Source organism: Ambystoma mexicanum, chromosome 4p (genome assembly GCF_040938575.1).
Source record: "Ambystoma mexicanum isolate Mex_15411 chromosome 4p, UKY_AmexF1_1, whole genome shotgun sequence".
Lineage (NCBI taxonomy): Eukaryota > Metazoa > Chordata > Amphibia > Caudata > Ambystomatidae > Ambystoma > Ambystoma mexicanum.
Window position 1 is genome coordinate 678,119,199 of NC_090927.1, and position 72,089 is coordinate 678,191,287.

Consider the following 72,089-nt stretch of genomic DNA (forward strand, 5'->3'; position numbering starts at 1 on the left):
ATCGGGGCGATGATCCACCTTCAAGGCAATGTGAATCACCCACCAAGCACTCCACAACATAGGACTGGAACACCTTCAGCACAAACGTACATGCTACAGGTCTAACTGAAACCTCAGATCAGGTGCAGCGCTTCTCCCTGTCATTCCAATGACAAAATCAACAAGAATGGGGGGATCCTCTTTCTCATTCCAAGCACCCACCATCTGGAACTACATCCCATTAACCATCCGTCGCATGGGAGATCACCTCGCCTTCAGGACAGCTCTCAAAACCTGGGTCTTCTCTTCGCCATCCTTACATCTCCTGGGTGAACTAGACTGGCGCACCTGAGGAGCCAACAAGATGGGACCTAGCACCTCCCCCCATTTACTGCATCTCAGTCAGGCCTTTATTATGAGCTCTGCAAGACATTTTCCAACTAGGTGTCAGTTTTCCTTCACTGGAACATGAAGCATGCCATCACAACGGAACATAACCGTATCCCGCCCGAGCACGGCCAACCCGCCTTGGCACTTCTGCAATAAACACTACTCGACTACACACACACAAATCATGCTTCACCACCTCCAAAAGAATATAGCTGAGCCCCACACAAAATTCAGACTGAGCTGTTCACCTAATCTGACCCTTCTGACTCTCCTACTCCCTTGACAATTTGTCACGGCACCCACTCCATTAACTGATAAATATGGGTTGCTGCTAGGGACCTAGTCACTGCCTACCCACCTTTGTGCTGACTAAAAATACACAACTGCATTTTAGAAATCCTTTCTTCACCCCACGCATCTCTGACTACAGTATTCAAAAAGGCGTTAATCCTCACATTGCTCTGAGGCCATACCAATGGCAGTAGGTGCTCCACAAATGCCATATAAGAGAAGATAACATTACATAAAGCATGCATATGAGAAGATTAAAACGAAGACTTAGCCCAGGTGGTCTAAGCTAAGAAAATGAATTCAAGATTTGGATGCTTCTCAATGTTACCAGTTCTTACATTTTATAAAGCAAAGGTAATTCCTTCTCTAACCTATGGCGTGGAACTTTTTGATCCTTCGGTTCATTTATTCTGGTTTAGACTTGAGGGTTTATTCTGGAGATTTGTTCTAAATCTGCCCACAAGGGTCCCGATATCTGTCATACGCTACACATTAGGTTTACCCTCTTAAGAAGTTAATAGGACTCATTACAAGGTTGCCGATCCAGTAACAACTGTACCGGTAAGCTTGCCGGTACCATTGTTACCGGACCGGCAAACTACTAGGTCAGCTCACAGTGCCTTTTCACCCGCCAGGTCTCACCTGTCGGGCGGACTGGCACCTGTGAGCAGACCATGTCGGATGCACCGGCACCATTCACTAATGGTGCCGGTGCATCAGGGAATTGGCAATTACTGGGTCCGCCGGGGCCGTAATGCCGCAGTAATTGCTAAATTCCCGGGCACTGAAAAAAAAATGATTCCGGCGGCAGCCGTGCCGGTTTTACTGGCACAGCTACCACCGGTCTCATAATGAGGCCCAATATATGGTGGAAAATGTTATGTTTCTATAACAAAATTCTAAACCTCCACAGGTCTCTTCATTTTGCAATCGTGCTTCACTCCTGGAGTACAACTCGGCCCCTGAGCTGAGTGGATGGATTACTTTTTGTGTGGATCTTTTATCCTTTCTCAAACTCTCACCTTACAGCAGCAACAGGTACACAACTCTAGAGCGGAGCATGAGCTCAACAAGCTACAGGATGTGGAGAGATGGCTATAATTGAAAAGGTCCATGGCTAACTCCCTGATTTTCACTCATTATTGTTGCATAGAAGCCAATGCAGCAGAAGGAGATTCACATTTGTATGGATATGAGATAAACAAACACGGGCATCAAGCACAAACATCATCCAAAATACATAATTGCTGATATTGTGACAGACCTCACAGTTAACATATACTTTACAAAGATGAAGCTGAAAGTGGGCTTCCGCAACATCCCACTCTACTCTGAGTCGACGTGCATCACCATAGTTTCAAAATACATGGTCCTACATCACCACAAGTGGCTCAGAACTAGATTTCTGTCAGTTACCATCAAATACATCTAGGTAGACTTGCAAGGGAATTAATTTCTAGTGTTTGCAGCACAATTGGAACAATAGAAACGTCTATGACATATAGTCCAGTGCCACAACCACCAGAATGACAAGCATTGCAGGGGTGAGTACACGATGCAGGGTCTCAAATCATATAGTTCGATCTTGTGCGAGATAGGAATGGTATCAAGAGAGACACAGACGCAAGAGATAACAATTCAAAAACCCTTATTAAAGATGTTTGGGTTGGTGTAATGCCTAACTTGCCCCATCTCTAATTTAGGTTTTCCCTCAACTGATGTTTCTAAGGATAGTCGACGTCCGTAAGTCTCAAAACAAAAACTGTCTGTGTCAAACCTATGCTTGCTCTCACTCTAGAAACAAATGGTTTGCAGGGTTTCTTCAAAAGAAAATTAGTGTCCCAAAGAAATATATCCAAAACTATATTCAGGTGGACTTCTTGTCAGGATTTGCACTGCCAGTACACAAAAATAGTTTAACTTAAATATGCCTGGGGAGTTTTCCAGTCAAGGTTCCTTCGGCATCCAAACAACTTAGAGACAAGACCTCTGCAGTCTCAAAACAACTTAGTTCACAAACCTCTGGTATTCGCTTGGGCTCCGTTCCGCCAAGCATCTTAAAGTACACAGTTCTTTTAGGCCTCGCAGGGTTCCCTTACCAAAGCTCAGGCCCCTCTTGTTTCAACAGGATTCACAGTTGCTTTAAGCCACTCATTGTCCCTTACCCAAACTTAGGCCCCTCTGGTTTCAATAGTTCACATTAAAAATCCCTCTTGGGCCTCTCAGGGTTCCCTTGCCCAAGGCTTGGCCCCTCTGGTCGAAGATTCACCACAAAGTTCACCAAAACACAAAAGTTCAGCCTCCCAGATTTCATTCTTATAACACAGTCCTTTCTCTGAAGCTCAAAACAGTCTTTTACAACACTTTGGGGAGTTTTCTCCCACTTCAACTTCAGTATAGTCCCCCCTTTTGGACCATCTCACAAGTGGTGCTGTTTGTATCATCCTTTCAGCGTGGGGCATGTAACAGGAACATTCGAGAACGCATAGCTTTGCTTTCCCCTATGTGCGACCACTATGCCACATAGCTCCCTTCACTTCTTTCTCTCTTGTAACTCTGTCACACTTACTGTTTGTCTTTTGTTCTATGTGCCACTTGCATGGCTTTGTCACTGTTCTTTTCTTTAGTGCTCCTGCACGTTTCTGCTTTTTCCTTTTTGTGCTGCTTGCACACTTTGCTTTCTTTGCTGCTTATTCGTTTGTGCCACGTGCAAGCTTTACTTTCTCTGTTTTGTCTTTCACTCATGTTGTTCATACACGTTTCTTTTCGTCTCTTCTTTCCATGCCTCCTGCACACTCCTCTTTCTGTCCTTTCTTTGTGTGCCTCCTGCACACACTTCTTACTTTCCTTTCCTTTCATTCACACCGATCACGCACTTTAACTGCTTTCTTTTCAACTTGCCGCCTCTGCATCACACGCATACCTGGTTTCTCTGCACACAGAAAATCACTGGTTAATGTGAAGTGATAGGGAGGGCTCGCCGGCTTCAATACTGAGGCCAGGGTCTCACCACCTGCCCCTCAGACACTTCTGGGACCTGGACCCCTCACAGGGGAAAAAGCATCTACTGGTCCACGGCTCACCGGACTGCACACGCCCCAATCCGGCTCCTTTTAGACACAGCTCCCTCGCCAAGCAGCAACCCTTCCAACACACTGTGTCAGTGTCTCAGCCTCCCGCTGTCCTCTGGACCCTTCGGGGTCTCTCTGCTCCAGCTTCCACGGCCCGCTCACCATTCCCAGTTTGCTCTCCTTCTGTAGCAAAAACTGGCTTCGGGACAAGAAGGGATCCCCTGCTGGATTCCTTTCTGCTCTCCTAACTGCTGCTCTCTGCACTGCTGAGTGTTCCACCTTTCATACACCTGAGCCCTTTAAGCGGTTTTAGTTGTGAATCCTTGGCTCCCTTGCCTGACTGCCATTAGGCCATTTAATGGGACATGGCTGACCCTTAAGTTTCCTTTTCTCCTTTTCAGTCCCGTAGTGGTGTTCAATAGAGTGCACGTCTGTATTATTGCTGTCAAGTGCCTGACTCTGGCTGACCTCTAAAGGGACAGCTTAGTACTGTGGTGTAGCAGGCCTCTCCATTCATCTTCCTCCTCATAGTACTATAGGGACTTTTACCATAGGTAATCTTTCTTACTCTTGGACGCCTCTTCCTCGTCTCAGTATGTGTTGGAAACGGGGAGGGGGTATTGGGGTAGGACTTACAATATCCCATAATGGCTAAGAGAGAATAGGGTCATTGATAATCGGGAAAGAGGGAATACCATGTCTCAGTACTAGTAGAGGTTACATGGGGGACAATGAAGGGAAGGGTTTTACAATAGCCCAAAGAAGTTATGGGAGGGTTAAGGGTAGAATGATCGTCCGTAGAAAAAGGGGGATACCGTGTCTCCCCTTCAGGCATCCTCTTCCAACTCCCCAAGGACCCCCTACTCAGGTGGTCCTCCTTCGCTTGTCCGCCCCCAGGGTCAGGATCCAGTGCCAATGGCCCTTTCCTGGCCACCTGAGCAAAGGTTTGAGGGGAGAAAATGTGAGGATGCCCTCGAGTTTCTCACTCTTCATTGAAAAGGCAGTATTGGAAGACCCAGAAGAGTCTGTCACATCAACATTGTAAAATTGTAAAAACATCACTCTGAAATGCAAAGTTATTATGGAATGGCAAGCCTGGCATGTTTAGCTCAAATAGTTTGATGTTGACAGAACTGACCAAAGCCACAAGACCAGTGTCGAGGGGTGAGGAACAAGGCCACTGATATTATAGTACAAAAGATGCCCTTTCAGTTACCACTGACACCACTGTGTAATGATTTAATCAGATGGGTGAAGGCCTTTGTAGATGCCAGTGCTATGCGGTGTGCGTCTGTTCTGCTGAAAGAGGATAGGCAAGAAAACCTGTACTCCACTACAAATGGCAATTGCACCATATCCCTACAGAGCTAAGGTATTTAGAAATTGAACATGAAGTTACGCCTTTCAATCACGCCATGCCACATTTTCATGCATTTGTATAGAGGAGAGGAGAGGCGGAACGCCAACCACCATAGCGGGCAGAGTTTACAATTACCATTAAATGCTGCCCGACATGCTCACATGCGTACACTGCCTTTTGCCCTGCACATTTGCACTCTGCCGTGCAAGTGACAAAAATCTGACGGTGCTGAGTCATTTACGTTGCAGTGCTAACTTAACGGCTCCCTGATGTCAAATTATAATTAGGAGCAAAATGAGGTCCACAGAAATAAATAGGGCTGGATGACCATCCCTCAATGACAAAGAGGACATTGGCATGTATGGATTTCAGTCTGAAAATGTCTGGGTTTGAAGATAAACAGAGATTTTGAAACATGTTTCTAAAAATATATATTCAGTAAAAAAACTTTGAAGTTCTATCCAGTATACTATGCAACTCATGCAGAAACTTAGGCAGTGTGTGCAGTATACATGATGAAGGTGCAATATTCATAATCTTGCCATGTAGAATAATGAAATGATAACTGCTTTCGTATTAGAATTTTGCGTACTGTGAAACATGTAATTAGTAGCTAAAAAAAACCACTTAATACATAAGTACACTTAGTACAGACAAAACACAAAGAGACAACAACACATACAAATATGAGTATATACAGGGACAGAGAAGTAAGCAAAAAAGCAGAAGTAGTAGCAGAAAGAGTTCATAACTTAACTGATTATCTTTATGCAGAGAAATGATTGCTCTGTTTCAAAGCTGCTAATTACTGTATGTATGTGTATCAAATGATGTCAGTAAACCCTAAGGAAAGGAGTGTGAGTACAATGTATACAAATATGAGCATATAAAGGGAAGGTATAGTAATAAAAATAAAACTATGAGAAAATGCTGATAACTCTAATGATTATCTTCATGCACAGAAAGGATTGCTCTCTTTCAAGCCTGTGTCTTCCGCTATATATATGTTTCATATGATGTGACTTGACCCTAAATTTACAAATATAGTACCTTTTCAATTTTTACTTCCTGACTGTTACTGAAGAAAACTATGTGGCTTAGATATGTCAGTAAAGGAAAAAAAGGGAGAGCCAGCCATGTGATGTCATCAGTGATGTCATCAATGACATTTGTGATGTAATCTTTGATGTCCTGGGTGTTAGTGTTAGCAGTGCACGGTGGCGCGAGTTATGGTTGCTTATTTTACCATAACTGCCGAATTTCAGGAGTTTTTCGGTTTTACTTTGAACCATAACGTCCCTTTAACAACGTTTTTTTACTGAATTTGATAGGTTTTTAGTAGCGCAACTTAACCATAACGTCCCTTTTAACAAAGTTTTTTCATTGAATTTTATAGGTTTTTATTAGCGCAACTTAACCATAACGTCCCGTTAACAACGTTTTTTTACTGGATTTCATAGGTTTTTAGTAGCGCAAGTTAACCATAAACTCCCTTTAACAAACTTTTTTCATTAGCACGCAGACAATATACAAAGATGGAGTGTAAAAAGCAATTTCTCAGGGATGCCTTTACACAGAATGTTGCAAAGTAAGAATTTATGCTCGTTCACAGTGAAGGTCAGCTGCTTCCATTTTTTGCTCACGGGCCGGAGTGGCCCACGAATCGCACTATAAGGTTCTATTGTTTTTTGACCTTGACAGAGAGGGATCGTGCCAAAAGACTTCTTTTGAAGGAGGGGTGCAAAAACGTAAGAGACGATAAGGATGAAATTTCTGAAACGAAACCGCTTTTATATATTATATCACTACGAGAAAGATCGTTGGCACAGACGGAGTCGTATTTAGGGACTGCATTACGCGTAGACAATGGAAAATGCCAATATAATGTAAGTAACCCTTTAAATTATTTTATACCGGAATATAATAACAATAGCGTGGCGTTAAAGCCCGGTTAAGTTGTACTTGTTCGTTCAATGTGGCATATTGTTTTGTACCGTGCACTATCACCTGACGAAGTGGTCCGCTGGCACTCAGACGGCTCTGAAAAAGGCACAGGAGAGAGGGTGGGTTAGTGGGAATAAGTTAACATACTCCGTTGCACTATCCTCGCTAGCAAATAGTTTCACGCCCTAATAAATAAAATTAATATTTTTAATGAAGATCGGCTCGTGAGACTAATTTATGTTTTTAAAACAGGTACATCCTTCCCTACTGTCAATGCCACAATTTTCAGACCCCGGCCGACGCATTTTTTAACTGCCAGGTGCAGCTCCTAGTAAACAACTTCATGACCCTCACCATTTTATGGGACAATCGCCAATGACCAATATGCCCTTACACGGTACTAGCGGCTAGAAGCAACATACCAACTGTTATGGTGGTCTAATGCCTCGTTGTTGGAACAGCTTTCCGATTAACAGTGCGACCACAATCCTTCTTTAATCATAAACCAGCACCCTGTGTAACGCAAAGGAACAGCACGTGACTCAAGATGAACTTTTGCAGATCGACAGCAAAGACAAATGCAAATCGCTGAATATTCTCTAAACATTTGATGTCCAATAAATGTACTTTATGAAATGTACAATCTTGCTGTTTGCTTTTAAATCACAGTTTCATATTCCGAATTGTGGCGCGCTGTGTTGTGAGATGATCTGTGTTGTTTTCCGGATTCTGTATGAAGTCGCGTAGGAGCAGTGTTGGCAACTCCTTAGTAAGAAAAGTAGCTATTGGCCGTCATAAAAGTAGCTAGAAGTAGCTAAATGATGTCATAACCTAATTTGCATAATTCACCAGGTGTATGATGGGTGATTGCCGAGGGCATGGTTGTTATAGCCTCTCATTGAGCTCACCCCTTTTTTGTAATGAAAGTCGCGAATGCACAGATGCAAACTCATTACATCCATATGCATACATTCACATGCAAATGCACTAGTATTTAAATAAACCCCACAATGATTAGGTTGTTCTGTTGTCGCTTCTTAAATGTGTACTGCCATTTTTAATATGCTAGTATTTTATAATCCATAATGCCTCGTTGTTGGAACAGCCTTCCGATTATCAGTGCGACCATAGTGCTTCTTTTATCATAACCAACACCCTGTGTAGCCAAAGGAACAGCGCGTGAGTCAAGATGAACTTTTGCGGATCGACAGCAAAGACAAATGCAAATCGCTGAATATTCTCTAAACATTTGATGTCAAATAAATGTATTTTACGAAATGTACAATCTTGCTGTTTGCTTTTAAATCACAGTTTCATATTCCGAATTGTGGCGCGCTGTGTTGTGAGATGATGTGTGTTTTTTTCCGGGTTCTGTGTAAAGTCGCGTAGGACTGGAGATGACTGGGCGCGTTTGGCTACACACCCTGTAACGTCACGGAGAGAGGCGGGGAATATGAATGCTTTGATAATGTCAGGCTTAGGGGCGGGAGATATGATTTAGTGTCGCAAAAACAGGTCCCAGGTCGATGGGGCAAGTGATAGGATTATCACATAATGTCGGCGCACAGCAGCCTGATTTATCGTTTGTTTAGTGGACATAAAGTCGGGTAAGGCCCATAGGAAATTGTAATGTCAGCGGACATAAGGAGGGTTCTTAGAACACTTTCAACCTGACAACGAACAATACGAACAGCGTTCTCAGAACACCCCCATTTTGTTTAATTGCAAACATTTCAGCACCGCGAGTGTTCTTAAGAACACATTCAACTTGCCAGAGTACAATACGGACAGCGTCCTCAGGACACCCCCATTTTGTTTATGTACCAACATTTAAGGACACTGCGAGTGTTCTTAGCTCTTTAGCTTGCTTACGAACAAAAGGGACACATACTCCGTCCTCGGAACACCCCACCATTTAGTTTATATAGAAAATTTCAGAACAGCCGTGTTGTCCACAGACAAATGGAACACAACAAAAGCATCTAGCACATAAAAAAACAGAACATTGAACCTATCTCATACTCCCCCACCCTCCCCAAACACTCGTACACACCAACACACTCCACTAAATACAATTTTTAATCCAAGTACCACCGCGCTGTCCGCCGTCGTCGGCGAATGCAAGATGGCGGGCGCCACAAAAAATGTGACGCGCTTCACGCACCACGCTGTCCAATCAGCGAACACGTCGCATGTCTGTGGACATCACGCAAGCCGCTTGGCCAATCGGGGCGCTGTCTGCGGAGCGAACAGGGAAGTCCGTCCGCGAAGCCAACAGAGATATCACTAATTTTTTTGCCTTATATTTTGGTAATTTTAAAAAAAACTACTGGACGGATTTACACCAAATTTGCAAAAGCACGCCTTCGGGAGCAAGCCCCCACTCCTGCCGCAAATTTGGTGTAAATCCGTCCAGCGGTTTGGGCTGTAGGCGTGCGCAAACTTTTTTCCCATTATGTCTATGGGAAAAAACAAAAGTTTTGGGACCCCCCCTATAACTTTGTCCCCCCTGGACCAAACCTCTCGAAACTTTGCAAAAAAATTCAGAGTGGGCCATATACATTTTTGCAAAGTTTGGTGAGGATTCGTCCAGAGGGAGCGAAGTTATAAGCCACCCAAAAAATGCTCTTCCTATGGAAACACCAACTTAACCATAACTACATGGACGCTACTGCGTCCATGTAATATATATATATATATATATATATATATATATATATATATATATATATATATATATATATATATATATATATATATATAGCTTAATTTCAAAATGTACTATAGCGTTACTCTAAGTACTCGATCGGGGGGAAGGCTTGATCGGTAACAGCACACTAACCCAAGCCATGATGGGCCTGGCTACTGGGCGCTTAATGTTATTAGAACCCCGGGTAGGTGAAGCTAATAGATTTTTTCAGAGGAAATCTGGTGCGGGATGACAGCACAAGCCCAACTCCTCTAGAAAAAAAGCAAGATGGTCACCATCATCATGCCAAATGTCTGTGCTGCTGGCGGCTATTGCATCAGGAAAGAGAAGGTGGCAATGGGTAATTAAAGATAAGGGGGTGGTAGATCTAGTCACTGTGGGAGCGAGCAGAGACGTGGGAGTGGAGACGGTGCTCAGACAAAAAATGGCGGCACCAGGGGGACTGTTACCACAGTCTGGAGAGGAAAGGTAGTTTATACCGTTGGTGCAATCCCACATTCCTTCCCTCCTGATTGGCGGATTCCACTCCTCGGGTGATAAATAAAAATACCCCTGCACTGCATATCATTAATATTACAATAAGCAGTGCATTAAAACACATTGTGTCAGTAAAAACTATTTTCAATATGAACCATATCAATTTATGCGTTCAAATAATTAAAAGGAGATCTCTTGTTCCAGGCTCTAATAATATATCTAGCCATTGCAAATGCCACATGTTGCGCCGTCGTGTCCTTATAAAACTTAAGTGCAGCATTGCTGCTTCTTATATTATTGTTTCTTAAGAACAGCGTGAGCCTAGTTTTCCTAATAATAACATACAAGGGGCATATGAGCACAACATGTAGATCGTCCTCTTTACAATCCGGCAACATGTGCACCTATCAGAATTATTCTCATTACCAGGGGGCCTTGAATTTATCCAAAGGTCTAAAAAGATTTTCAAATATAGTTGTTTTGCTAAAAATACTCTATTTCATCTAAATATGGTTCTCAGCCTAGGCACAACTTAGTTATTAAACACATTTTTGTTAAAATTCTAGAATCCCCCATCTGTTACATATCTTAGAGTCAAAGTCAGTCAAAGAGGCTGGCCTGACAGTGGCTACAGTGGCCGGCTGCCCCTACATAATATGATGTTCACTTACAGTCTCAGATTTAGTGTAGTTAATATTTGTTTTACATGTTTACCCATGGCTATGAGGTGCCACCAGAGCTCAATATCATATCCATAAGCACTTTTCTAAAAATGTTCCATTCTCCAGTTCGCCACAGTCTTTGCCAATAGAGGACAAGCCGCAGGACATCAACTTAAAAAACCCAATTCTAGTAGAAGGGCAATATTAGAAGTAGAAATCTATTGTTAGGTGACAAATTGGGGATCACTGCACCACTCATCTAATTTTAATTATTTATTGGACATTTGTATGGCGTCTATACACAGGTGTTTCCAGGAGCCACAAGACAAGATGGAGGGGGGGACATGGGAATCATAACAATACAACAACAAAGAACAAAGAAAGAGTTATATTGGCCTTGTGACAATCCTACGGTGGAAGTGCATGACAAGGTGATAAGTGCAAAGAGGTGCGGGGGGTAGATGGAGAAATGCAAGAGTGGGGTACTCCGACGGTGGGGGCGGGCAAGTGCTGGTCAGGCCAAGGAGGCAAGTACCAGAGGAAAGAGGGGAGGGGAGGAAGAGTGCAGTCAACAGGAGTACTGGGTTGGCATAGTCCGGGAAAGGGAGCCTGAGGGCAACTGCTGGCAAAGGATGCTGAGAGGGACTGGTGTGGGGGTGGTCTGGTTCCTGTATGACTCTGAAAGGACCTGGCCCCAGTCGCAGCGGCAGGTAGAAAGTTTAGCATGGGAGGGGGAGAGGGAAGGAAGAGGAGGAAAGGAAAGTCTTGGGAAGTTTCTGGAACTTAAGAAGATCTGGCTCAAGTCTGAGGGGGGTGGCTGTTCCAGAGGGAGGCGCCAGCCGATGAGAGGGATCTACCTCCCGCTCTCTGCTTGGAGAAACGTTTGGCCTGCAGAGAGTTGGAGCCGGAAGACCGAAGGATTCTGGCAGGGAGGTATTTCGGAAGAGAAAGCTGGATGTAGAGAGGTCCCAGACAACCTTGCGGATGATGCAAAGGATTATGAATTTGATCCTTGCAGTCACCGGGAGCCAGTGGAGAGATTTTAGGGGTGAAGAGATGCAGTCCCTGGGCTTGAGGCCATGGATAAGGCTTGCATTATTATTCTGGATTAGTTGGAGTGGCCAAAGGGAGGAAAGAGGAAGGTTGAGGAAGAGGCTATTGCAGTAGTCAAGCTTAGAGAGAATTATGGCTCTGAGGACATTGGGCTTCTGGGGAAACATTAGGAAAGGTATAATGCCCCTAAAGAGATGAAGCTGAAAATTGGACTTCTTGGCAAGGTCTGTGGTGTGTGGAGAGAAGGAGAGAGAGAGTAGTCAAAGAGGATCCCAAGGTTTTTTGCCTCATGAGTGGGTGAGGGGCGGGGACCCAAGGAGTCTGGCCAGAGAGTGAGGGGGAAACTAGGAGTAGGCATCCCAATGAAAGGATCTCTGTCTTGCTGGTGTTGAGGCAGAGATCATTGGCAGAGCACAATGCCTGAATTGCAGTCAGGCAGTCAGGTATGAGGCGGGGGGTTAGGGAAAGGCAGCTGGAAAGAGAGCTGTGTCGTCTATGTAACACTGGAAATTAGGGGATTAGGTGGAGATCAGGTGGGTCAGATGTGCCAGGTAGATGTTGAAGAGCCATGGCGATAGGATAGATCCCCGAAGGACACCACAGGTGGAGAGTGAGGTGGAAGAGAGAAAATTACCCATTTGAACTTGGGAGGGTCTGTTAGAGAGGAAAGAGGTAAGCCACACCAGTGCCCTCTCCATGATGCCTAGGGTATCACAGAGATGGTTTATAAGGATGGAGTGGATGACAGTGTCAAAAGCAGAGGAAAGATCGAGAAGGATCAGAACAGAAGCAGTGTTGGAGTCCAGATTGGGGAGTAGGTCTTCTCGGGTATTCAGGAGAGCTGTTTCAGTGCCCTGAAACCGGACTGGTGGTCATGGAGGCAGCCAACCATTTCGGTGTGGAGGGTCTGTTGGGGGATGATCAGCTCCTCCATGAGTTTGCCATAGAAAGGGGTGGTAGAGAAAGGTCAATAGTGAGCCGGGCAAGAGGGGTCAGCATTTATACTCATTAGGTATAGCTGCATAGATTGTCTACCAAAAAGGCACCATCCCAGAAAGTGTTCAGGCCACGTTTGAAATTCAGGCGAGCAAGCACAGATTGTATTTCTAATAATTTTGCAGTGGCATTGGAAACATACGTCTCTAAAAGATTAATCCTGACATTTCTTTGGAGGTTCTGCTCCTCTGACCAAGGTCAAGCTTTTTGAGAACAGCACTTAAGATCATTGTTTCATTAATTGTTCACCAAGTATTCAAATATATTGTTAGACCCTAGAGAAGTACATAGTATATAAAGATCCCGGTATAGTGTGAAATATGTGCTGCCCCTACCAGCTCTTTTGAATTGATATTTAAGTAATTGCCTTCTCTATGTTTTTTATTTCTATGAAGTGATTTTACTGGTTGCCTCATCCTACCAGTTTTGCTACCTTGACACACTTTCCCCTTAAGGAACTACTTAGACGTTTAGGATTGTGACCAAGGCATTTAAATGATCCCAAGGGAAGGGAAGCTGGTGCTAGTTCTTGTCTTCTATCTTCTTTACTGTATGACACTACCTGATTGGAATTATCTGAAAATCAGAAACGTAATATATCATTTTTCATAAATATATATAGATCAGGTGTTATCTCATTTACCAGCACAAGGAGTGCCCCATATCTTTCTGTCGCAAATATCAAGAGTACTGGTAGGAGCGGAAAGCATCAGTTTTAGCAAATTGTTTCCACTTCTCACTAGGCACTCCACACTACTTTCATTATGAACAGCAGATGGCCTGGGTGTGAGGAAGGATCACAGCACACACAAGAGGTGGGTAGTCAAGTTCAACACCTTCATTAACTTTGTCAGGATGGACGTGGATGAGGTATGTGATTCCTAAGGCAACCTACCACAAAGAATGAAGACGGCTATTATACAATTAGGGTTAGCTCAAGATATCAATGGTTGAACTACAGGAATGTATGTATTGGTGTTTTGTAATGTGCCAACTGAAAACACAACCAATTCATAGGGATTTTCTGCAAGATTTGCAAACATTCAGATCAGCACGTGCAAAGGGAGGGCAATAGGGGCGGTGCCATAGAAAGAAGTGCATTAACAGTACATGGCTAAAGTGCAAAGAAACAAAGACAAGTCATTATAGGGCTGCAAAAGGAGTCAACCCCAGGAGGAAGTCTGAGGGTGATCAGACTCACAGATTATGGGCTCGTTGGAAATTATCTGAACCGCAAGTGATTTCCTTCAAGTCTAATCATTTTCAAGGAATGCTGATCCATGTTGGTTCTCTAATCTAATATTTAGTCTCAGGACTATAGCGCTCAGCATACTTCCCAGTTCTACCAGAGGATCATGAGTTTAGGGCCCAGCTCACCTTTAGTCAATCTCCTACCTGCAGGCCCTTTTCTCTGCTCGCTTTGGCTACATGTCAGACACAGATATTCTCATGCTCCAGCTGTGGTTTGCTCTCTGTGGGTTGCCCACTGGGCCAGGATCAATACCTCTAAAATACCAGCAAAAATGTCTTCCCCTTGCTTAGGGTTTTTGTCAGGCAGATTTATTGTAACCCACCAGCTACATGTTGCCTCCTGGGCCTAAGAAGACTGGTCAGTGGCTACAGCACTTAACACGTTCTTTATATCTCACTCTTAGTTTTGTCTCTCCCAGGGCCAGGAATACAGCCCTCAGCGGACTTGTGCACTACTCTCTCAACTCCCCCAACCTGATCTCTCCCAGAGTCTGAGATATATCTCTCAGAAGGCTGATAGGTGTGTCCCTCAACTCTCACCACTGAATGTGCCTGGAGCCTACGTATAGGGATACTGGTGTTTCTTGGCTTCCCATACCTGGTATCTAGTATGTGTAATAGCACACAGATTATCCACTAGAAGGTACTTCTTCCTGCTTACTTTAGGATAAGTGTCAGGCTTAGATATTCACACCCTCCATGTGTCTTCACCTTCTTGGGCCGATAAAAATTCCCATAGAAGACTCATATACGCAGGTTTGCCTTCCCCCTTGCTTAGGGGTTTTGCCAGGCTGTGCTATTGTTATTCATCAGCCTTGAGTTGCCCTCTTGGACCAAAATCTCAGTCTTGGTCTGATCTGTTCCAGGGTCAGGAATATCTTACCACAGCAATTTCTTAGTCTACTCTCACAAATATCACAATCTGGTACCTCCCAATGTCTGAGATATATCCCTAAGGAAGTTCCTAAGTTGGGTTTTGAGGCCTCACAATCTGGTCTCAAGCAGTATCTCAGATAAAGCCCTAAGCAGGCGTTTAGGCTTCTCGAATCTCATAGTTTTATCGCTTCCAGTGTCTGAGTAAAAACAATCAGAAGGCTCTGCAACCTCTTTTACTCTCTCTCCAAACTTAGTTTTTCTAGGTTTGGAAGGCCTAAAATAAGTCCTGCTGGTGTTAACAACATCATTGGAAAAATGTGATATTCTAGGCAGTCTTCCTGGTTGGGGTCTCCTCCTCCTGGCATCTAGCCCCAAATCATACTCCTTTTCTCCTCTCACTCTCTTCAGGTCTGGGCCACTCTTTTAAAAGCTCCTTGGTCTTTTATACTGTTGCTGATTGTCCTGATTGTTCAGCAATTGTTCAGTCTAGTTATTCTCCCTTGAATAGAACTGGTTATTCCCCTTTGTTCCTTGTTTCCCCTTATGTGTCTTCTCTTTTTCCCTAAGGGCCTTCCTCTGTGTAACCCCTAATTGTCTCCCTGTTGCTAACTGTCCTTGATTAGACTTTGCGCTGTAGTGGACAATGCCTCACAAGGCCGATCCTGTGGGATGTTCTAACCCACTAGTCTATGCCTTGCAACCTTACTGTGTGCTGCTTGCCTCAGAAACATCAGAATGGCAGCCAAAAGCCTTATGTGCGCTAGAAATCTGAGAAGTGTGCAGGGAAACCTGAAAAATAGGCTGCCAATCCATTTTGCCTATGTCAGTGATAACACAGGAGACCACTGCCAAAACCTCTCATGGAGCTGGCCACAGAGTAAAATGAAACTACTTGAAAAAGCAGTGCTGCATTGCAAAGGAAACCCAGAACTGCTTTAAAAATCCGTTTTTTCCTTGGCTGTTAAATGTGCAAAATAATGATTCTCAAACAGCAGAGAAGATCCAACATCCTTGTTGGGTGTTAAACATCACTTTATTTAAAGAATCCACTTAAGCCCAATGTCAGCAGAAGCACATGTTATCAGAAGAAAATCCACATTCAAAGGTGCTTGCTTGGAAAAATATGTCAGAAATGGGCGCAGTACCGCCGCTCGCCTGTATCAGAAGCTGGCATTTACTTAACCTGTCATTTAAACTTGTACATTAAAATCAAAGTATGGAAAAGAAGAGACTTCCTATCAAAAGCAATATAGGTTGTACAATTCAATCTCTATGTTTTAGAAAGGCTGGAATTAAGAGATGTGTGGCTATATTTGTTAAAAATGTTAATTGTATTTTAGGAAAAGACTATTTTAAACATTGTTTTAAAAGTGAGTTAAAGCCAGCCACACTGAGCTTCAAAGACATTACACAACTTCTCCCAAACAAAGGAATCTTCCTCCCTGCTCTCTGCTGAGGAACTGGCAGGGAGGTGTTAATGGAGGTGGGAGGAGGACTTTGGCCTGTTGCTCTGACAGGAAACAAAAGACTCCCTTGAATGAAAGGAAATGCAAATGTGGGTGTCAACAGAAACCAGCTGCTGGCAGGAAGAGGCAGATTGCTCTTGGCTGAGCCAAACCTTGGGGGGCGGGGCTAGACTAAAAATGTGTATCTGGAGCAGTAGAAAATATATTTTTGAGAAAAGACTCATTGAAAACTGTGACCAACTGGTAAAAATCTGGAATTTATAGGTTATTAAAATGAACATGTTGCTCACAGTTTAAAACAACTCTGGAATCTGTGTGATGTTCAGAGACAGAACCACTAAAATGTTGATATTGTAACAATTGTGATAATGCTAAAAATATGAAACTTTACAGGAGTATGCCCAGATGTCATGCTATGTATGGAGAAAAATGTGTACAGATCCGACACTGGGTAACCAACCAAAAGCGCAAAAAACTGTCAGTTTTGAACCGAAACTCTTAAGAAGATGGGACCCCAAAATTCCTAGGGGCAAAACCAATTCAACAGCCTGGCTGTGCCGTTTTTCTACTTCTTACCAAGAACATTTGCTAGAACCCAGAGATCCAAACCAGTAGAGAAGAGCTGTAACCCAGAACCAACCCATCAGATCCAGAACCAGAGGCTGCGCAGTGACCAGAGTGCCTTGATCCTGTCCGGTGGCAAGCAGATTCCAGTCCAAAACCCTTTGACCAGATCTTGACGGGCCCATTCCAAAACCATAGTTGTGAGTATCTAGCATAGAATTGTCCATAGCCAATCTCTTATCCTTAAGTAATCCTATCCAACCCATTCCAACATATCCAGAACTGCATTTTAAAAACCCTTTTGTCTGTCCTGAATCCTTCTCTCATCCATATAGTCCTGTGATAATTGTAGTGATTATCATCTTTGCGCTAATATATATTTGCTGAAGAAAGGCAAGTGTTGCAGCAGGCAAAGATCAGACAGAGGCGCCTCTGGACTGGTGGCTGTACTGTTGGTATCTCGCATCTTCAAAGCCCCTTAGTGTAAAGCCAATCCTTGTTTGTAATCTTCAAAAGCGCATCTCTCATTTGAAATCTTGACTCTTTTTAGAAAAATCAACCTTTACTAAAACCTTCATAATTTCTGAACCGTACATGCTAGGAACGACATTTAAGTATCAAATTGAAGCAAACATCATCAGCTTTCAAACAAATGAAAGATTTCAACTCCTTATAGTTTTGCCGCAATCGTGCTTAACGCGCGTGGAAAAGCTTGCCGCAATTCTGCATTTGGCTCAATTTCACCACATGTAAAATAGCTATTTCTTTGCATTCAACCTCTGAATTCAGTTTCATATCTGCTAGTTATTCAAACATCATTACTAGTGTGTCCCTGAACCTATGCAAAGCGGCTCCCACTAGTTTTGAATCCCATTTAGAGAATTAAATCCATTTTTAGCATTTTTCCGCTTCATTCCAAATCACATTCAAAAGCATTTGACCTGTTTTAAAATCAGTCCTGTTTCTCTCTAAGCTTGCTGGGGGAATTGGGATTGAAACTGCGTTTAAGAGTGTATATTCCTGAAACCTGTTTTCTCTCCTTCCATCTCTATATTGCATATTAGGGGGGAATGAGTAGTATCAGGGGGAAAGAGTGATTACATTGCATTTGATTGAATTCATATCAAGTTTTATTTCTGTGCTGCATTTATTTCCTATCATTGTATTTCATTGAACCCACACAAAGTTTTATTCTATGCTACATTATTCTTCTCATCCATACTCCTACTGATTAAAGACACTGTTGATTGTAATATCACCCAACGCTGATCATTGTATAAATATAAATAGTGTGGTATCTAGATATTGTTAAAATTCATAAAAGTGTGATATATATCTTGTTCAAATCCATCAAATAAATCTTTTAACTTTGCAAAAAAACCTTCTTCTTGGTTCAGTGAGACCGGGGGTGGGGGGGTATTCAAAGAGAGGGGCGTGTTATAAGGGTACATCATTCAGAAATAAAAGAACTTTAGACATAAAAATATGTAATTAAGGGTTCCAGCTGGGCATCTCAGCTAGGCATTGACTTAGTTGGAGTGCTGGGTTGAAACCACTTACAATCCGCAAACAGAACCAGACAAACGTTCCAACCTGGCTGCGTAGGCCTTAGAGCTGCATCTATGTGCAGGTTCTGCCTATTATGGCAGAAGTACAGAATTGGACTAAGCACCTCTGCCAGGGATTTGTAAGTTGTAAGGGAAAGAAAGGTCCCACACGCGAATAGGCAAAATGAAGTCTGCAGTGGTAGCTGTGGCACCCAGAAAAATTAATTCAGGGGCACATTGAATCCTGTGATATCTTCCTGAAAGATAGTGTAGTGTCTGACCAGGTAACAAAAACTGTTCTGTGACCCTTTGTCAGGTACGTCAACTTTAATTTCAGATTCCATTGTCTCACAATCCTCCTCACCTTAGGATATCGTCGGAGATGACTTCTTCTTTTTCCTTTCTCTTATCGCTGATTTCTTTTTATGCAGGTATGGCCGACCGCGGAACGATGCCAGAATGATTACCCGAAAAAATCCGGAAACCAGAGGCCCCGGATCCGCAGCCGCCAGAAGGGGAAAAAGCTCTGAAGGCAAAAAACCCTGATGCACTCTTCCGGAATAAATGTGGTGGTCTTCCGGTGATACAGGTAAGCTGTCGATTCCACGAAACAGGACTGCTCCACTCTGCAAAGTCGAGGAAGGAGTAGAAGGAAGAGGGATAGGCAGAAGTCCAGGTACGAAGAGAGAGACCAGGGATGCGAGCTGGAACGGGAAACCAGGGAAAGGGGACGAAGCGAAAACAAGCCACGAGAAGGCGACAACCCCCAGAGAAGGGGTGTAGCAGAAAGGGTAAACCAGAAGGAAAAAAGGGAAAGAGGCAAAGGTCGCCGGAGAGAGGGGCTCAGCAGAGCCAAGGGAAAAACTCACGAGAACGCTGGCAACAAAGTAGAAAGGAACACAGTTGCAACGCGTTCGCTGCCGGCTGAGAGCTGCAGAAAAGCCAGCGGCGGCCATGACAGAAAGAAAAGACTAGACTGCTGCAAATGCTGCGGCTCAATGTAGTAGACCAGTTCTATGGCGGCTGCGTCGCCATCAGTCCCATACCCTCACATAGAAGGGGCGCATGACACCCTTAGGTTGAAGGTGTGGTGCCACAGGTACTTTAAACAAGAGAATGCAAGATAGATTAGAGTAAGTGGTAACACTCAAGAAAATCCCAGATATAGTGCCTCCTGGTGGTTTATAGTGGCATTTTGGAATGTCACAATTTCGAATGCCTTTTTCTCGAATGAAAAATGTTGAAAAAAAATGTCACATTTTTATTTTATTTTTTTAATGGGGGGGTTCCCCCGATCCCTCTGTTTCTCTTTTATTGACCCTTTTTTTTACTAACTAGACCCAAAATAAACATATAAAATAAAAAAAGATATATTTGAAAAAAAAATGTTAACATTTTTTTTCAACATAAAGGCCTTCAAATTTGTTCATTCGAAATTTTAACTGGATACCCCTCCAGGTATCTTTTTTAACTGCAAGTGGACAGCGCTGATCCACAAAGCCTGCTGAAACCTCCTAGAAGAGACATATAATGTGATTTGTCACATGAGATTGTACAGCTGGACAGTGAGGTAAACCAAGGCAAGAGCTTAATATGTACAAAATAATATATGTTCTAGGCTCAATGAGATATTCTTAGAAGGGCAGTTGCTTTTGTGGCTGGAAATGGTTAGGTTGATTGAGCAGTGCAGTGTGTGTGTTGCTGTGTGTTGATATTCTGTCTGCATCCTCCAGGGGTGCTCTTAATTCTGTGACTTGATTTTGTAATATTACTGTGTTGCATTTCCTTTTACCAAGCAGTGTGGACTGCACATTAGTTTTTAACCTATTCCTAAATTACAAGGCTTCTAGATTTGAGATTGTGCTTATCACCTTGCTTCTTTGTTCTAGTCAGTACCTTGTCTTCATTTTATTCTGCCCGCGAATATCGTGTCACTCGAACTTCCCTTTACTGCAATCCCGTCGGCAGCTCTTTCCCCAGCTACGAGCTGCAGATGTGTGCTCCCTGGTAGGTCGAATTGTAGTTCTCTAGCTTCCAAGAAACTACAAGTCCTGGCTAAACCGACTCTCTTAAGCATGTCAGCTCATTTGAAGAGGCTGGTTGTCGCCGGTTTGCATCTGGAGTGCTATGACGCAGTTCACTGCTCCACCCGGTGAGCTATCACGTCCATTTGTAATCCGAAACTCTTGCGCTTCTGTGGACTACTGTTTTATCATGCATAGTATTCATGTCATTATTGAGGAGCTTCGCTCTTCCACTACTCCTGCACCGCATGAGACAGCCTTTAAGGTGAAAAAATTAGAGTATCATTGACAAATACAGCAGGCTGGATACTCCACTCTTCCCTATTTCCCAGCCACTACCCCTCTCTTCTTATGGTATGCAGTGATAACATCGCAGCAAAAATGTCGTCTGTAAAAAAGTTGTCAAAAATGCTGTGGTTTGACCCGTTAAAGGTGTACCCCATTACACCATTTAAGGGGAGCAGGAGTTTCAGTTGTGTCCTCCTCTCCCCTTAAATTATATAATGGGTACGGGGGATACGGGGGTGTCCCCCGCATCCTTTACATGGATTGCGTCGGCAAAACCACAGCCTTTTTGCCGCAATATTTTGTGTCCACGGGCATTTTTGCCATGATTTTAACACATGGAACCCTTCTGATCAGCACTGCTGTCCTCCTCCGCCCAAGGTCTATACACAGGCAGAATTAGCAAGCAGACTAGTGATGTTTCATCTCTACCATCTTGGCCCATCGGCGGCACTTCACAAGCCAGTCCCTTTGTCACCAGATCCCCATCATGTTGCTTCATGCTCCCCTCCTGTCATTGCATCCATGATTCAGCCGGATACTGGTCCCTGCTCTTCTACTGGTACAGAGGAGCTGGGTCCTATCTCTCAGGGCCCTCCATTACGGTTTTCTCTGCTGAACACTAGATCTGTTCTCCAACATTGATCTGCGGTTGAGGACTTATTATCCCACTCTGAACCTGATTTTCTGGCCATCACAGAGTCTTGGTTGAACGACTCTATTCCATCAGAGGCCAGTTTAGCTAACCAAGCTAATTACGGCTTTTTGCAGAGTGATCGTCGGGGTAAAGAGGGTGCGGGGGTTGCTATTTTTCATAACATGTGCCTGAACGTTCACCTAACTCCTAGCGAGTCTCCAGATGAATGTGAAAGCTTTGTGGTGAAATTAAAGATTATTCACAAAGTCTTTCTGACTATTCTTGTTATCTACAGACCACCCAAAGCAAAGCCTTCTTTTGCAGAGCAATTCAACGGCCTTCTTAATAAACTTACCACAGCCAATATACCTGTTATCGTGCTTGGTGATTTTAACCTTTGGGCCAATGACCCCTCTGACAAGGTAGAAAACTCTCTATTGTCCGCCCTTGACATCATGGGGTATGTACAATGGGTATCTGCACCCACCCATCCTGGTGGTCACACTATTGATTGGATCCTGTCCCACCATCTCTCCCTTTCTGAAGTTTCAGTCTCGGCCTGCCCATGATCTGATCCCCATCTTGTTTCCTCTATGGTTTAACCTCCGGCCTCTCCCCGCAAAGTCAATGCTCTCCCAAGGCTCATCAAAGTTTCTAGAAATATGAAAAGGATCACTCAGGAGAAACTATTCTCCATGCTCAAACCTAAATTGATTGGTCTGGAAGAGTTTGATAATGCGTCATATTCGGCCTTTTTTCTTACCAATACATTGAACGAAGCAGTTGATTCTCTCGCCCTTCTTCATGACCAGATCGGTTAATCCACAGTCCAATAGGAACACCTGGTTTAATGAAGATGTCATTGAGTTAAGACATATTAAAAGGGCAGCCAAAAGAGACTGGCAAAAATCCCCATCCCCAACAGCCCTCTCCCACTACAAACAAGCAGTGTGGAATTTAAAATCAGCCATTATTGCACAAAAACTACTACCTTCAACAAAAGGATCAATCAGGCCAAATCCAGTTCTAAAGAACTCTTTATGATCTTAAGAGAATTTGAAGGCAAGTAAGGCACGGGCCAAGTGCCTAACGTAGACTATGCCTGGTGTCAAGGGATTCATGATGAATTCAAGCTAAAAATATCAAAACATCAGGATTCCATCTGTGAGCAATTGAGGGCTCTATCCCCCACCTGTGCCGTCTCTGCATGCATGGGTCAATACTAAACCTCTTCCTCCTACTATAAGGAATTCGTTTTTCTTTGCCCCCTGTACTGAGGCAGAAATAGCTAAAATAGGTGCTATGCAGCCCACTGTTTGTCGTGGTGACATCTGCCGCTCTGACATCCTTAAGAACTGCCTGGACATCCTAGTGCCCTGGGTCATGAAGCTGGTTAATCTCTCCTTTGCATAAGGCCACGCTCCCCTATTCCTGAATGAAGCATGGATCACTCCACTTTTGAAAAAGAATGATCTTGATCCTTTCCAGGCAAAGACAATCGTTCTATTACAAACGTGCCCTTACAGCTTAAAATCTTAGATTGGGTTGCGTACCTTCAGCTACAGGATTTTATTGAGAGTAACAACGTTCTTGGGTCTCGACAGTCAGGCTTTAGAGCCAGACATGGCACTGAAACTGCCCTGCTGGATTTAAAATCCATTCTTTCCAACATCAGGATCAAGGCCATCCTGCTCTACTGATGTTGCTAGATCTCTTGGCCGCCTTTGACCTTGTGGATCATTCTTTTCTGCTCTCTAGCATGCAGTTGCTGGTGTGTTGCACGGATTTTGCCGCTCAGTGGGTCGCATCATTCTTGGGGACTTGTAATGCAAGGGTTGCTGCAGTGGATGTAAAATCTGTCCCTGCTGCCATCGCTTGTGGAGTGCATTTCCCCAACCCTCTTTAATGTTTACATTCTTCCTCTTTTGATGCTCTTGGACAGCCTGGGTGCTCATTATACTAGCTATGCTGATGACACCTAGGTGGTCCTGGAGCTTTCTGGCATCTATGCACAGGATGCAGCGTCATTTGATAAGATCTATGGAGCCATTCAGGCTTGGATGGTTGCCAACACCCTTGCCCTAAATACCGACAAAACTGAACTTCTGATTGTTGCTTTTGGCCCAGGCTGAAAAAACTACCTGCAGACTATCTAAACTTCACCATTGCCGAGACCATCATCCCAGTGGCCAAGACTGTTAAGACCCTCTGGGTCATGCTCGATACCGAACGTACCATGAAGCCCCTTGTTGCATATCTTTGGGCCTCCTGTGGCTATGTTAACAAACTACTCGGCCATATTCGCCCTTTTGTCTAACCTAAGAACATCTCTCTTCTTTCCAAAGCACTTGTCAACTCACGCTTTGACTATTGCAACAGTCGGCACCTACCAGGCCAATCTCACAGCGTTGCAGGTAATCCAAAATGGTGCAGTCTGTGCTACGTGTGGTCTTACGTGATGCAGTCATGTCTCCGATGCCGAAAGGAGCTCCATTGGCTCCTGGTGAAACACTGCGACACTCATAAAGCCCTAACATTGAGCCACAAGTGCATGAATCATGAGGCTCCCTCATACCTCTCAGATCGCATTAAGGTCTACGAACCTACCCTCTGCCTCAGGTCGTCTGACCAGTTGAGACTCTACCAACCCAAATTCAGACTTGAGGGGTTCGGAGGTACCACGTTTAATGTCCAATTGCCCCTAGCCTGGAATGCTGTAGCCACATACTTCAGGAAGATAACCAATCTGACAGCTTTTAGAAAGATGATTAAGACCTTCCTCTTTAATCGTGCCTAGTAAATGTTTGCTCCATTACTCTACCTAGGGTGCCTCCTTCTGTTGTTAGTCTTGTCCATTTCATGTGCACCCTGAGACCTTTGGGTATGTGTGGCGTGTTAGAAAAATGTAAACAAATAAATAAATACAATTATATCTCTACCCACAGATCTTGTGGTGATAGTGATGGCCACTGTGCACATATTTTTGGATTAGCCTTTGTGGATAGCTCTCAACATGATATACCGAATTATAATGATATTAAATGACAGTCCATGACAGTCCATGTCCAGCAGGAGTCAAGCAAGTTTAGCAAGGACTCAAGCTTAATCCATCATGATCCAGACATAACTAGACCCTATTTCCATTCCAATTCTGTATAATAGAAAATGTGCACCTCTTCAAGTGTCCATCATTCTGGACCTTGTCCTCAATCTTAATTTCTCAGGCCTGTGCTCACTGTGTGAAAAGAGAAACAAAATATCGAGGCTGAGTACCCCAAAAGGAAATACACCAAACACAGGTTTCAAAGGAACATACAAAGTATTTTATTCTCTGTCGAATACAATTACAAAACAGTGCAAAGTCAGATAGCTATCGGCCCTCAGTACAACACAACGAACTCCAGCGTGGTTCAGTGTGTTCAGTGAGAGAGTGTACATTAGAATGCATTCGCTTTTGTGAGCGCTATGGCCAACGCTTCTTCGGGTTAATATTCTACTTTATATGTTACCAATTCTAGAGTTTGTTGCCGAGTCTCAACTAACCCCATCTAACTGGTTTGTTCTTTATTACATGTAACAATAGGCGTATGCATTAACTGTGTATTCTAAGTTTCGTATTGCAGGTCTTCTCAAACATTAATACGATATAATAAAAACAAATGTTCTTTGTCCAATGTGTAAATACATTATCATAATATATACTTGTGGATTGGTTTCATTGCCCGAGTCATCCTTTTACACATAGGTCAACGTAGGACGAGGTCTCGGTTCATGACCTCAACAAGTAGCCTGCAGGCAGATTACACATTAGCGATGTACAGAGATCAAGACGGCCATGTTGTATTTTGCAATGACATCGTCCACCATTTTAGCTCACAGGGTGACTTTTCCACATAAATCCTAAAATGGCGGTTTGACCTAAAAATGGTGGCCTACATAGATTAAAGGTCAGGACCTTGTAACACAGATCTCGCAAATGACTTTCGAGCAGCTTGGCGTAGGCCAATATTAATATATTTATTACAATAGGAAGCACAATATACTTTTTATTCCGACAAACCCTCCTTTTGCCCTATGCCAAGTGCTAAAAACTATTTTGGGTCTCCTTACGAATAACTCCATACATCAGTATCCATGTACCCTGAATCGCTATCTGAAATATATATTGCCATTAGGTCTTTTACTAGTATATCTTTCAACACATATTCTTTGGAAGTTTTATCTGAGGCATACACCTCATGTCCTATCGAATTTATCGCTTGTGCACAACATCCCCCTAGCATCGAACACATACCAGGCAGACACTGAATACAGCAACAAAGGAACAACAGAACACGTAAAATAGTAAATAAAACCAAAAGTACCTTCCAACCCCAAGATCACAAGAAGTCCCAGAACCAAGCGCTTAGATCCCAGTTTCCCTCGAGAACGCACTTTGGAACCAAGGACGTGCAGATTTTGTATTGCCTTAAAGATAGTTGGGGAGGAATCTGGTATGAAAACACAGCAAGCGGACCTCACTAATTTGCATACTCCACCATGCTCAGTTAGAATGACATCTAACGCCATTCGATTTTGGAGTGCTACTAATCTTATTGCTTTCTGCTCTAATGTCATATTGTAGAGTATATCTGTGGTCCGTGTAAAGAAGCCGCAAGCCAAGGTAAGTAGGAAAGAGTTTATTTACTTAGTTTCCAGCAGTAAAGCATAGGACCCCCAACACAGTCAGCATCCAGGGTACAACTGAATAAAAAAGCATAAACATTGATGACATATCATTCCAGAATGGTATATACACAAGGGATCCAATCTAGAATCACAGATGCCCTGCCTGTCAGAACACAGAAAAGGCATTAGCACTTAGCAACAACAATAACAATACATAAAGCATTAGTCCCTTTATATAACACATCCCCCTCCCCTATAAAATAAAATTCTTTATTGATAAAAGCAAACAGCAGTAAAATGAACATCAAGAAGAATAAAATGAAATGTGAATGCTCTATCACTTTACTTTTGCAATTCTGGACAAACGCCATATTTGTCCAGAATAAAATGAAATGCGAATGCTCTATCACTTTACTTTTGCAATTCTGGACAAACACCATATTTGTCCACTTTCCACACACACAGCATTCTTGAAAACTCGTGTAACTCTAACTGGTTCCGTGTAAAGTGGCTCCCCTTTCTTGGAGATGACCGCCTTCCTTATCCTCACCAAATCTCCAGCTTCGACCACAGTGGTTTTCCTAGGATGTCTCTCATTCACTTTTTCCACCCATTTATCCTTTCGAACACCCATCTTTTTCTTTACGGCATCCACAACCACATCTGTCGCGCTTGCCCTGCCCAACCAAGCTGGAGCCACACAGGTATTCGCCTTTCGGCCTCTCATAAGTTCCAATTAACTAATTCCTGTTTCTACTCGCGGAGCCATCCTCAATGCATACAACCTGTCTCTCACTGCAACTCTTTTGTCCAAACCACATGCATTGGCTCCACGAATGGCATCCATAATGCATCGATTCACTCTCTCAATCATGCCGTTGACTTGAGGACAATACAAAGGCGTTCTTTTGTGTTTAATTCCACATTTGTGAAGATACTCCATAAATAACTTCCCCACGAATTGTGGACCGTTGTCAGTGAGTATACTTCTAGGTAAACCCTCTCTCTCCTGTACACCTCTCCAAACACCATATTTGTCCAGAATTGCAAAAGTAAAGTGATAGAGCATTCGCATTTCATTTTATTCTGGACAAATATGGCGTTTGTCCAGAATTGCAAAAGTAAAGTGATAGAGCATTCGCATTTCATTTTATTCTGGACAAATATGGCGTTTGTCCAGAATTACAAAAGTAAAGTGATAGAGCATTCGCATTTCATTTTATTCTTCTTGATGTTAATTTGACTGCTGTTTGCTTTTATCAATAAAGAATTTTATTTTATAGGGGTGGGGGATGTGTTATATAAAGGGACTAATGCTTTATGTATTGTTATTGTTGTTGCTAAGTGCTAATGCCTTTTCTGTGTCACTGGCATCAACAGCCAGAATAGTTTTCTTTCTCGTATCAAACATTGATAAAGGTTTAGCCATGTCAATTTTTTTTTCATTTCTTCGAATTCTTTCTGACATTCGTTACTCCATTCAAATTCAACACCTTTCCTTAACAAAGCTCTTAAATTAATTATGGAGTCAGCAAATCTATCCACAAATCGGTGATAAAACTCAATAGTGCCAAGAAATGATCTCAGTTCAGCCTTATTCACAGGTGTTTGTGTTTTCAAAATTGATTCAACCAAATTTCTTTTCGGTTTTAAACCTTTCTCAGAAATTTCATGACCTAAATAATCCACAGTTTGTGTCATAAAAACACATTTCTCACCCCTCAATGTTATTCCTCTCATTTTGAAAATCTTAAGGACCAGGTTCAATCTTGTCTTCAACTCAGACTCATCCTTCCCACACATCAAAACATCGTCCTGAAAGCACCACACTCCACCAACATCCTTCAACAATCTGTCCATAACCTTCTGGAATACCGACGACGCTGAGACCAATCCAAATGGCATGCGCTAGAACTGATAGATTCCCTCATAAGTAATAAAAGCTGTCAATTTTCGTGAGTCTTCATCTAAACTGATTTGATGATACGCACTCGCCATATCAAGTTTAGCAAAGTATTTTGCACTCCCTATCCTACTCAATAACTCTCCCATATTGGGAAGAGGATGGCGATCCGCTACCACACATCGATTAAGTTCCCTCAAGTTGATGCATACTCTCAAATCCCCATTACTCTTCTTCACCACTACAACGGGGGATATCCATTCTACCGCTCTAGCCGGCTCAATGATTCCCTCTTTCTCCAGTTTTATCAACTCATCACGCACAGCCTTCCGCATAGACAGAGGCAACGGTCTAAGCTTAGAGGCAACGGGACTGCTCCCTCCTTTTATCTCAATCTTGTGAACCATCCCCTTGAGGCATCCCACTTTGTTACAGAATACTTCAGGATATCTAGCTACCATCTCAAATTTGGCTCTATTGCTGTTAAGCGCAAATGGATCACTTACATTGAGAACTTGCTCCTCACTATTGGGATCTAATTTGATTCCCAAACCTCTTTGTTCCTTCCAACCCAAAAGAGTTTCACCTCTTTTTGTGACATATATTTTCCCGTGTGTCGTCCTACCCTTGAACTTAAATTCCGCTACACAACATCCCAAAATTTCTATTTTATCACCATTGTATCCTCCTGGTGTTTTATCGGAGGGAACTAAATGCCTAATATCACCCCCAATTACATTTTCAAAGACAATTTTGGATACCAACGTAATTTTTGAACATGAATCAGCAAGCATTTTAACTGAATGACCATTTACTTCTATCCACGCTGAGGGATGCTCACATTCATCAGACCCCGAGCACTTTACCATGTGGACTGTAACTATCTCATTCTCAGAAACATCAGCTTCTTCAGACGACATACCATCATATTCTTCAATTAAAAGTGTTTCCTTCCGACCACCACTTCGATAATTTTTACAGCAATTCTCAAAGTGCCCCCATTTCTTACACAAACTACAATTCACACGTCTTCCAGGGCAAATGGGAGATGTGGATAGGTGTCGTGAACTCCCACAACGAAAACACTATCTATCCTCTCTCTTTACATTAAATTGGGTAGTATCTCTTTGAGAACGTTTGTTGGGTAGCTCACCACCTTCACCTTTGGTTTGGGTATTCTCATCACGTTTATTGGGCTTGGTTTTAAATTTCTTCTTCTCCTTCGAGCAACCACCCTTCTTGTCGCCAACCCTCAACACTTCAACACCCAGTGATGGCTTATTTTCTTTAAGAGACAGTTTCGCTACACACTGCAGGGTATGCTCAATTCTCTTCGCTATACTAATAACCTCATCTAAATTGGGATCATCCTTCAACCAAATTTCCTCTCGTATTTTATCATTAGAGCAATGAATCATAAATTGATCTCTTTTATGTTCTTCCAGTCCACCCCCAAATTTACAATTTAGTGCTAAATGCCTCAAAGCAGTTACATAGTCTTCAACAGATTCTCCCTCATGTTGGCACCTCATGCCAAAGTGATATCACTCCAATACACTGCTTGTTTTTGATTCAAAATGCTTATCAAGTTTGATTAACGCTAGATCAAAATCATTTGTCCCCTCTTCTAAATCTAACTCAGCAATATCAGGAAGAGTGTCATATATCCTCTGACCTTCATAGCCCAAGAAATGCATTAACATAGCTACTTTGCGCTCTACTGACATTCCATTTCCACATGTGGCTTTAACATAATGAAGAAATCCTTTCTTCCAAGGGACCCACTTGATTTTTGGTGGGCCTGGTGTAGGCATAAACACCTGAGGACCAGGTACCCCAGACAAAGCCATGTCTGTCTTTCACTCTTAGAAAGTATGAAAAGCAGTAACGTCTATTGGGATTGGAATGCAAGGGAATTCACTCACTGCACCAGCGTCCAAATATTAACTAGGCACTAGTGGAGGTGTGTCAGATGTCACTGAGAGCCGTAACTCTCCCAATTGAGGAAACTTCCCATGACAGATCCTCTGTGAGACTAGTTTTCCCAGTCAAAAGTAGAGTAGTCTTCCAATTTTAAGAACACTTCCTCATCTGAGAAATCACACTTCCTGCAAAATGTTTTAGGAACACTTCCTCATCTGAGAAATCACACTTCCTGCATAAGTAAAGTAGTTTCCCAATTTTAGGAACACTTCCTCATCTGAGAAGTCACACTTCCATCCTGAGGGAACGCACACTTCCTCACCTGCGTTGCATCTGAGTATCATTCAACTCGCTCGCCTTCCCAAAGGGGGCCCTGGGCGAGCCTTCGTTATTTTCCTGTATTACGCTACTGCCGGCACCACATCCACGTTCAGGCAGTCAGACTTTTGAGACTGGCAACTCCGTTTTGAGCCAAACTTGAGGCTGGCACGGTGCTCCTCCAAGCCACGTGCGGCAGGGCTCGCCTAATCCCCCTCAGACAAACTTTTCCAGCGTCTGATGGTGAAAGCTAATCCACAAGCTCAGGGGATAGTCCTCCTGAATGCCGGGTCCCGCAGGCCACCCTGGACTGTTCTTCTCCAGCACCTCTTTTGGGCAGTTGGGGGGCTTGGCTTCAGCAGAGATTCATCCTTATCCCATCCTCGTCACCATTGTAAAGAAGCCGCAAGCCAAGGTAAGTAGGAAACAGTTTAATTACTTAGTTTCCAGCAGTAAAGCATAAGACCCCCAACACAGTCAGCATCCAGGGTACAACTGAATAAAGCCAAGCATAAACATTGATGACATATCATTCCAGAATGGTATAAACACAAGGGATCCAATCTAGAATCACAGATGCCCTGCCTGTCAGAACACAGAAAAGGCATTAGCACTTAGCAACAACAATAACAATACATAAAGCATTAGTCCCTTTATATAACAGTCCGGTTGATGGTTCTCTCCAGTACTCTCGCTAGTTTTCTGATATCTTCTGAATTCGCTATCTGCCCCCAAAATGGCACAACTGATTTTGCTATATCTCCCAATACTTGTGCCGGGGTATCACCATTCTCATCCCGTCGTGGACGAGCCTTTAAAACGTCTTTAGTACTCACTATAAACACCCCAGGTAACAGGATCCCTAAATAACAGGTTCCTTGCCAATCCCTGGTCAACCATGGAAACGCTATATTACCGCAAACAAAATAGACACGTTCGCCTACATACAAAGGTCTGTCTTCCCCAGTCAAATTTACAATGTTGGCACAACCTTTAAAATCTCCCATTGACCGAGTGCCATTCCTCTGTATGCAGAAAGAAACTGAATCAGGGCTATGGCTAACAGTGTAAGAAGGAGGCATGGCATCCTTATTGCCTATCAGAGCCATTTTAAAGGAAATCAAAGATTGAAAGGGACGAGACAGTCTATCAGAAGGCCTAATAGAAGCGACATTCGGTCTACTCCTATTAAAAAAAAGAGAGCATCGCAGGGGAGTCAAAACACGTTTCTCAAAACTATTCAAATTGGTGCCATCAAAGTTCCCTGAGACGCTATCATTCCATCGGCCAAAGAACAGTGCTCTAAGAGAAGCATAGCAAGCAGTTGTCAACGGTAAAGGATGAATATACCAACCTAGCCCCTTATCCCCGTGTTGCAGTAAATGTGAACAGACCCAGCAATTGGATCTATTAAAGATCGCATGTGTAGCGTTCATTATAAGTAAAAAGGTATTATTATGATACTTTTGTCTGTGCTGGGAATCTCTAGGGGACAAAGTATGTGAATGCACAAAAGGTGTAGGAACAGTGGGTACATTTACAGTTGGTAGCGAAAACTCTAAAGGATAAGCTTCTTCTAAATACCAAAGGCCTACAACAGTGCCCATTATAAAACCAAATATTATTACAATAATACAGCAGTACGTTTTCGGGGCCCAGGCATTTTGTCCATTGTCCCGGTTGGTCACCCTCTTATTTACAAGTCCAATATGAGCGGTGGCGGTAGCAGGCATTGCAGTCTTCAAAACGGAAACCCCAATGTTCGTTGCTGGCGACCCCCCCAGTCGCGCGATTTCTGTGTCCTTCCAAAACCCTAGCCAACAGAATTCCCTTTCACAAATTTGGGCAAAAGTAAGCCCTTGATGATTCTTTTCCTTCCTTGAATGCACAGTCGAACCGTGCCGTATGCCTATTTTCTTGGACGCAAGTGATATCTGGCTGTTCCTGGCACTGATTGATCCGGAAGCAATGTGTCGTCACTTCCCGTTGGAAGCAACGTATCCGGGACAAACGAAGGGGCTGCGTTTGAAACAGCCGCTCCCGGGTGCAAAATCGGTGGAGAGTATGGAAACAAAATGGCAGCTTCCCCAAGCCTCTTGGGCTTAGAGATATTCTCCGACACACTCTTGGTGCTGTTTACTGCTTTAGGATCGTTGGTTACAGTATCAGCAAGGGGTTCTGCTTCTTCTGTAACATGTGGCACAGGGTGAGGAAGTTTCTTGATGTGTGACGTGTGGATCCAATTCTTTCGGCCAGCTACCCGCACCGCTGTTTGGGTGACCAACAAGACCTGGAACGGCTTACGTCAGCGTGGCGCGAGGCAGGAGGTACGCTCAAATGACTTAGTGAGTATCCAGGTTCCAGGTCGTATGCCGTGGCCCGGGCCTTCGTACTGCACAGGTAAGGCCTCTCGTACCTGGTGGTAAATCAAATACAGGTTTTTAGTCAATTGGCTACAATAATCTGAAAGTAATACATTCTCAATATTTCTTAACTGTCAACATTTTGGCAAATTCCAGATATTGGCAGGTCTCCCCATTACCACCTCTTGGTTTCTTCTACTGTGGCATCGGGTTGGATCTCCCGTACAGACCCCACATCCTCATCCATTACATTAGCATTTTCAGTTTTCCTAGAAACATATATCTCCGTAAGGAGATCAGTGGCAGTTTGTCTAGCTATTTGATCGGCGAAAGCATTCCCTTTTCCAAAATTATCTACAATCTTGCGATGTGCTGCACATTTCACAACTGCTAACTGGGTAGGGAGCGAAAGTGCTGAGAGAAGTTGCACTATTAGGGTGCCATGTTGGAGCTTGGTGCCATGCGAGGTTAGGAATCCTCTTTTCAACCAAAGTCTCCCAAAGTTGTGAATCACCCCAAAGGCATACTGACTATCAGTATATATATTCACTGCAAGCCCTTCGGAAAGTTCACAAGTTCGGGTTAAGGCTATAATCTATGCGGCCTGTGCAGATTTATGTGTAATTCTCTTAGTTTCCACAACCGTGCTCAAGGTAGTGATTGCATAAGCGGCTGTGGATGTACCATCCGGACGTTTAAAGCAGGAGCCGTCACAAAACAGCTCTCCTTGCAGATTATTCAAAGGGGTTTCTTTCAAATCAATCCTGCCCTTTGTTTCTTGCTCGGTCGCATATAAACAATCATGTGAGTTTTCATCACCGCAAGTAATATCTTGCGGGAAGGGTAGGAGTTCAGCCAGATTAAGAACACAACACCTCCTAATTTGAATGTGAGGGGCAAACAAGATCAATTCGTATCTCGTCAACCGTGCGGAAGTGAGGTGTTGCGTTTGAGTTTGGTTCAATAGAACATCTACTGAGTGAGGCACCATCAGGGTCAAATCATGGCCTAAAACCATTCCCTCACTCTGCTTTACAGATGCAGCAGCAGCAGCAGCGACAGCGCGCAAACATCTTGGCAAAGCGCATGCTTCAGAATCAAGGGCGGAGGAATAGTAACCGCACGGCCTATTCCTCCCTCCATGCTCCTGCGTTAATACAGCCAAAGCACATCCATCACGTTCATGCACAAACAATACGAAGGCCTTTTCATAGTTTGGTGTGCCCAAAACTGGTGCAGAGCATAATGCAGTCTTAAGCAAGTCAAACGATTGCTGGTGTTCCGAAGTCCATGGCAACGGCGAAGAAATACCCTTCTTCATCAAGGCCAACATCGGTTTTATCACTAGTGAAAAATTTGGGATCCACAACCTACAGTAAGAAGCCATACCTATCAAGGCCCTAACTTCCTTCTGCGTATTTGGGACAGACATATCAGAAATGCGTTTTATTCTTTCAGGTGTCAATCTTCTTCCCTCCTTTGACAGGAGATAGCCTAAATAGGCGACCTCCTGGCAACAATATTGAAATTTCTTAAGCAAAGCTTTGTGACCATGCTTAGCTAGATGAATAAGTAGTAACACGGTGCCTTCCTTACAGGCACTCTCAGAGTCTGCAGCCAGAAGCAAATCGTCAACGTACTGAAGCAAAGTACAATTAGAGGGTAATTCAAGGGCATCAAGTTGTTCTTTCAAAGTCCTACTATAAATACTAGGACTCTCTGTGTACCCTTGAGGTGCACGAGTAAATGTAAACGAGCGTCCCCCTAAGGTGAAGGCGAACAAATATCTACTATCCTTGTGTATAGGAATACTAAAGAACACATTCTTTAGGTCCACAACACTAAAGTAAGTAGCTGTAGCTGGAATCATGGTTAAGATCGTTGTCACATCAGGCACAATTGGAAACTGCGGTGCCACAACTTTATTAATGGCACGTAAATCAATTATTAAACGGAATGGAATTAGATTATCGCCTTTCTTGTACACGGGTAAAATCGGACTATTACACAAACTTCCTGAGATTTCTTCAATCACACCATGGTGCACAAAATCGGAAACAATACATTTCAAAGCTTGCTCGCCCTCAACCGAAATCTTATACTGGGGAATGCGTGGCAGCTCAATTCCATGTTTCAAAACTATCTTAACAGGCTCAATCTGCAAAACACTGACATCATTGTCGTCAACAGCCCATAAGCTCCATGAATTCTGGAGGCAAAGGTCTAGTCAGCAATTGCGGGGTGGAAGATTGCTGCGGTGAAATTGTCAAGCGTACTCCATCAGAAGAACTATAAATCACTGCATTTAATTCTTTTAACAAGTTCAATCCCAGCAAGTTTTCCCCGCAATCCGAGGTCAAAAGGAAAGGACACTGGTCCATAAAAGGACCCAAAGAAATAGGTACTGGCATAGAGACTGGACAAATAACTGGAGTACCAGAAAACCCTACAGAAACATTGGTTTGCCCTGACAGTGAAACGTTTGGAACCCGTGAACGATCAATGGAACACTTCTGCGCTCCAGTGTCTATCAAAAACTGATGTTTCCTATTTCCCACTATCATTTCAACGTAGGGACCTTTCTGATTAACGGGAATAGGTGTAGGTTCCAAACCCTGCTTCGGGCAATCCTAACGAAACAGAATATTGTCAAAAGGAAGCTCTTCAGACAAATATGCAGCGGAAGGATGATCGAATATGTTCCTAGTATCCACACTCAGAGTCTGATTGTCCTATGAAAAAGGTTGTTGAGGGTCCTGTGTGAACTGACCTCTACCAGGGCCCCCTACACCCGGGCGACCTCTAGATCGCCTACCCATATTATTATTCGACCTCTGTTGAAGGACGGGGCATTGCGCTCGCCAATGACCCTCTTCTCGACAATAAGCACATTGATTAATGTTCACAGGACCCAAGGGTACATTCCCCTGTGGGACATACTGACCTCTAACCTGAGAGTTACCCACTCTAGGGCCTCTAACAATTTGCTGCAATAGCACCTTTGTTTTTAAATCACCTTTCCGTTTTTGAATCCTATCTTTTTCATTGTTGACACGATTCTCATAATACTGAGCCACATGCAGTACTTCTGATTGCGATTTCGACTACCAAGCGCTCTCAGAGGACATAATCTGTGACTGGATGTCAGGCAGCAATCCACGTACAAATTTGTCCACAAATAACCTTTTCCCAGACTCTGTGCCTAAGTCTTGTCCACTGAAATCCGAAAATACCTGTTCGAACTGATTAAAGAGCTCGGTAGCACTCTCAGACTTTCCATGTACACAGGCCGTAAGCTTGTCCCATATAATTCTTTTTTCAGGAATTATGGTTTTTAATTTAGCAATGATTCTATCAGGCAAGGTTAATATCACCTGCTGTGGTCTTTCACCAGCTGGTCTTTCCCCATCGAATCTAATTAAATTCGCCCATGTATCTCCCAACCCGGGTACATCGTCAATAGTTCTAACTTGTTTCCATAAATCTACGGGCAGGAGTACTGGAAACAACAAATCAATGTCACCCAAGGTGAACACTGAGGATTGCAAAACGGATTACATCTCTTTATAGAACCCTGTCGGATTTTTCCTAATATCAGGAATAGACTGTCTAATGGTGTTCACTTCTTGTTGTGAAAACGGGACGTGAACAAACTGTGATACATAGTGTGTGGGAATGTCCACAGTGACTATACCTCGTGCAGCATCGGCCGCAATCTCAACCTTCGGGACAAATGTCGGAGGAACCTCTCTCATAGGCAACTGAGATGTAGGCAACTCTGAAAGCTTACTAAGCAACAGAGCCAAATTGAGCGCTAAAGCAGTCGAAGAAGTGTCAACCGAAAAAGCTCTCTTATAAATATTCAATAACTCTGTGGGACAACTAATCTTCCATTTTACATATTCATCTTGCAGGTACTCTACCATTACCTGTATCACTTTTCTCTGCATTTCCAACGTATATTGACTATATGTGTCATATACCTCAACTGGAGTTATCGATATGTCTGAAATCCATCTAATCGCATCTTTCTTACAAATTCGCATTTCCTCCGACATCGGTTTACGACACGGAAGGTATAGTTTCTGTCGTCATCCTCATTCCGTATCCTTTCTAACTCCTTTCTATATTCAAATAACCTTTCGACATGCTCATTTACCTTCTCCACAGTATCTCTGGAAAGTGCTAAAGTATTTAGATCCCTTAACCCTTTCAGAACATCAGTATTATTTAATCTTCCCCACATTATACATAACTGAATCCCCAAACCTTCAATAAAAACATTTTTCTCAGGAAAATTGTCCGTATTAGAAAGTGTGGAAAAAACAATAGCCTGATCATCCTTCTCCATGCAATGTTTAGCCCATGCAATTAACTCACGTTTCTTCTCCGGTGGTACAGCACTGTGAGTGACAACCTTCGAGCCTGCACCATGATCGATTACAAGCGGCCCAAGACCACTTGGAAGAGAGGGGACAGGCAATTTCGATGGAGGAGCTATAACTGGTGCGACAGGAAGAGGCAGAGGAGCAGGTGGAGGAACAACAGTCAAAGGAATAGGAACAACAGGTTGAGCAGGAAGAGTAGGAATAACAGCAGGAAAAGGTACCGCAGCAAGAAGAGGAACATACGGAGGTGGCGCAGAGGCACCAGGCCTTCGTTCATTTAATATTTTCTCAAAAAACTCATCAGAATCATGGAGATCTTTGGAAGGATAGATTTTCTGAATACCAAGTGAAAAAGCCCTTTCCATATTTTTAGCCGGCTCAGCCTGTTTATCCTGATCATATAATAATGCTTTTTCGGCAACCGTCTTATGACGGCGCACATGTTTTTCTCTACTCTTAAACTGTTGTAACGCTTCTTTTTTGCAATTTTGTAAAACATCAAATGCTGCAGGTCTAGCCTTTCTTTTTCTTTAACAATACTGACTCCAAATATTCAATGCGAGGGATCTCGAAGCTACCATTGATTGGCCACTGAAGTTCAGAGGTATGTCTGTTTTGTCTGTGCCAAATATCATTAAATACTATACTTCCAATGCCATGCTTACAGTACATAGTACATGCCGGCGACCCCTCCTGTGGTGCCGGACGGCTAAATTCCAAAGATTGTCTATCACTGCGGAATAATGCCCTAAAGCAGGTAGACAATTTCCCAGGCATATCTCAAATTCTTGGTGTTACCTGGTCAATAATTGTGTCTGCAGATACAATGCACCAAAATTCAAATTTCCAGGGTTAAATTAAGAATCGGGTCATGACTCACCTGGCCAAACCTAAGGAGGACCGATCGGTACTTCTAAGAATCTTACCTAACTAATCTTACCTCGTGTATGGTGATTTCGGCAAATCTGCCTGCCTCGATAAGTGGACCCTCGTCAAGATGCCGTCTCAGACCACAGGCTAGTCGTCCAGGAATCGGATCGTGCAGCGCTGCTGAGGTGTCGTGTCTCATTCAGGGGCCCCTTACTTTTGTCCACCGTCCGATCCCGGTCCGATATCAAGTGTCAACCTTCAACAATCCGGCATCAATCTTAAGGGTCCCTATTCGGGCACCAACTGTAAAAAGAGAAACAAAATATTGAGGCTGAGTACCCCAAAAGGAAATACACCAAACACAGGTTTCAAAGGAACATACAAAGTATTTTATTCTCTATCGAATACAATTACAAAACAGTGCAAAGTCAGATAGCTATCAGCCCTCAGTACAACACAACGAACTCCAGCGTGGTTCAGTTTGTTCAGTGAGAGAGTGTACATTAGAATGCATTCGCTTTTTATACATTTTGTGAGCGCTATGGCCAACCCTTCTTCGGGTTAATATTCTACTTTATATGTTACCAATTCTAGGGTTGCCGAGTCTCAACTAACCGCATCTAACTGGTTTGTTCTTTATTACATGTAACAATAGGCGTATGCATTAACTTGTATTCTACGTTTCGTATTGCAGGTCTTCTCAAACATTAATACGATATAATAAAAACAAATGTTCTTTGTCCAATGTGTAAATACATTATCATAATATATACTCGTGGATTGGTTTCATTGCGCGAGTCATCCTTTTAAACATAGGTCAACGTAGGACGAGGTCTCGGTTCATGACCTCAACAAGTAGCCTGCAGGCAGATTACACATTAGCGATGTACAGAGGTCAAGACGGCCATGTTGTATTTTGCAATGACATCGTCCACCATTTTAGGTCACAGGGTGACTTTTCCACATAAATCCTAAAATGGCGGTTTGACCTAAAAATGGCGGCCTACATAGATTAAAGGTCAGGACCTTGTAACACAGATCTCGCAAATTACTTTCTAGCAGCTTGGCGTAGGCCAATATTAATATATTTATTACAATAGGAGGCACGATATACTTTTTATTCTGACAACTGCATACCTGTTACCAGCACAACACCTGCTATCAGTGGGATATAAGCGGACACAGACCTACTTTGAAAACGTCTGTCATTTTAAAGGTCCACCTGCTTTATACTCTTTCAAACATCATCCAACAGGTGGGCCTCCTTTTGTCAAGCCTCCAATGCCTTTTATTGGACATAGGTTAGAGTGTGGGACAGCATGTTGTCTGGTGGAGGGGTCAAGTCTGACTTTTTTTGATTTTCATTAAATGGAAAGATGCAGGTAATCCTGTTTCTGAAAGGGGAGTCTGCTAATTATACCCCCTTTCATAAAGTTATATACCATAAACATAGTTCATACAACAGTCTTGTAGCAATTACAGCACCTGCTCTGCAGTCGTACAGGGCAGGTTTACAAGTCACATTTGAATTTCTGGCGGCTGCTGGGACCCAAAGTCACTGAAGACAGAGGATGCAATTTAACTTCCCCACCTCGGAGCAAAATTTAAAAAGTGTTACCTTATCTGTCCGGTGGCAGGGCAAACTCTAAGAATAAGTTATACCTAGTTATGGAATAGTGACTGATTAGAGAACACAATTATTAAAACCACACCAATTTAATATCATACAAGTGTCAAACATGTGAGCCCAGACATCGAAGCAAGGGAAATGTGTATTCATGGATGTCTAGCTGAAAAATGTTGAAAAAGAAATGTCAAATTTTTATTTTTTTATTTTATTGTTTTAATGGGGAGTTTCCCTCCGAACCCCCTGTTTTTCTTTAATTGACCCTTTTTTTACTAACTAAACCCAAAATAAACATATAAAATAAAAAAATATATATTCAACATTTTTTCTCAACATATTTTTTTCGACAAAAAGGCCTTTAAAATTGTTCATTCGAAATGTTAACTCGATACCCCTCCAGGTATCTTTTTAAACTGCAAGTGGACAGCGCTGATCCACAAAGCCTGCTTAAACCTCCTAGAAGAGACATATAATGTGATTTGTCACATGAGATTGTACAGCTGGACAGTCAGGTAAACCAAGGCAGGAGCTTAATATGTACAAAATAATATATGTTCTAGGCTCAATGAGATCTTCTTAAAAGGGCAGCTGCTTTTGTGGCTGGAAATGGTTAGGTTGATTGAGCAGTGCAGTGTGTGTTGCTGTGTGTTGATATTCTGTCTGCATCCTCCAGGGATGCTCTTAATTCTGTGTCTTGATTTTGTAATATTACTGTGTTGCATTTCTTTTTACCAAGCAGTAAGGACTGCACATTAGTTTTTAACCTATTCCTAAATTACAAGGCTTCTAGATTTGAGATTGTGCTTATCACCTTGCTTCTTTGTTCTAGTCAGTACCTTGTCTTCATTTTATTCTGCAATAGAACAGTGTGGTCCAAAGGCCAATGTGAACAACCAGCGCTAATACTGAATGTCAGGAGTGTGAAAAAGGCAGTGTTCAACTTGAAAATTTGAGGGTGCCTGGACCAAGAACCCTCAGTAACAGAATAAAATGAAAAGTTAAGTGTAATCAGTGAACTGCGCCAATTAACAATAGTACAACAACAGTTAAGTTATATTTTTAATTCCATTCCACAGCATGACACGTGTTTCGAGCAAAGCTCTTTTTCAAAGGCTGTACAGGCTGGCACAGTTCACTGATTACACTTAACTTGTCTCTTACTGAGGGTTCTTGGTCCAGGCACCCTCAAATTTTCAAGTTGAACGCTGCCTTTTTCACACTCCTAACATTCAGTATTAGCGCTGGTTGTTCACATTGGCCTTTGGACTACACTGTTCTATTGCTAAATTTCTGGTCTTGAACCCAGCAGCTTTTGCACTGTACTTTTCTCTATCCAATGGCTGAAGCAGCCGAATATATCCTTACTAGAGATGAGGATATTAAAGCATTATTTGCACCTCGTGGTTCTACTTTGAACCCGTTCAAGTGGTTACCTAACATTACTGAGGATCTCAAATCAAAATTCATTAAGCTTGAGAGGTTGAGTATCAGAGAAATCAATAAATTTTGGGAGATGACCACGCTTCAGCACTATATTCAAGAACGCAAAATACCAAGAAGTCTTCGTATACTTATTTTGCCGGACTTTGAAGATCCTCAGGATAATGATCTGGCAGTGGAATGGGAAACCAACCTGACCAATACCTCTAATAAAATGTTACTACTACTCATCGAACATGCAGAAAGAGCACATTCTCGTATTGTTAAACAGATTGATGAACTCAAACAAGAAATTCAATTGTTTGATGCACCTGCTGCAACTATTGATAAAAATTTTAAAACAATGTACAATATATTGAGAAGGCATCAGGATGAGGTCAAAATGAGAAAATGTAGAAAATTCTCTAGAGACGATAGGGATTACCGAGATAACCGGGTCTACACTTATCAGACCAAGTTTGATGAAGTGTCTAGATCGCGTAATAGTAGTGCTGCCTCATCCCCTGTCAGTTCTGATATAGAAAGTGATTCAGATAGACCTAGGAATAAAAATGCCTCAGGGAATGCACCCCTTGAGGATGAGGCGCTGGATGAAGAGGATGTTGACTCTGTTGAATTGCCTGAACAACCCATTTTGGCTCCAGCACCTTTTTTAGAACAGATGAGAAGATTCAAAAAGGGCAACAGACAAGAGGCTATCAGAAAACAGGTCAGGTTCCGCTTACCACCCGCTGCCAATATCGCAACGCTCGGGCCCAACGAAGGGGCTCAAGGGGCGGCCAACATAGGCGGCGCCAACGCCGTTCCACTAGGCCAACGGCTAACCAGAGCCTCTTACCAGAAATCGATGCATAATCAAACCGATCCAAATCAGTTCAGATAAATTTAATACATAATTTAAGTCAATATCAGCTCTCTCCAGAAGAACACTCATTGTTAAACAAAGGGTTATCATTTGCTCCATCATGCATGAATGACTGTGTGCAGGTACAGATCGATCTATTTAAATTTATCAGAAAGCTCAAGTTAATAAGGTTTTTTGCCACACAGGTTAAACAATACTCCCCTATGACGCCTGTCGCCGAACTATCAGAACTTACACTGCAAACAATGATGAGTACACACATAGTTATGTCTATCGATGAGTCAATGTCTGACAGTGAGTCCAATCTTCTTGATACCATGAAAGAATTAGATATTCAGCATCGTAATTTGACAATTAAAGAATTTGCAAACAAATCGAAATGTACTCCTATTTTTTCAGATGATAATGTCATAGATACTTTTCATCGGGTTGTGACTAATGATATCCATACATTGTTTGATCGTTGTTCTTCTCGTTCTCATCATACATATTCCAATCTATCATCAGCACAGCGTTTCGCCCTTCACAAATTAGCATCTAATGACTCACTGGTGATTAAGGAGGCTGATAAAGGTGGAAACGTTGTAATTATGGATAAAGAAGATTACATCTATATGGCACTCGACCATTTGAACTCTCCTGGGTGTTATGCCATTTTGAAAAATAATCCTATCGCACATATACGCAATAAAGTTCACTCTCTAATTGACAAATGGTACAAACTAGGCATTATTACGGATGTGGAAAAATGTTTTCTGTTCTCTGACAAACCAACAATGCCAACTGCCTATTTTTTGCCTAAGATTCACAAGCCGTTTGATAAGATACCTGAAGGCAGACCCATCATCAGTGGCCAGGGTGGAATCTTGGAGCCAATATCAGTTTATGTTAATGAATGTATTGCACCACTGGTCCACTCCACACCCACATACATACGAGATACTATGCATATTCTTGATATTCTTGCACAATTGCCTTATATTTCTGAAGTATTATTGGTCACACTTGATGTTAAATCACTATATACCTCTATTGATCATCATAAAGCAATTGCCAGCATTACCTACATTTTCCGACACAAATCAGCATCATATCATCTTCATATTGAAATGATCAAAGAATTTCTTTTTTGTGCTTTGCAAAATAATGTTTTCCTTTTCAATGAGACATATTACCTACAATTGATTGGGATTGCAATGGGAGCTAGTTTTGCTCCTTCTGTGGCGAATATATTTATGCATCAATTTGAAGAACAATATGTGTTTCAGAACAAAGTTTTTTCTCGCTTGATATATCTTTGGAAAAGATACATTGATGATGTTTTTATGATTTGGACTGGTAATGAAGCGGAACTAAGTGAGTTTGTAAACTTTTTGAATGCTAATAATTGGGGTTTGCAATTTGTACATCATTATTCCAATGATTCTGTGGACTTTCTTGACTTGAATATCTCGGTGTCCCCTTTGGGTTTTATCACTAAAACTTTTCGTAAACCTACCTCGGTTAATGCAGTTTTACACTCATCCAGTTCTCACAAACGTTCTGTTATCAACAATATTCCGAAAGGTGAATACATTAGAGCTAAACGGAATTGTTCTCTCAATGCTGATTTTGATGCGGAAAAACTGTTTATACATGACCAATTTGTACAACGTGGGTACCAACCAAATCTTCTCGCTAAGGTTGAACGTGAAGTGTCTAGTATGAAGAGGGCTGATTTACTTAAACCTAAAACTAGAACAAATTTAGCTAATATGCCTTCTAATAAAATTAGACTGATTACTCGGTACAACAGTGATAGTAATGAGGTGTATGCTATACTCAAACGTCATTGGCACTGTGACGCTCACCTGGCTCCCACGGAGGCGCTGGACTAGTCTGGGTTGCTGTGGCCTCTTCAAGCGTGATGCGCAGAACTCGGACCACCGGTTGAACAGGACCCCCAAATCTTGCTTGTCTGGCCCATAGGAATATCCTTCTGCAGATGAGAAAGGGGATTAACTGTCTGCAGAATAGTGTGCTTGCTCCCCCCTTTCCCTCTTCGTTCTTCTCTGACTTCCTCCAAAACCCCCGGTTTATGCTCACCTTATGGTTTGGAAGGATGAACTCTCCATCCTGCTTCTGGTGCAGGGGCGCGCGTTCGTCCAGTTACTTCACTGGTTTTCAGAATGGCGCCTGCAAAATCCACTTGACTTTTCGGAGCGATATGCCGTAAGTATGAAGATTCAAAAGTTCAAGTGTGAGCCTCTTTTTATGTTGTCTTCCTAACCTGTGATCTGTCCTTTATTTCAGGTGCTGAACGAAGGCGATGCGTTGAGGGGTTAAATTGCCGATGGTAAAATCAGCTGAGTTAGTGATGAGGGCGACCCCTCTAAATGTCTTTACAATTCCCCAGTAATGTCTTTTGTCCTTTCCCCATAGGGGCCGGGGGTGCGGTACCTGCCAACGAAGCGGCGCCGACCCGAAATGTGGAATGGTTCACCAAGAAAAGCAGGTAAGTATTATGGCTGAAAATTCGGCTTTCCTCCTGTGTTCCCTCTGCTCACCTTTTGTCTAGGCGCAGAGATGTGGCGACCGGTGCTGACAGCCGCGATGGAGACGGGAGATGTCTCAGTGACAGGTGAGTGAAGCGCGGCGCTGCAGCGAGCAACGCAATGCTTTTAAATGGAAGTCTTTCTTCAAGAATGCTGGCGTGAAGATTCCGGATGCAGGTAAGAAGTTTGAATAAGTTCTTGGTTTTCAACTTTCTCTTCTCTTCTTTCCTTACAGGTGTTCCAGGTTCGAGGCGGGCGTGGCTGGAGTCCAGGTGCAGGAGCAGACACGGTGAGCGTTCAGCTGCTGGGATGCAGAACAACGCGAAGCACGTGTGGCTGTCTGGGCGTGGCTTAAATAGCCTTGGAAGAAGTCCCAGGTAAGTATTCTTCCACAGCCCCACCCAAGTAACAAAATAGTCCCTTCAGTAAAATAGTCTAAGCCTCATTTGGCTGGGGTCTTCATGCAGCATGGTCTGCATCAGGTGAGTATGCAGCATGGTCTGCATCAGGTAAGTGCACCAAACACTTTCCTTTATGAGCCTGGCGCCTATGGCGCCAGGACTGATGTCCAACATGAGCCTGGCGCCAAAGGCGCCAGGACAGAGTCCAAAGAGCCCCTATAAGGGGCCGCTGGGCTTTTACCCGGGGACATCATGCCTGCTCCCGGGGGTGCTGGGCCTGGCCTGGTGCTCCGGGGGTAGGCATCATGACAGGCACTTGCTCCATCTTGACAAGGATCTTACCAAACTATTGGAACCACACCCATCAATAGTATTTAGTAGAGCTCCTACTCTTAAAAATCTCTTATGTCCGTCCTTTATGGCACCAGCACCCACTGCCAAAAGATGGTTAGATCAAGGGCGCTTGAATGGTTTTCATAAATGTGGGAGTTGCAACATGTGTTCACACACATTTGAATCTGAAGCTCTAGTATGGAGGCGCCTCTCTTCGATGCAGATCCGCATTCTTTTTGTATTTCCCTTTCGCATGTTGTAAGTGTGCAGTTGCATCCTTGAAGGCTTGAGTAATCGTAGAATGCAAATGGTCCACTGCGGGCATTTCAAGGCTCAAAGGTGAGTCCAAGTCTGAAGTACGAGGGTGATGTCCATATAGGGTATAAAAGGGGCTCTGACCAGTTCCAGAGTGTATCAAGTTATTGTATGCATATTCAGCCACCCATAAAATATCCTTCCAATAACCCTCCGATTGGTGCAACATACATCGTAGATATTGTTCAAGGCTCTGGTTCGTTCTCTCCGTCTGACCATCGGTCTGTGGGTGGTGGCTGGTTGAGAGTCTTATGTCGATTTGTGCCAGTTGACAACACTTTTTCCAAAAATGAGAAATAAACTGGCTTCCCCGATCGGAGACTAGTATGGACGGGAATCCATGCAAACGGATGATATTTTCGAGGAATTCCTTGGCAAGAACAAAAGCTGAAGGTAATCCTTTCAACGGAATAAAATGGGCCATTTTGGAAAATAAATCCACCACAACCAGAAGAGTATTGTATCCATTACAAGAGGGCAGGTCCGTGATAAAATCTAGTGACAAGGTGTGCCAAGGTGCTGGTGGAATGTCTAAGGGTTGAAGAAGACCGGCGGGTTTTGTTTTTTGACCTTTGTTTTGGGCGCAAACTCCACAGGACATCACGAAAGATTTAATATCCTTTCGCCAGGAAGGCCACCAGAATTGTCGTTTAATTTTGTCCTATGTTTTGGCAATGCCAGGATGTCCTTCCATCAGAGTATCATGATGACGGGAAATAACCAGTTCTTCTGAGTTTGTGTCCATTTCTCCCATTCCAATTCGAGATAGCGCGTCAGCTTTGCCATTCTTACAGCCGGGACGGTAAGTGATTACAAAATCGAACTCAGCAAAGAACAAAGCCCATCGGAGCTGTCATGAAGACTGAGCCTAGGCAGTTTTTAAATATTGTAAATTTCGGTGATCAGTGATCACGGTGATGGTATGCCTGGCACCAAGAAGATAATGCCGCCAAGCCTTAAAGGCGGACTTAATGGACCAAAATGCTACGGTGTGCAGTTGGTTGGTTTCGGGGTCTCTCTGAGACAGGACAGCTCCCATGGCTAAGCTGGATGCGTCGGTTTCGACTATATATGGGAGATCGGGACGCGGGTGTTTCAAAATAGGTGCAGACGTAAATTTAGCTTTCAATTCCTGAAAGGCCTGTTCAGCTTCCTCGGTCCATTCAAAATGTTTATTTTTCCGCAAGAGTGCAGTGATGGGTTGCACCACCCGTGAAAATTCCGGGATAAACCTGCGATAAAAATTGGCAAAACCAAGCATGCTTTGGACACCTTTCACCGAACTAGGTGATGGCCATTTGAGGATGGCATCCACTTTCCGTGAGTCCATTCGGACCCCTTTAGGTGTCAGGATGAATCCAAGAAACTCAACCTCGGTGGTATGGAAAACGCATTTTTCCAGCTTTGCAAACAGTTTGTGCTGGCGCAATTTCTCTAGGACGGCCCTGACATGTTTTCTGTGATCTGATTCCGAAGAGGAGTACACCAGAATGTCATCGATATACACGACAACACAGACATCGATGAGTTCCCGAAGGACATCGTTCATGAAGAATTGGAAGGCAGCGGGCGCGTTGCACAACCCGAAAGGCATCACCTGGTAGTCGAATAGTCCATATTTTGTACGGAAGGCCGTTTTCCATTCATCGCCTTCTTTTACTCGTACCAGATGATAAGCCCCCCGGAGATCTAACTTGGTGTATACGCAAGCCTCCTTCACCTGGTCAAGGAGTTCAGGGATCAAAGGCAGAGGGTAACGATTTTTAACAGTTATCTAGTTCAATGCGCGGTAATCGATACAAGTTCTAAGGTCGCCTTCTTTTTTTGGCACGAAGAACAAAGCCGAGGATGCCGGAGACTTTGACGGGCGAATGAAACCATTGGCTAGGTATTGATCTAAATATTGTCTCAAATGCAGATTCTCCGGTTCAGTAAGGGCATAAATCCTGCTACAAGGGGGTTGTGCACCGGGCACCAGATCGATTTGGCAATCGTACGATCTGAGAGGAGGTAACGTGTTGGCCTGTTCCTTTTGGAAGACGTTCTGAAAGTCTTGGTATTCCGGAGGTAGTTGCATGGAGACAGAGGTTACTGATGCTAGACTGATCTTCAGATTTTCTGGGTAGCAGGTTTGTGCACACTCCGGGAAGGTTATTCTCTTCGCTCGCCAATCTTCGCTCGCCAATCAATTCGAGGATTATGTGTCTCTAACCAAGGGATTCCGAGAATAACCTGAAACTGTGGAGCCTTGATTACATCAAACACAACTGCCTCCTGATGGCCGTCCGGACCTACAAGTGTCACCTTAGCTGTGGAATGTGTTACCGGTCCAGAGGCAATTTTGGTTCCATCAACTGTGGTGATGACATCTTTGCTGGTTTTAGGACGCAGAGGGAGGTTAATCCTGGAGACCAATTCACGATCCACATAGTTTCCTATAGCCCCACTATCGATGTATGCCTTTATTGCATGCAACCGCTTAGGCTGTTCCGGATCTACGAGGACCATTGGCACAATGAAATGCAAGGTCTGAGAGTTCGTTTTCAAGCTCGGCAAGCGGACCCCTACGCTTGTCGGGCGTGGTCGTTTCCCGATACAGAGTTTTCATGGATTTTATCAGCGGCTCCTACCACCTTCTTGGGCGGCTTTGCCGGGCAATCTCGTAGAAAGTGTCCAGAGGACCCACAATAAAGACATAAGTGCATCTGCCGTCTTCTTTCACGTTCCTTTTGAGTTAGAGGTCCTTTAACCCCTCCGATTTGCATTGGCTCAGAAGTTTCAGCCCCCTTGAGGTTAGCGTGGGTCTTGACCAACACCCGGGTCTCAAACTTGGGCCGATCTGCTTTTCTGTTTTGCAGTCTGTGATCCAATTGGACCACTAAGTCTATATATTCTGAGCATTCTTGGGGCGGATTTACAACTTGGGCCAGGACATCTTTAAGTTCTCCGCGTAGACCTCGATAAAATAACATGATTCTTTTATCCTCTGGCCACCCAGTTTCCACAATTAGTCTATTAAAGGTTGCAATGTAGGATAGGAGGTCTTGATTGCCCTGTCGCAGAGATAGAAGTTCGTCATCCAGAGCCTGCCCCTGGGAGTGACGAGCAAATAACCTTTCCATGCATGCTTGAAATCCTTGAAAATCACGAAGAATCGGGTCATCTTGAGTTACCAGTGGAACTGACCAATCGGCAGCACTGCCGCTGAGATATGACAATACAAAGGCTACCTTGGTCTGGTCCTTAGGGAAGGCCCTAGGTCTGCATAGGCGAATCGTTTGGGGTCCCCAGCAAAGCGTTCGGGTGGGGCCAGCGGCATGTTTCCAGGTAGTTTAATCTGCACCAGGTTACTGGAAAGCACAGGAGCGGGGTTCCCCCTGGAACCGGGTAAAGGAGTTTGTCCAGCCTGACCTTGCAAAAGCTGTCTAGCCAGGTCATCAGCTCTTTCCTTTGTTACAATCACTTCCCTCCTGAGAGCATTAGTCTCTTGACGAGCGGCGTGTACTTCGGCCCGTAATTCCCCCAGTAGTTGGGCCAACTGGTCAGTCTCAGAAGTTTCCATAGCGCCTGGGTGGGAATTTGTAGGAAGGCTTCGCATTCTGTGACGCTCACCTGGCTCCCACGGAGGCGCTGGTCTAGTCTGGGTTGCTGTGGCGTCTTCAAGCGTGATGCGCAGAACTCGGACCACCGATTGAACAGGACCCCAAATCTTGCTTGTCTGGCCCATAGGAATATCCTTCTGCAGATGAGAAAGGGGATTAACTGTCTGCAGAATAGTGTGCTTGCTCCCCCTTTTCCCCCTTCGTTCTTCTCTGACTTCCTCCAAAACCCCCGGTTTAAGCTCACCTTATGGTTTGGAAGGATGAACTCTCCATCCTGCTTCTGGTGCAGGGGCGCGCGTTCGTCCAGTTACTTCACTGGTTTTCAGAATGGCGCTGGCAAAATCCACTTGACTTTTCGGAGCGATACGCCGTAAGTATGAAGATTCAAAAGTTCAAGTGTGAGCCTCTTTTTATGTTGTCTTCCTAACCTGTGATCTGTCCTTTATTTCAGGTGCAGAACGAAGGCGATGCGTTGAGGGGTTAAATTGCCGATGGTAAAATCAGGTGAGTTAGTAATGAGGGCGACCCCTCTAAATGTCTTTACAATTCCCCAGTAATGTCTTTTGTCCTTTCCCTATAGGGGCCGGGGTGCGGTACCTGCCAACGAAGCGGCGCCGACCCGAAATGTGGAATGGTTAACCAAGAAAAGCCGGTAAGTATTATGGCTGAAAATTCGGCTTTCCTCCTGTGTTCCCTCTGCTCACCTTTTGTCTCTTCTTCTCTCCCCTAGGTGCAGAGATGTGGCGACCGGTGCTGACAGCCGCGATGGAGCCAGGAGATGTCTCGAGGACAGGTGAGTGAAGCGCGGCGCTGCAGCAAGCAACGCAATGCTTTTTAAATGGAAGTCTTTCTTCAAGAATGCTGGCGTGAAGATTCCGGATGCAGGTAAGACGTTTGAATAAGTTCTTGATTTTCACCTTTCTCTTCTCTTCTTTCCTTACAGGTGTTCCAGGTTCGAGGCGGGCGTGGCTGGAGTCCAGGTGCAGGAGCAGACACGGTGAGCGTTCAGCTGCTGGGATGCAGAACAATGCGAAGCACGTGTGGCTGTCCGGGCGTGGCTTAAATAGCCTTGGAAGAAGTCCCAGGTAAGTATTCTTCCACAGCCCCACCCAAGTAACAAAATAGTCCCTTCAGTAAAATAGTCCCTCCTAAGCCTCATTTGGCTTGGGTCTTCATGCAGCATGGTCTGCATCAGGTGAGTATGCAGCATGGTCTGCATCAGGTAAGTGCACCAAACACTTTCCTTTATGAGCCTGGCGCCTATGGCGCCAGGACTGATGTCCAACATGAGCCTGGCGCCAAAGGCGCCAGGACAGAGTCCAAAGAGCCCCTATAAGGGGCCGCTGGGCTTTTACCCGGGGACATCATGCCTGCTCCCGGGGGTGCTGGGCCTGGCCTGGTGCTCCGGGGGTAGGCATCATGACAGGCACTTGCTCCATCTTGACAAGGATCTTACCAAACTATTGGAACCACACCCATCAATAGTATTTAGTAGAGCTCCTACTCTTAAAAATCTCTTATGTCCGTCCTTTATGGCACCAGCCCCCACTGTCAAAACATGGTTAGATCAAGGGCGCTTGAATGGTTTTCATAAATGTGGGAGTTGCAACATGTGTTCACACACATTTGAATCTGAAGCTCTAGATTTTGGCACAATAGGCAAGCATGTAATTAACTCATTTATTAATTGTAACACAAAGTGTGTAGTGTACTGTATCATATGTGTTTGTGGCTTATTCTATGTTGGGAGCACCATCAGGCCACTCAAAATTCAGATCCGTGAGCATTTGGCTTCTTTGAACAAACAGGATGCCAAATATCCATTGGCATTACATTGGCAGACTCTACACCAGTTGGATGACTTCAAGGACTTAACATTTATTGGGTTGGCTCAAATACGTCCTTCCAAAAGAGGTGGCAATATGGAACTCAGACTCAGACAATTGGAAGCAAGACTTATTTGTAAACATAGATTGGTCAATTGTGGACTTAATTCCGACCATGAATTTCATGTTTTCTGATGATTTACCCTTTATTGCAGATCATTTTGTATTAATGTATGGTTTTAATCAGCTTTAATCATATTGATTCTGACTCATATAGGTTGCATATAGTTGCTGACTTATATGTTGCTTTATGTATAACTGGATCTTGTATACATTTCCTATCAGGTTTTTTGCTATTGGGTGCAACTAGTAAGATTGGTTGCTTGTGCCATTGACATTGCAGGTAGCTACACTCGACTATCGTGTTCGTTATGCTATTTATTTGTATTTTTATTTTTTGATCTTAATGGGAGCTACCTTTACTGTGAATATGCCCCGTGATGAGTCAATGGGTGTGTGCGGTAGATTACACAACCTAGGATGGCATATCTTTTCAGAGCGCTAATTTTTATTCTTCTTACCACAATAATATATATATAATTGTGCCAGATGATTTGTATCATTTATTAAATCAAATTGTAGGCTCAAGTGGTAACTCAGGCTTAGTAGCACCAATGGGTGTGTGTGGTTGATTACACAACCAGGATGCACTATTTTCAGTGCGCTACGTATTAACACCTAAATTATGCATGTAATAGCGCCAGCAGATTCGCTTTAATCTTACAATTAATTCATTGATCCAAGCGTTAAATTAAGGCTCAGTAGCATGTCACTTGACTGTAGCCGTTCCTTTCCCTCACCTAATATGGCCGCCGCTGGATGTTCTGTCACGTTGATGCTTTCGCGACCTAGTTTTCCTTTTTAACAAATACGAGCTGCACTACGCGCGTGCGCTCTCCCTTGGATATTGTTGTTGCCGGAAGGCTGGTAAGCGGTCTGCATGTTCTTTGGATACGGTCCCTGTGTTTCAATCAGGCGCTTTCACCTAATCCTGTGCTTGTTTCCCTTTTTTTCTTTTTTTGCTAACTGTTCGATTATCTACTGACATTGGATACGTGTGTCATCCTGAATTGGTTGATTATTGCATCTTCGTGGGCAACAATTCCCTTTCGTACGTGGATTATTGCAGATTGCCTCTAAATGTCATTGCAATTGCAAGTAATATTAAGGTAATTCCTCTTAATTTTTTACACAAAGTGTCGCAGAATTTTGGTTGGTCCATGAGCTTTAACATTGATTGGCAATTCTATTCTGTTTAGTTCTGGAATCGTTCCCTAGAGTTTACATCACTAGTGGTAAGTGCAATATATGGGAAAAAATTGGTGTTTTCAGATTGTTAATAGCTACGGCAATCTGTAATCTTTGTGAATTTTTGTTGTACAGATTTCATCTTGGACAAGGTTCATCGGTAAATATACCTAGTTAGTCTTGATTTATTTTAGTTGATTCAGCCCATTAATTCATCTACGGTTGTTTGATCACCGCACGCACTTATTTTCTTACCATGTTGTTTTGTCATCCTTTTTATTGGTTTTGGAACCGGATGGATGCCCCTTGTAAAACGGTAATTGACTGCACAAATTTTTAATTTTTTCACTATCATCTAATGTTATTTAATCGTAATGGTTGTGCAATATTGTCATGATGTTAACAATGTTGTTATGTATTACACATTCATTTTTGGCCATTTTCCCTTTTCAACCCCTTGGTGCTTGCCCAATTGATATGATGTGTATACAATAATGAATATGTTATTGACTTTATATTGGAAACTATGTACAGCCTTTGAAAAAGAGCTTTGCTCGAAACACGTGTCAGGCTGTGGAATGGAATTAAAAATATAACTTAACTGTTGTTGTACTATTGTTAATTGGCGCAGTTCACTGATTACACTTAACTTTTCATTTTATTCTGCCTGCGAATATCGTGTCACTCGCACTTCCCTTTACTGCGATCCCGTCGGCAGCTCTTTCCCCAGCTACGAGTTGCAGATGTGTGCTCCCTGGTAGGTCGCATTGTAGTTCTCTAGCTTCTAAGAAACTACAAGTCCAGATTAAACCGACTCTCTTAAGCATTTAAGTGGAGCTGGAGTTTCAGGGGTGTCCCCTGCTCCCCTTCAATTGTATAATGGGTACGGGGGTTACGGGGTGTCCCTCGCATCCTTTACATGGATTGCGTCAGCAAAACCACAGCCTTTTTGCCGTGATATTTTGTGTCCACGGGCATTTTTGCCGTGATTTTAACACATGGAACCCTTCTGATCAGCACTGCTGTCCTCCTCCGCCCAAGGTCTATCCACAGGCAGAATAAGCAAGCAGACTAGTGATGTTTCATCTCTACCATCTTGGCCCATCGGCGGCACTTCACATGTCCGTCCCTTTGTCACCAGATCCCCATCATTTTGCTTCATGCTCCCCTCCTGTCGTTGCATCCATGATTCAGCCAGATACTGGTCCCTGCTCTTCTACTGGTACAGAGGAGCTGGGTCCTATCTCTCAGGGCCCTCCATTACGGTTTCCTCTGCTGAACACTAGATCTGTTCTCCAACATGGATCCGAGGTTGAGGACTTATTATTCCACTATGAACCTGATTTTCTGGCCATTACAGAGTCTTGGTTGAACGACTCTATTCCATCAGAGGCCACTTTAGCTACCCAAGCTAATTACAGCTTTTTGGAGAGTGATCGTCAGGGTAAAGAGGGTGGGGGGTTGCTATTTTTCATAACATATGCCCGAACGTTCACCTAACTCCTAGGGAGTCTCCAGATGAATGTGAAAGCTTTGTGGTGAAATTTAAGATTACTCACAAAGTCTTTCTGACTATTCTTGTTATCTACAGACCACCCAAAGCAATGCCTTCCTTTGCAGAGCAATTCAATGGCCTTCTTAATAAACTTACCAAAGCCAATATACCTGTTATCGTGCTTGGTGATTTTAACCTTTGGGCTAATGACCCCTCTGACAAGGTAGCAAACTCTCTATTGTCCGCCCTTGACATCATGGGGTATGTACAGTGGGTATCTGCACCCACCCATACTGGTGGTCACACTATTGATTGGATCCTGTCCCACCATCTCTCCCTTTCTGACGTTTCAGTCTCGGCCTGCCCATGATCTGATCACCAACTTGTTTCCACTATGGTTTACCCTCCGGCCTCTCCCCGCAAAGTCAATGCTCTCCCAAGGTTCATCAAAGTTTCTAGAAATATGAAAAGGATCACTCAGGAGAAACTATTCTCCATGCTCAAAACTAAATTGATTGGTCTGGAAGAGTTTGATAATGCGTCATATTCGGCCTTTTTTCTTACCAATACATTGAACGAAGCAGTTGATTCTCTCGCCCCTCTTCATGACCAGATCGGTTAAGCCACAGTCCAATAGGAACACCTGGTTTAATGAAGATGTCCTTGAGTTAAGACATATTAAAAGGGCAGCCAAAATAGACTGGCAAAAATCCCCATCCCCAACAGCCCTCTCCCACTACAAACAAGCAGTGCAGAATTTAAAATCAGCCATTATTGCAGCAAAACTACTACCTTCAACAAAAGGATCAATCAGGCCAAATCCAGTTCTAAAGAACTCTTTATGATCTTAAGAGAATTTAAAGGCAAGTAAGCCACGGGCCGAGTGCCCAACATAGATTATCCCTGGTGTCAAGGGATTCATGATGAATTCAAGCTAAAAATATCAAAACATCAGGATTCCATCTGTGAGCAATTGAGGGCTCTATCCCCCACCTGTGCCGTCTCTGCATGCATGGGTCAATACTAAACCTCTTCCTCCTACTATAAGGAATTCGTTTTTCTTTGCCCCCTGTACTGAGGCAGAAATAGCTAAAATAGGTGCTATGCAGCCCACTGTTTGTCGTGGTGACATCTGCCGCTCTGACATCCTTAAGAACTACCTGGACATCCTAGTGCCCTGGGTCATGAAGCTGGTTAATCTCTCCTTTGCATAAGGCCATGCTCCCTTATTCCTGAATGAAGCATGGATCACTCCACTTTTGAAAAAGAATGATCTTGATCCTTTCCAGGCAAAGAACGATCGTTCTATTACAAACGTGCCCTTTCAGCTTAAAATCTTAGATTGGGTTGCGTACCTTCAGCTACAGGATTTTATTGAGAGTAACAACGTTCTTGGGTCTCGACAGTCAGGCTTTAGAGCCAGACATGGCACTGAAACTGCCCCGCTGGATTTAAAATCCATTCTTTCCAACATCATGGATCAAGGCCATCCTGTTCTACTGATGTTGCTAGATCTCTTGGCCGCCTTTGACCTTGTGGATCATTCTTTTCTGCTCTCTAGCATGCAGTTGCTGGTGTGTTGCACGGATTTTGCCGCTCAGTGGGTCGCATCATTCTTGGGGACTTGTAATGCAAGGGTTGCTGCAGTGGATGTAAAATCTGTCCCTGCTGCCATCGCTTGTGGAGTGCATTTCCCCAACCCTCTTTAATGTTTACATTCTTCCTCTTTTGATGCTCTTGGACAGCCTGGGTGCTCATTATACTAGCTATGCTGATGACACCTAGGTGGTCCTGGAGCTTTCTGGCATCTATGCACAGGATGCAGCGTCATTTGATAAGATCTATGGAGCCATTCAGGCTTGTATGGTTGCCAACACCCTTGCCCTAAATACCGACAAAACTGAACTTCTGATTGTTGCTTTTGGGCCCAGGCTGAAAAAACTACCTGCAGACTATCTAAACTTCACCATTGCCAAGACCACCATCCCAGTGGCCAAGACTGTTAAAACACTCTGGGTCATGCTTGATACCAAACGTATCATGAAGCCACATGTTGCATATCTTTGGGCCTCCTGTGGCTATGTTAACAAACTACTCGGCCATATTCGCCCTTTTGTCTAACCTAAGAACATCTCTCTTCTTTCCAAAGCACTTGTCAACTCACGCTTTGACTATTGCAACAGTCGGCAGCTACCAGGTCAATCTCACAGCGTTGCAGGTAATCCAAAATGGTGCAGTCTGTGCTACGTGTGGTCTTACGTGATGCAGTCATGTCTCCGATGCCAAAAGGAGCTCCATTCGCTCCTGGTGAAACACTGCGTCACTCATAAAGCCCTAAGATTGAGCCACAAGTGCATGAATCATGAGGCTCCCTCATACCTCTCAGATCGCATTAAGGTCTACCAACCTACCCTCTGCCTCAGGTCGTCTGACCAGTTGAGACTCTACCAACCCAAATTCAGACTTGAGGGGTTCGGAGGTAATACGTTCAATGTCCAAGTGCCCCTAGCCTGGAATGCTCTAGCCACATACCTCAGAAAGATAACCAATCTGACAGCTTTTAGAAAGATGATTAAGACCTTCCTCTTTAATCTTGCCTAGTAAATGTGTGCTCCATTACTCTACCTCCCGTGCCTCCTTCTGTTGTTAGTCTTGTCCATTTCATGTGCGCCCTGAGACCTTTGGGTGTGTGTGGCGTGTTAGAAAAATGTAAATAAATAAATAAATACAATTATATCTCTACCCACAGATCTTGTGGTGATAGTGATGGCCACTGTGCATATATTTTTGGATTGGCCTTTGTGGATAGCTCTCAACATGATATACCGAATTATAATGATATTAAATGACAGTCCATGACAGTCCATGTCCAGCAGGAGTCAAGCAAGTTTACCAAGGACTCAAGCTTAATCCATCATGATACAGACATATATAGACCCTATTTCCATTCCAATTCTGTAAAATAGAAAATGTGCACCTCTTCAAGTGTCCATCATTCTGGACCTTGTCCTCAATCTTAATTTCTCAGGCCTGTGCTCACTGCATACCTGTTACCAGCACAGCATCTGCTATCAGTGGGAGATAAGCGGACACAGACCTACATTGAAAACGTCTGTCATTTTAAAGGTCCACCTGCTTTATACTCTTTCAAACATCATCCAACAGATGGGCCTCCTTTTATCAAGCCTCCAATGCTTTTTGTTGGACATAGGTTAGAGTGTGGGACAGAATGTCGTCTGGTGGAGGGGTCAAGTCTGACTTTTTTGATTTTCATTAAATAAAAAGATGCAGGTAATTTTGTTTCTGAAAGGGGAGTCTGCTAATTATACCCCCTTTCATAAAGTTATATACCAAAAACATAGTTCATACAACAGTCTTGTAGCAATTACAGCACCTGCTCTGCAGTCGTACAGGGCAGGTTTACAAGTCACATTTGAATTTCTGGCGGCTGCTGGTACCCAAAGTCACTGAAGACAGAGGATGCAATTTAACTTCACCACCTCTGAGCAAAATTTTAAAAGTGTTACCCCATCTGTCCGGTGGCAGGGCAAACTCTAAGAATAGGTTATAGCTGGTTATGGAATAGTGACTGATTAGAGCACACAATTATTAAAACCACACCAATTTCATATCGTACAAGTGTCAAACCCCTGAGCCCAGACATCCAAGCGAGGGCAATGTTTATTCATGGATGTCTAGCTGTCTGTATCACTCCAGACATTAGCCAGGATGCTGCCTTCCTTTGATCCCCTGGGAGGAAGGGTAATGCCCCCACTCAGGTAGACGAGATCTCCTGGGATCCCTAGTCTGATGCTGTATTGAATCATTTAGGAAAGTCTACGTTCAGGTCTGGCAGGTTAGTGAACCAGGCCTGATAAGAAACTGCTGGTCTACATTTTTGTTTCATAGACGGAGGAAGACAATTCCTTTGAGAGGATATTGGGGAAATTTGATTTGTGTTTCACGGACAGAGGTGGTTCAAGAAAGAGGTTCCCTCCAGGAGACTGGGGAACTGTGTTGTGTGTAAAGAAGAGATCCCCCCATCCCCTAATAGACTGGGAAACTGTGTTTTGTTTAAGAGTCAAAGACTCAGACACAGGAAAAGGCTCCCTCCAGGAGAGTGGGGCACTGTAATATTTGTTGCATGGACAGCACAAGAGGTTTCCTCCAGAAAAGTGGGGAATTTTATTTTTGTTTATGAGTTGAAGCAAGGATCAAGGAAGAGGTCCCTTGCAGGAGATTTGGGAACTGTGTTTTCTTTAAATTGGTCTGAACGTTCAAGCAGTGGACATTGGAACTACATATTCTTTCACAAGAACTGTGCCTTGGAGTCTACACCTAGAATGAGAGGGGCCTCCTTCTGGATTAATAAGACATCCGGTTTTCTTAAGTTAGTTTGAAAGTGTAAGGACAAAAATAGGTTTAGACACAGGACAGTGGATACTTTATTTTACAGAAGTCCTGACCATGTCCTTAGTATTTCTGTTGAGGTAAGGCAACCCCTCATAGTAAGTAGGGCTTTTCTTTTACTTTTGTGGTTATAAGTAAAAGTCTATGCCAACCAAGATAGCCCTTCAGACCCAAGCATCATAGCTCCAGACCTAATTAGAACATCCCCCAACCCAAGATCGAATCACTGTATCTCCCCAAACCCACCACCATAGCTGTCCTACTCAGAACATCCCTCACCCCCAAAGTCCAATCACCAAAGGTCCAAGAATATTCTCCAACACCCACCACAATAAACATAAGCGTCACTCTGCAAGCCTAAGCACCATAGGCCCCCAGAACAAATCCCCATGGCCACCAACCGTAAAATACCCCCAGATTCAAGTGACATAGCCCCCATACATAATCGCCATAGCCACTCAGACGCAATCCACACAGCCCCCAGATCAAATTATAATAGCCCCCAGACGATACCAGCATAGCCCACAGACCAAATTTCAATAGACACCCCAGATTCGAGCCTCATAGTCTTCTGTGACAATAGCCTATGCTTAGGGCTTGGGGATAGTACTGAGGTAACAATGGACACCAGGGATTGACACCTGCTCCATGATGCAGATACCAGAGGGGGTATACGGAAGATCCCCATCCATAGGCCTGCGTGTATTTCACACCATACTGTCCCGAACCACCGACAAAAGGTGGAAAATATAGCAGGGAGGCAAACAAAGCCCAAGCAGTTCATGGAACTGACCAACTTATGCATTCATGAGTTTTCAATTACTGAGGCCTGGTTCATGGAAAAACAGCAGCTCATGATCATGGTTCACCCAAACGTCCAGGAACTAAGCCAGGGCAGATTCTAACGTGATAATTAACAACTTGCAAGCTGTTTTTCAATCAGGAAAAAGTACTATCAGACAAAGATTTTCTTTGCTTCTTTTAGTACAAAAATTCACAGTGTTTTTGAAAACCAAGTTGTATGTGCTGTTTGTCGATATAAAGACAGCATTTGATGGTGTACCGCGTAATCTGCTATGCCAGGGGATGGTAAAGAGAAAAGTACTGCAACATCTACTGACGTCAATTCAATCATTGTACACTAACAACCGAGCAGTGGTCCGTTATGGTTTGGTGGGAGAAGTTTCACCTTCATTTGAAATCGCCAGAGGAATTAGACAGGGTTTTGTACTCGCTCCACTCTTGTTGTGATTTATATCGATGAGGTCATCGAAGAACTCATCATAAACAGATTCGATCCACCAAAACTGGGTATTGACAGGATTCCAGCATTGCTTTTTGCAGACAACGTAGTTCTCCTATCTACCTCTCCCATGGGCCTTATGTTCACAATGGAAAGCTTCCTAGGCAAATGTAAGGAATTGCATCTCACACTAAATGTAGGAAAAACCCTGGTCTTTAGACCAAATTTTTCTAAACAACGAAACTAGAAGGCTGGAGCAGGTTTCGTTCTACGATTGCTTGGGCATCATATTCGATGAAAATGTCCTATGAACAGCTCACACAGACAAAGCATGTAACAGTTTGGAAAAACACAGCAGAGTTGTCAAAAGCCTTTTCACACAGAGGAGCAGTTACAGCAGCCGTCTTCGAAATCTACAAAAGACAGTCCAAAGCATCAGCCCCACAAGGTGCAGAACTATGGGGCTATGCAAAGGTACCTGCCATATCACCAGTAGAAAACATGTTTCTTAAAAACCTACTAATGCTCCTCCACGGCACCCCTTATGCACTAATCCATATGGATATTTATTTGTGCACTATTAAAGATGTGATTTCCATTAGGCCGTGATGGGTACGGTTGTGGAGTACACTGGGTCTTATGAGATACAAGGAAGCGTTTACACATGTTTTGGAACTTAACGGGGGAAAACACTCCCATGTGTAGTGCGTGCATATGAAAAGAACTACCTTAGCTCTGGACTTGAGTAACATAACCCGAGCTCTATCAATAGAGAAACTGAACTGAGGGTAAAAACAGCAGCATTAATGTTATCTAGGAAAGGAATGGCAGTAGCTTGCCTCAGACTGGGGCTGGGTTTGGGGTATTTAACATGTAAACCTGACATTGGCTTCAAAAACTACCGAGATCTCATTGATCCCCCATATGTATGGGTACTCTATTTAGAGCTAAGAATCGGTAGATTAATGGTGGCATTTTACTAGATTTTGGGGAGGTAAGAACTCTGGAACCTGTCCCCTTTGTGGGTGGGATGAGGAAACAGTTGTACACGTTATGTTACTCATTGAAGGACTAAAGGCTTTGAGGTCAAGATACTTGAAACCTATTTTTAATCTAGCACATATCTGCAGTACCATTGAGGCAATGGATTTTTGCAAATCAACTAATGACATGAATGTTGTTCATTTCCCCCCCCCCCCGCTTTGTTTAGATATTTAAAGTTACATGCAAATAACAAATATCATTTGGTTATTGTATATGAAAGCTTACAATATGTACAAAACACCCTCTCATTGAGGTTATACACAAACAATTATATAGATAGCAAGTAAATTACCCCTGTATTACCATATACAATACACTTATTCATTTGATGTCACCATACAGACAACAATACAGACACAAAACAAAACTAAATGACACAACACAACAAATATGTCACGAATATAAACCTGCCAAATGATACTGCATACTAATAACCATTATCAACGACCAACATCCCCCCACACTAGTTGAATTTAATCTGCACTCAGCCATGTAAGTCGTTAAATGGTCCCCAGGAGTCCAGATATGTTACCTCCCGGTTTTGCTTCCACGTCCTGTGTTTTTCATATTTGGAAAGTGTTTGCAAATCTGTCACTCAGTTATCAATTAGGGCTTTTTTTTCATCTTCCAAACTCTTAAGATGTCCTTTGTTGCCACCAGATGTGTTCTGTCAATCCAACCTGATCCATCACATGAAACCTCATCTGCCCCGATTTGAATGCAGGATAACAGCAGAAGGGAAACTTCAGAAATGTTACACCTATAGTCTTATCCAGCCTATCTAACACATCCCTCCAGAAATCGACCACCCTGGGAAAATCCCATAACATATGCAACAAGGATCCTCTACCTCTGCCGCATACCCAGCATGTCTCATTATCAAGCATACCTAGCCCAAACATCTTCACAGGGGTCCAATATAGAAGACCTAGAATTCTCTGATGTGTTTAACATAGGTTCAGGTCTATTTTCGCTTTACAAGTTACTCTCCATAGCCTTTCCCACTCTTTTATCGTTACATTATTACCTAGCTCTTGTATCCAGGCTTGTCTCAATTTTTCCCCTGAAGCTATATATGACCAATCTGTTGGCATCATTCTAAGATAGGTCAAAAACATTTGTGGCGGCGGGTGAAACAGGTCACACACCTCTGGCCTGTTTCCCATTGGAGATTTCAGCATCTTCTGTCTCTCTGTCATTAGGACCTCTAACTTCCCATATCTCCCCAGCTCTCTCTTGTTAAACCCATATTTTTTAACAAGATCCACAAAAGGTTTCATTCTATCATCCAACTATACATCTCCAATCTTCAAAATACCTCTATTGATCCAGCTTCCCATACCAATGTCTTATTATCTATTTGTAAACCAGGGTTATGCCATATAGACGCATCGTAGTGCATATAGAGACCCTGATTGCAATCTTTAATACATGATTCAAGTTTATATTTGGTCACTCTAATCGTCAGTAGTGTAGCTGGCAGTTTAGTTATACTACCACTTGAGTACAAGCTATTTAGGCGGTAAGGTGAAAACGTCTCCTTCTCTATTACAATCCATAATAGTTTGGAACTATCATTATGTGCACCAAAGTAGACAGATTATGTTAACAGGAAAACTTTACAATAGTTTTCCAGTATCGGGTAACCAAAGCCCCCCTCTCTTACATTTTTAACCATAATGTGTCTTCGAATCTTTGGTCTTTTTCCCAGCACCCCATAGGAATCCCTGAAAAACTTTGTCAATACGCTTAAGCATACACTTGGGGAAGTTTAGTGGAAGGTATTGGGTAACATATATGTTACGCTCACCTGGACCCCACAGGGGCGTCGATCGGACCCGGACAGCTACGGTCTCCGTCAACGTAATGCGTAGTGCAGAGATGACTGTCTGGACTGGTCCGCCTAGTCTTGTCTGCTGGACCTGAAGAAATATTTTCCTGCAAGTGGAGACAGGGATTAGCCACCTGTGGGTTTTAGTGATGGCCTTCCAACTGTTCTCGCTTTCCCCCACTAATCACCTCCGATATCCCCTTAGTAACCTCACCTTATGTTTGTAAAAGATGAGCTCTCCATCCTGCGTGTCTTGCAGGGGCACGTAGATACCAGTTACTTCACTGGTTTGAAGGCCTTGGGAGAGTTCCGGTAAGCACTGACTCTGAAGTCCCAGGCGGGATTGGTAAGTATCAAGTTCAAAGAGTTCAATGTGCCCGATGTTCACTCTTGTCCCCTTCCTTCCTTAAGTTGCAACGGAGTTTGTGAGAAGAAGGTCTCGTAGCTGCTGCTGGCGTTCAGGTAAGAGTCTGTGGCCCTCATTACAACTCAGGCGTTAAGGGTTAACGCCACCGTTAACCCTTAACGCCTGATTCTGATTTTAACGCCTGCTTTTAGCAGGCGTTAAAATCCATGGCGCTAACCCGCCATGGTGCTAATTACGCCGCCGTAATTTACGGCGGCGTAATTAGCGCCTTCCCCACTCCCATTATGCCCTATGGGGCAAAAATGGGAATGGGGAAGGGAAAATGGGAAATGGGGATTTACCGCCCCACTCACCTTGGAATGGGGCGGTAAATCCGCCATCCACCATGGTGTAAATGTAGTTTACACCATGGTGGTAAAGTTGGCGCAATTAGCGCCTGGGTTGTAATGACCCCCTGTGTTACCCAACGCTGTCCGGTAATTATTACATGCGTTAACGTGTCGTTTTTCTCCCTCTTTACAGATGCGGCATATGAAGATATGGAGAATAATACAGCTGGTGGTAAATCAGGTAAGTCTATGGTGGTAAGAGGTATTTGTTGATTCCCTTGGCTCACCTTGTTATTCTTGTGCCCCTAGGTGCCGGAGTATGGCGAAGAAATGATGGAGACAGTGCTGTATCGAAAGATGCTGTGAGAACTTGTGAGTATGCCGCCGTGCTGGAGCTGGCGACGCAACGCGTGCAGGACTGATGTACTTCCAGGTCGGGAGATGAAATGGATCCGGAATCAGGTGAGGAATTTGAAATAAGTTGGTTTTCTAACCTTGTCCTTTTCTTCCTCTTTATTCTAGGAGCTCCAGATTCAAGGTGGGCGTGGCAGAAGACTGGATGCTGGCTGCAGGCACGGTGAGAGTCACGCTGCTGGATGCAGAATAACACAAAGCATGTGCTGCTGTTCGGGCGTGGTTTAAATAGCCTCCAAAGTAGTCCCAGGAAAGAAGTTCCCCAGGACCACACCCGAGTAAAAAATAGTCCCTGTAGTAAAATAGTCCCATCCAGGCCTCACGTTGGCTTGGAGTTATTTGCAGCATGGTCTGCATGAGGTAAGTAATGTCTATGAGCCTGGCGCCTACGGCGCCACGACTGATTTTTATTATGAGCTTGGTGCCTACGGCGCCAGGACTGAAGCCAGACAGCCCCTAGCTGGGGCTGCTGGGGTTTTTGTAAATGTCTGGATGCCTGCTCCCGGGGCTGATGGGCTTTATCTGGATGCCCGGGGGTAGGCATCATGACAATATAATACCTTGGGAAGGAGCAACATCCTAATTGCATTTATTTTTGCCCAGACATTTAGGTTACTTGTTCCCATTTTCTGACATCTTGTTGTAGTACCTCTATGAATTTATTGGTATTAAATTCAATAATCTTTTTAACATTGCAAACCAGATAAATCCCCAAGTATTTCATGCTAGAGTTAACCCACGGGCAATTCCAATCTGATAGTCCACTACAAACCAAAGATTCTTTAAGCAGGAAGAACACAGTTTTACCCCAAATGATTTTGTTTCTCCAAAGCCGACCAACTTCTTCAAATAGAGTTTTCAGCAATGCTCCCCCATCATCTAGGTTCGACAGAATTATTGTCATATCATCCGCATAGAAAAGCACCTTAATCTTCCTGTCCCCTACATGTCAACCATGAATGTTGGACTCCTGTCTGAAATAGGCGGCTAAGGGCTCCAAAGCTACAGTGAAGAGAAAAGATAACAGTGGACACCACTGTCTCATACCCCGAAATATTGGAAAAGATTCAGAGATTTCATCATTCATCCATATACTAACAGTAATATGTGATTGCAGTGCACTGATAGCATTCAGAAACAGAGGCCCCTATCCAATTTCAAGCAATGTAAAATTCAAGAATGTCCAGTTAACCCGGTCAAACAATTTTTCAGCATCCATAAATATTAAGGCTATGTATTCCACCTCAGCTTTTGGAAATCCCAGGATATCTATGATTGACCTACTATTATCATACCCATGCCTCTGCCTCATAAATCCAGCCTGTGATTGGTCTATTAGCCCACCCATAGGTTTGTCCAATCTATTACTCAAACTAAGTGTAAATAACTTGGAGTCTACATTAAGCAGTGAGATTGGGCGATAAATACTGCACTTAGTTTCATCCCTCCCCGGCTTCGGAATCAACAATACCATAGCCTCCCTCATGGATGGACATAAGATGCCATCCACCATGAAGTTAATAAATAATCCACACAGAATTGGAGCAAGTTCTGAACTGAAAGTTCTATAAAATTCTACAGGTAACCCAGCAATATCCGGTGATTTTCCCATATTAAGATGACTTATAGCCATCAACACCTCGGCAACCATAATTGGGGCATCTAGCGAATCCCTACTCTCATTGGACAAACAAGGGAGACTCACCTTCTCAAAGAAGTTAGTTAGATCTGACCTAGAAGGATTGAGATCCTCCTACATATGGATATGTAAAATGCTCAGAAACATTCACAGATGTCTTTCCTTTTGACCACCATTTCTCCTGAATCATTAACTATCATGTAGAGTATGACCTTTCCACCATACCCTTTAGTTTTTTTGCCAGAAGTCGACCCCTGCGGTCTCCTTGTTCCCAATACTTCTGTTTAAGAAAAAACATCCCCCTTTTTGCTTGTGCATCACATTCACATCTAATTACTTTGTTGGCCCTATCCATCTTTATTTTGTCTACAGTGTTTCTTGATAACTCATACTGCCTTTGTAGGTCCCAAAGGTAACACTCCATTCTCTTTAGTTCTTCCAGCCCTGACTTCCTTATCCGCGATGTCCAATTCATCAGTTCTCCATGAATCGAGAATTCGATGATCCATTATTCTCCTCAAAGAACAATTTAATTAAATGTTTCAATCCCTTCAAGGCCTCCTCATCATTCAGTACAAATAGCTTCAGGCACCATCTAAGAAAGTTGCACCTTCGATTCTCCATATTCAACTTCATGCTAACTATGGAATGATCTGATAGACTTCTTTCTTGTATGTCAACAGTGACCATTTTCTTGACTAATCTGTCTGAAATCAGGAAATAGTAAATTCTTGAATAAGAATTGTTCACAAGAGGGTAGAAAGAATATTCCTTTTGCACGGGATGATGAACCCTCCATTCATCAACTAGACCAAATGTATCTGTAAAACGCTGAAATTCTCTACTTCCTCTCATGTTTGTAAACCTGCATGAAGAGTTTCGGTCCACCTTGTGATCCAGCAGACAATTAAAATCCTCTACTAAAATAACGTATTCCTGGCACATGTCCCGTAGTAATGAGCTCAGACTTGTGAAAAAAGATCCCCCTGCAGTGCAATGTCCATAGATAGATCCCAAGTTTATCAGTGTCCCCTCACGTTGCAAATCTCCCAAAATGATACAGCCCTCATCATCCATCGTAACCTTGTCCACTGAAATTCCCAGCCCCTGGCCAAATAACATGCCTACTCCTCTTGAGTTTGATGAGTGGCACTTCAAGAGCACTTTGCTATACCTTCGATTTTTCAAGAGACACTCAAAATTGTCTAGTAGGTGTGTCTCTTGCAAAAACACCACATCTGCCCTTTTTCTCCAAACTGTTGACAATACCTCCTTTCTTTTCTTCAAACTCTCGACAATACCTCCTTTCTTTTCTGCAAACAATTCAACCCTTTAACATCCCATGTTGCTAATTTCAATGGACTCATTAGAATAACCCCCTTTTATAATATTTTCTTTTAAGTATTTTAATTGTCACATTCATACATCTAAGCATAGTAGAGGACGTTGTATAATAAAGCCCAAAGATGAACTCATGTACCAGAGGGTCAGTCAGCTCTCGATTTCGAATCCCTCCTTTGTAGGGTGTGGTTTTCCTATCGTAATTTTTTGAGAGTATTCTAGCACATGTTTAAACAAAAGTGTATAATGGTCATTTGCTAGATATAAAGCAGGATTGAAGCAAGTTCTAATACTACACACTCAAGATGGACTCACAACACATTTACATAAACACACACATGCATTTACAACAAATCCAATCCACAACTCAATGGACTGATTATCAGAACAAATATATACATCTGATGTGTTCATCTGAACTATCCCTCCAGACCTCCATGCCCTGTATAATTACTAATATCTTTCATAATTATCTTCCTCTTGCCTGTAGATATGACAGGTGTATATTATGTATCCATCTACATCTAGTCAATCTAATCATTTCATAATACAGTTATTCTATTATAATAGGTACATTTATCTTCCAGTCTTGTCCACTGTGATGCCTATGTAATATTTAAACTCCTGTTAACTTACTTACATGGATATTAATTTCAAAACCTTGTTCATAGTTCTATCCGAGTTATTGTAATTCCATCAGTTATAACTACTACCACCACAGAAGGTTATTCATTCCATATAATTCTGACCCACATTGCAGCGTATAAATTGCATTAGGCAGTCTGAATCTCATGGACATGCATACGCAATAACAGTCTTGCTAGGATGACCCTCACATGTCGCATGTTCATCCCCCACCTCCCTTACCTCCCACGTCAATGTTTGTGTCCTTTCAGACTGATCCTCGACCTCCCATACCGCAGCGTATCTGCTTCTGCATGTGCTGCTGCCGCACCAAATAATGGCTTCCTTCCGCTGACACATCCATACAACGATATGGATTGAAGAGCTTAGCCTTAATATTTTAGGGTTCTTTAAGTCTAGTCCCCGAGGTCAGCAATCACACCAGGTTCCCAGGATAACCAGATTATGCAATTAGCTCCCTTTTTAAAAAAACTATTCAACTTATTATATGTGAATATCCCAAAAACATGAAGCGTATTTGACCCATGAGGGCCAGACCTGGGGTTCACTCAATAGTGTCGATTGCAACATCGTCTTGGTGAGACTGTTAGACAAATCGAATGTACAAGTCGTTTCCACCTTAAGTAGCATAAAAGATAAAAATCTTCCCATCAGTGGAGGACACAATTACAGGAGTGAGTGTTGGCAGTTTAGTTTAGTCATTCCTCTTGCAACGAAACCAGCGACTCAGCACTGCGAGCTAACATAGCATTCCACAAGGTCGCTGGAGTTTCCCCAAAGATGCATGAACTAGTTCTCATTTGAACCTCACTTACGTAGCAGATTGCAAGACAAGAATGCCGTCTTAGTGCAGAAGTCAGGTGTTATTGTTGAGCACCCAATGTCACTCATGTGATCGACTGCTTAAGGAGCAGGGGGTAGTTTATGCCTGTGGGGGTGTTAGGTGACGGAAGGGTCTCCACAGTGAGTTACTCTAGTGATCTGTGCAGGAGTTCATACCGGCAGCAGTAAATAAAAACCAGGCGAGCACAACCAAGTTACTAATTGTTACGTTGGACGGCATCAAGGATTGTTGCACCTTCCCCATCTTGATAAGAAGAGTGCCCGTCTGTCCTCTTCTGTCAGGTTGCATGGCTGGTCTCACAGACCATGATGGACCGCACACAATCCAGAGCAATAGTCACAGCGGCCATTCAAGAGCGTAAATTCCCTGTTCTAACCCGGAACTGAGTTAACGGCATATGATGGGTCCTTTACTCTAATGCGTGCAGCGTTCACGCTCTGGAAAATTATAAAAAATTTAAATGACAACCGCCAACTACAACTGTCACTTAAGTAAGCCCTATTAATTTTAGTTAAAAATGAATTTTAACGATAAATCCAAAATATTATAAGTAAGGCTCATATATAAACACAGCAAGTTTAAAAAAATAAAACTCCATTAGCACACTATGGCCCTCATTACAACTCAGGCGTTAAGGGTTAACGCCACCGTTAACCCTTAACGCCTGATTCTTAAAATCCATGGCGCTAACCCGCCATGGTGCTAATTACGCCGCCGTAATTTACGGCGGCGTAATTAGCGCCTTCCCCCCTCCCATTATGCCCTATGGGGCAAAAATGGGAATGGGGAAGGGAAAATGGGAAATGGGGATTTACCGCCCCACTCACCTTGGAATGGGGCGGTAAATCCGCCATCCACCATGGTGTAAACGTAGTTTACACCATGGTGGTAAAGTTGGCGCAATTAGCGCCTGGGTTGTAATGACCCCCTATCTCTTCTTTTTGTTATGGGGGATCCTCTGTACATCAGAAGCTGTCTCCATGGGTTCAGTATCGAGGTCTGAGAGAAAGGCTTCCGAATTTTTGTAATCCATGAAAGAGTGCACTTGGCCATCCACACAGAATATTGCAGGATAAACCATGTAGTATGTTAGCTTCTTGTGGCTTGCCTTTTCTTTTGCCACATCAAATGTTCTTCTTTTTTCCAGTACATCTCTGCTTAGATCTCCAAATATTATTTTGTGAAGCCCCCAGGAGAGATCAGCAATTTCTAGAGCTTTCTTTAAAATCATTTCTTTAATTGGGAATCTTAGGAGCTGCATAATGAACTGTCTTGTTGTGTGGCCCAATGCAGGTTTTTACCCAGTGATCTGTGGGTCCTTTCCATTTCTAGGATTATTTTAGGATCCAGATTGAGTACACTTATTGATGTTTTCTCCAAGAATATCACGGGGTTGCCCCGCTCCACATTCTCTGAAAATCCAGCAATCATTATGTTGTTTGCCCTGGAAATGTTCTCCTGTTCAGACAATTTGAGAGACAGTTTCTCAGTTTGGAGCTGTAAGACCCCTTTCTGGTCTGCCAATTATAAGGTTTTGTCTTCCACCAGAGTAACGTGTTACTCCATTGAATCTACCTAAGTGTTGAGCTTCAGGTATATTTTCTTAGCCTTAATCTCAGCGATGTCTACCGCCACTTTGGTCAAACAGTCTAGCAACTTATCATCTCTCTTCTCAGCCTTATCATCCCCTTGCTTTCTCTTAGTATGTTTGGCCACTTCAGCTGCAGATGGATCAGTCATTATTGCAGAGGAGTTTCAGTATCTCAGGGCTCAAAACCCGCAGGGTCTCTCTCTCTCTCACGATGTCTCTGCCTTTAACTTTGATTATGTTGCTGTGGGATTTCCCCTGCTCAATGTCATAGTCCTTCCTCTCTGTTTAGTTCATGCTCTGTATTCTCCCAGAGAGTTTTTTCTTCATATCTTTCTTCACTGGATGTTTTTGAAGGTAGGTTAGTGGTATGTTGCTTAGAGGTTTCCTCATGAGGATGGGAGTCCTTTCCCCAGAGGGGGAGTCTCACTCAGTCAAGTCGCACTTGTTTCTACCCCTAGGAAGGGTTTTGCGGAGTGGGCGCACCTCCTTAGCCTCACAGGCAAAGGCTTCCCCTTGGGGAGAAGTGACAGATTCCCTCGATTCATCACAATATGCACTTTGTTTTATAGCACAACAGAGGCTATTATCAGCCATATGCCTGCACCAGATAGTGGTTGCTATAAAAACAATTATAGCATCATGGGGTGAATGTCTAGAAAGTGGTTTGTTCAGATGGGGAGTCATAAAACCTAGGCAGCCACCTCCAATGTTGAGCAAAAAGTGTTAGTCTGCAGAGGTCATTAGGTACCCGATTCAAGACTGTGGAACCAAAGCGTGCATGCTTGTATCCTGGCTTTGCCAACAGACTATACATTGATCCTCGACAAATCAGCATATCACTGTCATTACTGTGCTGTCTTCTGTGAAAAGGTTCGCCTTCTCACATACTGGTGGCATTTTTTACCCCATTACCTGATCTTTCTTTTTATGTAGGCCATTTGAATGGAAGGGGTTCTACACAAAGAAGAGATTGGAACAAATATCATAGGCCTCTTGCAAGCATATTTTAAGGTCTGCTCATTTGACACAAAAAATGGTTTGCTTTTTGTGTGCAATTCAGATTCTTTTCTGCATACTTATAAATAATTTCACATGCCTGTGTTTTGGGCGTACATAAAGCTTTAAAATACAAACGAGCAACCCAGATAATAAAACAATAATAATAATGTTATTGTATGTTTCAGTGGTTTGGTTTAAATAAAACCTTTCACATATTGAACCTAGATAAAATCTTTCAAGAGCTCATCAGTTAGCATGCTGGTACTTATATACTTCCCTTGACATGATATGATACAATATGATATGGCATTTGTAAGGTGCAAAATCTGGGTATAACCATCTTTTGGTGCGCTTTAGCCTCAGTACTATATTTCGTGGCCTGCTGCGTAACCAGTCTGATGAGGTTTCGACCGTAACCTCAGAAATAGTGTACAAATTAACCAAGTTATACTAGTTAATCGCGCTTGACCCTAAATTAGCAAATCAACAAATATGTCCATGCAAGAATACTGTGTCCAATGGTTTGGATTTATTGTAGTCCAATATTCTTTTGAATATAGCAAACACGTGTTTCAACACAAGGTCTTTCTCAAGGTTGCTATCCATACATGATAATGTTAGTGTTACCAATTTGTGTTAACAGTGCCATGACTGCCAAATCAAAATACATACCAAAATCGTGTTTTAGGGCAGGATGGCATAAGGATGAGGAAATCAAACAAAAACAAAGGAAAAGCAGAAATGAATACCACTGTAAATCAGTCATAACATGCTTAGTATCCATCATTCCTAATATCCACTAGATATGATACTATAAATGACAAGTGAGACAAAATTACAAGTAATTTGTAATGTCTTAAATGCGAATGAAGTGAAACACCCAAAATCCTATAGTGCCACTTATTGCAAATACAAGTGTGCTTGTAATAACCTCAAACTATGTGTGACCTCATGCTTAGTTCCAGTCCTGCCTCCTATGTAATATTAGTAACCCGGCGAGAGACAATCTGAATGCAACAAGTATTCTGATTGGCTCTCGCCAGGTCCCTACCTGGCCGGGAATCCCTCCGTCGGGATTCCACGGCCTTTGTCCGCGGCGGGCGGCTGGCAACCCCTCAGCCAATGAGGATGCTCGAAGCGGGGCCATCCCCGCCCAAGCCTCCCTGCGGCTGAGAGGCTGCCTTTGCCCTGCACCAGGGACTCGGGTAAGTCTTTTTTTTTTGTTATTCCCTTCCCTCCCTCCCACCCGCCCCCCCAACTTACCTTCTTGGTCCTGCGTCGGAGCGGGGCCATCCCCGCTCTGCGCCTCCACAGGGTTGGGGGCTTCCCTCGTCCCCCGGCAGGGACGCAGGTAGGTTTTTTTTTTTTTACCCTCTTCCCCCCGTCCCACTTCCGCCCTCCCAACCCCACTTACCTTCTTTTTGATCCTTTATCGGGGGCGGACGCGCTGGGAACACTTGTGTTCCCAGCGCGTCCGCTCCCGATGGCCGTCATGGAAAGGGAAAACGGACTTTGTTTTTCCTTTCCATGGCGTCGGCCATAGTCTTTCTTTTTTTTTTTTCCGAAAAGCTGCGGCGCCCGAAACACTGCAGCGTTTCGGGACAAAAAAAAAGCTTTTAGTGCCCCAGTC